The 72089-nt window shown below is 34.3% G+C and overlaps 1 long non-coding RNA gene and 2 other non-coding genes across 3 annotated transcripts; 1 reads left to right on the top strand and 2 right to left on the bottom strand.

Moving 5' to 3' along the window:
* The first annotated feature begins 4186 nt into the window (after positions 1-4186).
* On the top strand, positions 4187-4293 carry LOC139895229 (small nucleolar RNA R71). The gene has a single exon (XR_011775690.1). It is a non-coding gene; the product is annotated as a small nucleolar RNA R71 (small nucleolar RNA).
* Positions 4294-39023: 34730 nt separating this feature from the next.
* Positions 39024-71054, bottom strand: LOC139890518 (uncharacterized). The gene is made up of 3 exons (XR_011773351.1): positions 70955-71054; positions 70686-70748; positions 39024-39307 (listed from the first exon to the last, which is right to left on the bottom strand). It is a non-coding gene; the product is annotated as an uncharacterized lncRNA (long non-coding RNA).
* Positions 65053-65159, bottom strand: LOC139894777 (small nucleolar RNA R71). The gene has a single exon (XR_011775262.1). It is a non-coding gene; the product is annotated as a small nucleolar RNA R71 (small nucleolar RNA).
* Positions 71055-72089: the final 1035 nt, after the last annotated feature.

The raw sequence follows: 72089 nt of genomic DNA, 5'->3' as shown, positions 1-72089 counted from the left end.
TTGGTCGTTGGTGTATGGATTAGATATAAAGGATATGTAATTTTATTTTCATGTAAATAAGTCATGAATGATTACTCATATTTTTGTAATTTTATGAGATATTTCATGCTAGTTGCCAAATGATGGTTCCCACATGTGTTAGGTGACTCACATGGGCTGCTAAGAGCTGATCATTAGAGTGTATATACCAATAGTACATACATCTAAAAGTTGTGTATTGTACGAGTACGAATACGGGTGCATACTAGTAGAATTGTTGATGAAACTGAACGAGGATGTAATTGTAAGCATTTTTGTTAAGTAGAAGTATTTTGATAAGTGTCTTGAAGTCTTTCAAAAGTGTATGAATACATATTAAAACACTACATGTATATACATTTTAACTGAGTCGTTAAGTCATCGTTAGTCGTTACATGTAAGTGTTGTTTTGAAACCTTTAGGTTAACGATCTTGTTAAATGTTGTTAACCCAATGTTTATAATATCAAATGAGATTTTAGATTATTATATTATCATGATATTATGATATATTAATATATCTTAATATGATATATACATTTAAATGTCGTTACAACGATAATCGTTACATATATGTCTCGTTTCGAAATCCTTAAGTTAGTAGTCTTGTTTTTACTTATGTAGTTCATTGTTAATACACTTAATGATATATTTAATTATCATATTATAATGTTATATATAATATAACAATGTATTAATATGCTTCATATATATTTAGTAAGACGTGGTTATAACGATAATCGTTATATGTATCGTTTCGAGTTTCATACGTCAATAGTCTCCTTTTTAAGTATATAACTTATTGTTACTATTTTTAATGAGATACTTGATGATCATTATATCATGTTAAACATATATATTTATTCATTTATGTATCATCATGTCATATACAACTTATAGCGTTCGTAAATCATTGGTCAAACTGGGTAATCAGACGTTTACAAAATTTCCGTTTCAATTAACCAAGTCTTAACAAGTTTGATTGCTTAACATGTTGGAAACATTTAATCATGTAAATATAGTTTTTATTAAACATATAATCATAGAAAGGTTCGGAAAAGTTCGGGTCACTACATGTGCCACCTTTGAGTCATTTTTAGGACAACCTAGAGAATCGAGACGTTGATTTAGCTGGCTTATTTGATTTTCAAGACTACTCAAGTGATTAGTCATTACTAAGTCAGCTGCGTCTTGTCTTGCTGTGATCATGTTGATGATTCGCAGTAGGACATCATCTGGACTTGTCTCTGATAGGGTAGTGGGTTTGGTGGGTGGGTTGTGCGGATGAGCTAGGATCTTATCAGAGTAGTGTAAGATCCTGAATTTTGGGCATCAGAAAATGTTCCTGAAAGTGTCAGTAAATGTGTGAATCAGAAAGCGCCACTAAAAGTGAACCTAACACTTATGCATTTTCAGAATTTACATCAGAATCAGAATCTATCAATTGCAGTCCCTAGACTTCAAAAAACTGGTAACATCGCGTTTTGAGTGGGTTTATCGCGTCCCAGCACGTCGCAGAACGCGACAAGTATGTTTGAAACGCGACAACATGAAAACCCCATGACCTGAGCTATCCGTCGCGTATTGGGTGTGTGTGTCGCGTACTGGGCGTCGCGAAACGTGACAGGAGGTCGCAAAACGCGACATTTACGCAGAACTGACCAAATTGGCCCGTTTTTAAGGGTATCTTTTGGGTGTTTTGGTAATTTCGCATGGTGAACGGGTTATAAGCCCCAAATCAGTTCCAAGCTTATCCTTATCCTCATTTTTCACACACTTCACCTCCTTCATCAAACCCTAGAGTGAGAAACTCATTTTTGTGAGAGAAATCTCCATTTGGAGAAGAAGAAGAAGAGTGTTTCGGGTTAAACCTCAAGTGTTAAAGTCGTTCATTGTGCTCTTAGCTACATTTTGGTAGTAGTGGTAAGTTCTAACTCCGAATTACATTTTGTTTGATTTGAGATTTCAAGTTAGGGTTTTTAGCTTTTTAGTTGTAAAACTCATTTAGATGATGAAGTGAGTTTATGGACACTAGTTATTTTTGATACATGGCGGGTTTTGGGTTGATTGATGTTTTGGCCATGATTAGGCTTTGGTTTTGGGTGTAATCACTTAGTTTAGTGATTTTGGATGTGTTGGAACCCTTTTGGGTGTATTTGGGTTGACTAATTTTGAAATGGGTCAAAATAAGGATTTATGGGTCAAATTGGGTAAGCTAAGTGTTTAACACTTGTGATTTGGTTTAATTGGTGTATTAGGGTCATTTTCACTTGTGTTAGTGATTATTGGTTAGTTTGGGCATTTTTATGACTTTGGTCAAAATGGGTAAATTGAATTGGGTCAAACTTGATGATGACACTAGTTTTGGTCAAACGATTGTTTAAACACTAGTGTTAAGTGTTAAAGGACATGTTTGGATGTGAGTTAATCGTTGAAAATGATTTTGGGTTGAAATTTGGTGTTTTCGCAATAAAGTCAAACTTGGTCAACCATGGAATGGGTTTTTGTGTAAAATGCGAACTATTATGCGTTTAAAGGTTAAAGTTGATGTATTTGGGTATTTTGGAAACGCGGGAACTAGTCTCGTTAGTTTTAGACCTTCGGGTAGCGTTAAAAGTGCAAAATGGTGTATTTTGCACTTATGGTTCATTTGGGTGGGTCAAGAGTCCAAATGAGATTGTATGTTGATTATGTGTATACCTATATGCGTATTATAGGTAAAATCTTGCTTGGTTGCGTGTGGTGGAGATTTCGCGCATGGTTTGTAATGCTCGAGTTCACAAGGTGAGTGGAATAATTATATATGTATATATATGATTTATTTACTTGTGAGGTATGGGTTTAAAGTTCGATGTTGACGATACCATATCCTCGTGCGAGTTGCTATTTAATGTATGGAGTTAAAGTTCGATGTTGACGATGCCATACCTTTAATTGTTTGTTGGATGAAGGTTTAAAGTTCGGTGTTGACGATACCTCATGTATGGAGTTAAAGTTCGATGTTGACGATGCCATACCACTATTGTAGTGATTTTGATGAGGGGTTAAAGTTCGATGTTGACGATACCTCATATGTGGGTTTTAAGTTCGATGTTGATGATACCACATTAAATGGGGCGAATGGGGTTTAAGTTCGATGTTGACGATACCATTCGCGGGGCTAGTCTTGAATACTAATGGATGTTGTGAACATCAATGTTATTTGTGTTGTAGTGTAGCATATTATATTGTTCGAGTTATATGCTATTGTTTGTGCTAGCTTACGTATTGGAGATTTAGCGTTATACTTTGCGATGGTATGCTAATTATATTGCTAGCGTGTATGCGATAATTGTGTAAGTGATTGCAAGTAAGTAGGTTATATATGTATATGTATAACTATTGCACTCACTAAGCTTTAAGCTTACCCCTCTCGTTGTTTACTTTTTACAGGGTTTGAGATTGTGAAGCTAGCTAGTTGTTAGACTAGACGAGTAGGAGCACTTGGCTCGAAGGGGTAGCTTTTGGATGATTTGGATGCGAATTGGGGATTTGGTAGTCCCCGGGATTATGCTCTTGGTATTGGGTTGGGTTATTGAGTATTAACCCGTGTTTGTGTAATTGGATTATTATTACAAATGCTTTTGTAAGGTGTCAATTGGATACCAAGGGTCATTGTAAGTTGTTAAATGAAATGTCACGATGTTATGTTTTTGGTTAAAACATAGTTGGAAATATTGTGTATTATTGGGACCTAACTTATATAAAAAAAATGTACTCCGTTTTTGGTTAACGGATTAGGGTTGTTACAAGTAGACAACATAGTCCTTACATTCAGCCTCGTAAACTTTGGCCGGATGTGGGTCAGTACAATTCTGGCATAATTGCACTTGAGACACATGTTGCGGGATTTTCTTTAGCTCTCCAACTTCTTTGGTGAGGTTTTCTATTTGGTCCGAGAGAAATTTGATGGTATATTTTCGATAGGATCGGAGGCGGAAAGCGGTGATGCTGATGAAATGTGCTCTTCCATGTTCCAATCGTGATGGTGCATAGTCATCTCCTCGATCAATCTCTAGGCTTCGTCAGCAGTGAATTTCATGAAGTTACCTTGTGAAACAGCATCAAGAGTAGACTGGCTGTTATGATTTAGACCTTTGTAGAAGTTCAAAATCTGATCAGAGCTCTCAAGACGGTGGTTTGGGCATCTTCAAAGCAAATTTTTGAATCTTTCCTATGCAGTGTAGAGTGATTCATCGTATGCTTGTTGAAAGTTTACGATATCATTCCTAAGTCTGATTTGTTTTGATGGGAAAAAGTACTTGATTAAGAAAGTTGTTGCCATTTCCTCCCATGAGTTGATAGAGTTGGGTTCTAACCCCTCGAACCAGGTTTTTGCATGAAGAGTTAAGGAATAGGGGAACAAATGTAGACGAACTACATCTTGCTCAACCCCGTTTTGCTTATATGAGTTGGATAAGGAGAGAATCTATCTAAATGAGAGTTGGGATCACCAATTGGTAAGCCGTGGAACTGGCAATGGTTCTGAATGAGTTGTACGATGTTATGCTTAAGCACAAAAGATGCTCCGTTAACCTCTGGATAGAGTATCGGTCCTCCTCGTCCTTCTAACGAGGGTTTGGTGATGTCAGCAAGAATGATGCGTGCGGCCATCGTTAAACTATCGGCAGATAAGTGTAGATCTCATCGGATGGGTACAATGTATGACATCGGATAGAATAAAGGATGCGTCGAAAGAATTCTTAGCGGCCTAAGTAGGTTAAACCATCCTAAAGGTTCACTAATAAGAAAGTCCATTTTAAACTTTTTAATATATCTAAATTAAGCTAATATTATCTAACCTAACTACGATAAACTAGTAACTTCTGACAAAGCTAGTCTCAGTCAAAAAGGTCTCTTAAAAACTAACTAATCTAAACAGTCTCCAAATCGTACTACCGCTCCCCGGCAGCGGCGCCAAAAATTAACTATCTCCTGATATGCCCGAAACGGACGGTTTATTTATGCGGTGTCGTTAGGTCTCAAAACGTCAATTCAGGATATCAACAGGGGAAGCTGATTATTTAATTTATATATGCTGGGCCTAAATCTATTATTCCTTCCTATGGGTTAGCAAGGGAAAATATGACCTAGGGTCGCTCCTTAAATAGTCGAATTTGAAACGGAGCTTATTAAGATAATTTGGTGATTAGGATTGGGTTTGTACAAAATTTAGTATCCAAGACTAGTGGTCAGGTACACCTTGTGTGGAGAGGCAGGATCCTTTTGGTCCCAATAAATTGGAGACAGTTCCGAAAATCCAACAACCAAGTCCAACCAGTTTATTCTAGACACCACTTTATCCGAAATATCAAATTGTGTAAAGTCTATAGTTGGGTTGATTTGATTTATAATTGTATTTAAAATATTAAAGTAATATAATTAAAATAAGCTAGCTAGCATTCAACAGCTAAGGACAAAGAAGATGTGATTCACCATGATTTAAGATAACGTAGTGTCGGGATGACTATGATACACTCTTTGGAAAGATATACTTTGGTGTGAATACTAGATTCCCTACTAAGCGGTTTCCCGATTAGCATGTCACGAGGAACTAGGCTTTGAAGATTCTGATCGGATGGACTATGCTCAACACCTGACGCTTTATCCGGTTTAAGGATATAAGCGGCCGATCTTGGATGCAATGCATACCTTGGGCGCACGAATAAAGTAGCATAGCCATATAATATCCAATCTTTCTTAACACCTTAGTGTATCACCCAAGTGGGTGGTTATGGTTGTGTTTTGAATTCCTTTATGTCAATGGTTTAGTAAGATCTAAGGGTTTGTAGATAAATTAGAACCTCTGATAGTTCTCAGTCATCCTTAAAGATTTATAAGCTTAGTTTGTATTGTAGTGCGTTAAATTCCCATTTATGACTTAAACCAGCCCTTACTTAAATCAACCTAATAAATCCCTTAGTTATCCGCCATGTACTAGACTTATAGTGGTTCCATAGCTTCTAACCTTGACCATGCTCAAGTGGTCCTATAGTACATCAACATTGTACTCTACTGTTGCAACAGTATTTCCTCGAGTCTTATAATCTTGACCAATGTCTTGATTTGGTCCTATGGTAATTCCCCATGTACTTTATAGTATTTTCGATGGGTTCATACCTTGACCAATGTATACACACATATAATTAATTACCTTATAATTTTTGACTTTATAGAAGGTTTTAATCACGTTTATTGGTGGAAGGAAGATAATAACGAGGTTTAATATCATAGACAAAAAGCGAGTACAAAACAATAGTCATCCCTAACTAACATTATTACATCATGGCAAACAATCAAGCAATTACTCATACATCATGGCAACAAGCATTTCTAATATTAATAAATCATAAACATCGAACAAGAATATTATAATAAATTAATAAATGAAAGGATAGATATTACCGAATAATGTCGGAAGAATAATACTTGTATTTCTTCATAATATCCATAGCGTTACAATGCTTGATAGCTTGTACTACTAACTACATACTATTCTTCTATTGATCACTAGAGAGCGACAATAGATAGATAATTATTTTTCTAATCTCTGTACTTTTCTCTCTCTAGAATCTAGAGAGAGAGAATACAGAGAGAACTAATCTCCTATAGATCACTAGAGAGCGACTATAGAGAGATATTTAGAAAGAGAAGTGAAGAAGGTGTATGTTGAAATGGTGCGATGTGCCACCTATTTATAGGAAAGGCTTGATGGAAAAGTTGTAAATAAATGGGCTTGGTGACCAAGCAAAGCATCTTGAGAACTTGGTAGCCAACGTAACCTTGGAGAGCAAGCACATTCTACATTATTCCAAGCATTTAATCAACATGGACTTGAATTTTTGCCTGCAAACGGCTGGCAGGCCGTTTGGCAAGCCGTTTGCATGGGCTGTTTGCTGTGCTCGTTTGGTTGACCCGTTTGGCAGGCCATTTGACATAGTGGCAGGCCATTTGGCAAGCCGTTTGGCCTGCCCTGGTTTGCTGAATTCACTGGATCGTAACTTGATTTCTGGTCTTTCACCGTTTTTGCTCTAGAATCTTCGTTTTAGCTCGGATTCTGATGATTATTGCGCCCACGCGTTCGTAATTAAATATCCTACAACATGAAATTAATTAAATAAACTTTTCCAAAAAATATAAAATAAGTTATTTAAACGCGAGTTAATCGTCTTAGCCAGTTTTGCTCGTTTTTCATCCGTTTTTAGTGATTCTTGAAACATAGCCTTCGTAATCACATAATCTACCAAATGAAGCAAATAAATGCTTATTTAGATGATAAAGTCAATTACTTTATCATAAATGGGGCTAATATCGGGGGTAAAAACTTGACTATTTAGCCGATATTAGTCGTTTTAAGTGGTACCAGAGCATGGTCTAAGGGACTTAGGTGACTTGAGATAGGTGCCTAGACTTAGACTTTAATGTGTGTGCATTTTATGTGGATTTTAGGAGACGGGTCGGACCGAGTTTGGCTAGTGCCTAGGCTTAGGTGAACTAACCTTGTGATAATTGTTTTGTATTGTGTTGCAATCATTAAGCGAGATAGACATTGTACTAGCAAGTTGATGCGACGTGCTCGCATAACAATGACTAGCTACCATTTTTAAGGGTTCAAATCATGTCAAACAAATGATGTACGATGAATGTTGAGCAAGATGGGGCGATATGGTATATATATATATGTCGTTTCCATTCGTTTTGTTGTTTAACATATTCTATTTTATAGAATGAAGATGAGAAACGGGCACGATAGCGATAATGGAGGTACGAGCGCAGACTCCGAGTTCACGGCCAAGGTTGAGGCCATTATACATAGGCATCATGCGGCCTTTCTAGCAGACGTTAAGAAGATATTCCTAGAGTCAGTTGACGAGCAAGTAACTGATCTAATAAAGGAACAAGTTAGTGCTATTGTTCGCGATGATAATGTTGGAAGGCGAGACTTCCACTCAAGAGTGCTCGTTGAGTCTCCGATATGGAGGGGGCTTTCCGTACTAGTGAATTCCCTCTCAATAAGAAGACGAGGTACGAAAGTAGTATGCTAAGGGGTGATGCCAAGTTGTGGTGGGACGCGAAAATCTGACTTTATGGTGAAGATCAAAGTATGAGTTTGACGTGGGATGAATTCAAGGCGGAGTTTTTCAAAGAGTACCAAACTTCTGCCGATCTTTCGAGGCTTAAGGATGAGTTGTGGGCCTTAAAACAAGGGTCAATGGATTTGAACACTCTCAAGTCCACTTTCTTATCGAAGACCCAATTTTTCCCGGAGTATGTCGGGAATGATCACATGTTGAAGGAAGACTTCCATCGAACCTTGAATGACAACTATCAAGAAAATATTATTAGGAACTCGGTGAAAACTTTTGATGAGTTGTTTGACATAGCTAAGGGCTTTGAGACGCTCATTCCGAAAAGGAGTAACTTCGCTTTTAGCAAGAGAAAGTTTGAAGCTACTAGTCATTCGAACAAGAAGAGTAGGGGTGCGACCGAGAGCGCCGGTAGTGTGAAAAAAGGGGCCTCCAAGGGTTTTGGACCCACGTGTTATAATTATGGGCGACAAAGGCACATGGCCCGTGATTGTAAGAAATCATATTCCAACAAAATCATTTGCTTTAATTGTCAAAAGTAAGGGCACCGAAGGACGGAATGTCCCGATTTACGGAATGATCAAGTTAAGAAGCTATAGAAAGCGGCGGGTACGGCTAGGGGACGAAACTATATAATGACTAATGATGAAGCCAAGCAATCTCATGAAGTTGTCTGAGGTACTTTCATGGTTAACTCTAATCCAGCTAGGATACTATTTGATAGCGGTGCTAATTTATCGTTTGTGTCTCCAAGATTTGTGCCTAAGCTTAATAAATCGCTAGCTAAGTTAAGTCATCTGGTAGAGGTCGAAATAGCGGATGGTAAGACAGTGCTAGGGGTTGATGTGTGTAAAAATTGTAATGTTGTGTTTGGTGCTGAAACCTTTAAAATTGATCTTATCCCGATGACTCGGGTGAGTTTGATATCGTCGTTGGCATGGATTGGCTCGATTGTTATAAAGCCGATATTGCATGCCATGAAAAGTTCATCAGAGTAAATTCCCCAAGTGGGGGAGAATTAATGAGTCATGGCGAGAAACGGGGAAGACTTGTGCCATTATGCACTTATGCGCGGGCACGTCGTTTTCGTAGTAGTGGTGGCATGGCATTTCTTGCCCATGTAGTTGATACTCGTGAAGAGACGCCATCCATTCATGAAATTTTGGTGGTTAATGAATTTGATGACGTTTTTCCAGATGAGTTACCGGGTGTTCTGGCGGAAAGACAAGTTGAATTTCACATTAAGTTGGTTCCGGGGGCTACTCCCATTGCTAAAACTTCTTATCGTTTAGCACCAATGGAAATGTAAGATTTATTGAACCTAACCCAAGAGTTGCTTGAAAAGGGTTTTATCCGACCTAGTGCTTCACCGTAGGGTGCTCTATTTTTGTTTGTGAAGAAGAAAGATGGTAGCATGCGGATGTGCATCGATTATCGAGAGTTGAATAAAGTTACGATCAAGAATCGTTATCCATTGTCTCAGATTGACGATTTGTTTGACAAACTCAAAGGCGCGACTTATTTTTCTAAAATTGACTTACGGTCCGGCTATCACCAAATGCGGGTCCGTGAGGAAGATATTGAGAAAACGGCCTTTTGAACTCGTTACGGGCATTTCGAATTTGTAGTTATGCCTTTCGGTCTTACGAATGCACCGGCGGCATTCATGGACCTTATGAATCGAGTGTGTCAACCTATGTTAGACAAGTCGGTAATTGTGTTCATTGACGTCATACTTGTCTATTCTAAAAGTATGAAGGAACATGAACACCATTTGCGTGAAATGTTGAAGACGTTGCGGAAGGAGAAGTTGTATGCTAAGTATTTCAAGTGTGAATTTTGGCTAAGGGAAGTGCAATTCCTTGGCCATATTGTGAACAAGGAAGGTATTCAAGTAGATCCGGGGAAGATAGAGACGGTGAAGAGTTGGGGACAACCGACTACACCTACAGAAATTAAAAGTTTTCTCGGATTGGCCTATTGTTATCGTCAGTTTATCCAAGTCTTTTCCAAGATCGCTTCTCCATTGACAAAGTTGACAAGGATGAATGTGAGATTTAATTGGGAAAACGAGCAAGAAATTGCTTTCCAATTGCTGAAAGAGAAATTATGTCAAGCTCCGGTGTTGGTGTTGCCGGAAGGAATCAAAGATATGACGGTTTATTGTGACACCTCGATAAATGGGCTCAGGTGTGTTCTAATGCAACGGGGTAAAGTCATCGCTTATGCCTCTAGACAATTAAAGGAACACGAAAAGAGATATCCGACTCATGATCTTGAATTGGCGGTAGTGGTGCATGCGTTGAAAATTTGGCACCACTACTTGTACGGTGTCAAGTGTGCAATTTATTCGGATCACAAGAGTTTAAAACATCTTTTTGACCAACGGGATTTGAATAATTGTCAACGTCGGTGGGTTGATTTGGTAAAAGATTATGATTGTGAGATACTTTATCATCCGGGTAAGGCAAATGTGGTTGTGGATGCATTGAGTCGAAAGAGTCAACATCCGGCGATACGAGTGAGAGCGTTATGTAACAACCCCTTAAAAACCCCTTTAACGGAATGTTAACGCTGTTCTCAGTGCTTGGCTTGACTTCTATGTAACAGCAATATTCTACAGCGGAAACAATTAATACCTGAGAATAAAACACGCAAAACGGATCAACAATAATGTTGAGTGGATCTACAGGTTTTAGGTAAACATTACAGTATGTTTAAGAAATAATATTCCGAAAACATTTATTAGTGGAAGACCACCAAGGTTTAACGTTAAAAGTTTGTAGACGACACCGTGTCCCATTTCAAAAGTTTATTGACACTGTCAAGTTTCAAATATTCGTAGACAATACCATGTCAAGTTTTATCTCATTTTGTTCGTAAACCACAGTTTTACATAACGTTGTATAGCATCTGAAAAACAGTTATCAGAAAAATAGTTTAGTTTCCTTGACCACGTGATTTTACAAGTACAACTCCAAGTTGCGAAAACTTTTGCAGAATCTGAGCACCTGAATACTAGCAATGACCCGAGTATAGAAACCACTATACCCGCCTTTACCTCCTAAAATGTTATACACTTTTTCGAGTGTATTTAATGTTCAAAGTAAATGCACCATAGTTAATATTGTAGGGTGAGGTTGTCAAACTAACGGATCCGTCCATCTAAATTGTGCTTACACCGATGGTATTAAAAGTATTCAAGCTAGAGGCTTTGTGAACAAACTCAATATGCATATATAGTACTCGTGTCAATACAAAAGCATTTGATAATGTAAGTATAACAGCGTGTATTCGTATCCCTGAAAACATGTAAAAAGCAGGACTGTAGACTCACCTTTGAATAAGCTTGGATTGAAAGACAAACGACTTGTACGGTTTATAGCCGAGTATTGCAACCTAAGTATACGTATTTAGGTTGGTCAAGAAATATTTCCTAAACAAATGTGGTTTCATAGTATAAGTTGTCTTATTTCTCGACTCGACGCGGTTCAAAGTAAAAGTCAACATATAGTCAACTAGATCATGCAAGTCAAACGAAGTCAACCGAAGTCAAACCGAAAGTCAAACTTGATCAAAGTAGTCAACCAAAGTCAACATCAGTAGTTTCATGTCAAATGTTAGTCAACATGCCAAACCTAAGTCAAACAACACGTTTCAGGTCATAAATGGTAAATTTCACAAATTCAGTTTATCGTTGTGCACAAAGTTCATGAACACGTAGCAAACTTAGCATGTTATCTCATAGTACAAAACTCAAGTAAACATGGAAAACTCCAGATCATAAGTATACTCAAAATCGATTCCAAAAAGTCCGGTCAGGGTCTCATACGATAAATAAAAGTCAGGAATCAGAAGGGATACATTTATGGTTTGCCAAGTCAGTTTCTGACCGCGCACTGAATTAATTTTGGCTATAACCGGAGCTAGGGACATGAAATTGATACAAGACCAGTGGCCATTGTTCAAGGACAAGTCAAAATATCACATATCAAAAGTTGATAAATTTTTGTTTAGCCAATTTGTACAGTTTATTCGTGCAAGTTGAATGTTCAGTTTTCAGCTCAATTCAGAAGTTTCACAAAGTATGACACTAGTGTGCCCAATGCATAAAGTTTCGGAGATTGACATTAATTAACCATATATTACATAACATACAAAGATTCATATTCCAGAAGCATACATTCTAAATCAATAAACACAAACCACAGAGTATAAAACAGAGAGCAAGTTATTGTTTCAATTCTAGTTTAACTAGCCACATTCGCACGCAATTATCCGAAGATCTAGATACAATTAGACTATGATATCTACATGAAAGGTGAAGTAATTTTTGTGTACTTTTAAATATGCAAAGCTTTAAACCTAGAAGTCAACACATTTTATCATACAAGGCTGTTTTCATGCAAGTGCTGTATAATTCCACTTTTACACTAAATCAAGCATATCTCGAGTTATACATAAGTAAACGACATGATATCCTAGTGTAACTTGAGTGTTTTTAAATTATATTTCTAGTGGTATAAGTTTCACAAGCAAATTCGTGGTCTATCAAACCCATATTTCTGATTACACACAAAAACACTACATTAATTTCAAATGGACATAACTTGATCATCCGGAAACGAAATCAAGCGAATCCAAAGCCTAAAATCAATAGTTTTTCGTGAAGATTCTAATTACATCATAATAATTAACATTTGGAAAAGTCAATTTTCTGTACACACAAGGATCAATTTCGGTTTTAACCCTAAACAATCAATACGAACAAATTAACGATTAAACAAGCATACAAACACGATGAATCGAGCAATTGACCAACATAACTATGAAACCTTATGAAATCAGAATTTTTAGAGATTAGGGTTCATGTTTTTATGCATTTGATCAATAAATTGTTAACACCAACGCATAGAGGACGATGTGAATTGCACTTTTCGTGTTCAAGGTTTAATCTAAAAATCAATTTTGAATAGTGTTGTGTGTGTGATGGTGGTCATCGATCATGATGGGAGGGAGAGGGAAAAAGGCTGTCGACTGGAACAATATTTGTGAGGGTTAGATTGTAGTGCAATTAGGTTAGGTTTAGTGTTATATAGTTAGGGCCCTAATTCACATGCATTACTACTAATTAAGCCCAAAATAGAAATTTTAAGGGGTGCACATGGGGGATTCAGCCAACATGGCCCAATGGGGTATTCTTGAGCTCTCGTTTTACAAAAGCGTGTAATCGTTTTCAAGTGCCGTTTAGTCGTACCGAAGGCCCGGAACACTAACACGATTGTTAAAACGCAACCAATCGTTTAATTTATTAAAAACTCAATAGATTAAATATTTTTAAAAAGTTAATAATTATTAAAATAAACCCGAGCGTTTCTTTGCTTAAAAATCAGTTTTCAAAACCGTATCGTTTTTATCGTATTTCATTATCCGAAATATTTATTTGAATTAATATCAACCCATATTAGTTATTATAACACTCCAATGATCAAGTATGTATTTATTACACATAAACACATAAAAGTCAAGTAATCGCCGTTAAATAAACTAACAGAAGGTTAACAGAAGTGACGGAAAAAGCAGGGTTGTTAAACGTTACGCATGACCATTACTAATGATTTTCTTGTAAAGCTTTGTGAGATTCAATTTGAAGCTTTCGTGAACAACAAGCATGAAGAACGAATCATGGGGCAAACGGAGTCTATTACCTTAGGCCCGCATGATTTGTTGTCCTTTTAGGGACGAGTATGGGTGCCTAAGATGGGTGATTACCGACAGGTGCTACTTGATGATGCACATAAGTCAAAGTATTCCATTCACCCGGGTGCGACAAAGATGTACCTTGATTTGAAGAAAGAATATTGGTGGCCCGGAATGAAACGTGACATGGTTAAATATGTTGAACAGTGCATTACGTGTTTGCAAGTTAAGGTCGAACACCAAAATTCGTATGGTGTGTTACAACCGTTAGAAATCCCAAAATGGAAATGGGAGCACATTACCATGGATTTCATTACAAAGTTAACAAAGACGGCAAGGACCCAATTTGATACAATTTGGGTGATAGTTGATCGGTTGACGAAAAGTGCATTGTTTCTTCCCATTCGAGAGGCGATATCGTCGGTGACTTTGTCTAAGTTGTTTATCAAGGAGGTGAAATCGAGACATGGGGTTTCTATATCTATTGTTTCGGATCGGGATACTCGTTTCACATCTCGATTTTGGAATAAGTTTCATGAAGATATGGGTACACAATTTAAAATGAGCACGGCGTACCATCCTCAAACAGAGGATCAAACCGAGCGTACAAATCAAACGTTGGAGGATATGTTACGGGCGTGTGTTATTGATTTAGGTGGATGTTGGGATGAACACTTGCCTTTGGTGGAATTCTCGTACAACAATAGTTATTATACTAGTATCGGGATGCCAGCTTATGAGATGCTTTATCGGTGAAGGTGTCAAACTCCGATTTCTTGGGAGGAAATCGGGAGTACCGATTTGGTTTTAGAGACGAATAGAAATATTGAGGTGATTCGTGCTTGACTAAAGGCGACAGAAGATAGACAAAAATCTTATGCCGATAAGCGGAGGCGACTAATTGAGTTCCAAGAAGGTGACAAGGTGATGTTTAAGGTTTCGCTATGGAAGGGTATAATTCGGTTTCGAAAATGGGGAAAGTTAGCTCCTCGGTTTATTGGGCCTTTCAAAATCTTGGATCGTGTTGGTGAAGTTGCTTATAGACTAGAGTTACCCGAAGATCTTGCGGGAATTCATAACACATTCCATGTTTCCCATCTCCATAAGTGTCTTGCGGATGACTCGACGTGGGTACCATTGGACGAGATTTTCGTGAACAACAAGTTGGAGTATGTCGAGGAACCGGTGGCAATCCTTGATGAAAAGGTCAAAATGTTGTGTAACAAAGAGGTGAGGACTTTTAAAGTTCAATGGCGTCATCGGAAGGGTTCCGACTTTACGTGGGAATCCGAAGAGTTTGTTTTAGTGTATTTTCCTGCTTGTCATGCGGCTTGGATAGCGAGGACGCGCTCCGATTGAAGTGGGGGAGACTTGCAATGACCCAAAAATATCAAAAAGAGGCACTAGGAGCGCCGCTCCTAGGTTCAGGAGCGCCACTCCTGGACGGGGAAAAGAATGGGCCTTTTAATTAAATTGTTAAAATATATAGGTTACTTTGGTCTTTTCACATGTGATTGTATATAAGCCATATTATCATATCTAGATCTCACTTTTCACCTCATCTCTCACCCACTCAAACACTCTCATCCATTCTTAGAGAGAGAAACCCATTTTGGTGTGAGAAAGCTTAAATCAAGGAAGAAGGAGCTTGATTCGAGTCAAAGCGCTAGTATTAAAGTTGTTCATCTCGTTACTAGCTACGTTTTGATTATGGTGGTATGTTCTAATCTTGATTTTCTTTACTTTGATTTGTTTGAGGGTTAGGGTTTGGGTCAATGGTGAATATAAAACCCATTTATTGGTGATTTGGGGTTTTTGGGTAAGATTAGGTCATGAGGACCCAAGGATGACTAACCTAGGGTTTTGAAATGATAATTGTGTTTATGGGTCTTAAATGGTTAGGTAATCACTAGCACACTTTGTTGTTAAGTAAATGGGTGTTATTTGAGTTTGTGGATGACTCACTTGGGTGTGTTAACCTTGGAATGGGTCAAAAGATTCTTGGGCAACCTAAGTGGCCTTATGGGTATGACAATGCTCTAACCTTGTGTTGATAAGTGTGTTAAGACCTAAATAGATTGATGTTAGTGATTTGGTGTAACCTTAACCTAGTGTGAGGGTTAATGGTGCAAATGGGTCACATTTGCACTATGGGTCAAAATGACTCTAGGACGGTGAGTGAGTTGGTTGACCAACTTGATTGTGTGATTGATTATGTGCATAACATAATAGATACGTTACATTGAAGGTTGCGAGCTTGATTATCTTTCACCAAAGGCGTTAAGGTGAGTGGAATAATTATACGCGTATGTATATAGTGTATTTATTTGTGTGTTATGGTATGAACCAAAGAGCCGGTAGTGCCATAGCATGTGCGATTGTGCTACGATGTGAACCGAAGAGCCGGTAGCATCGTAGCACGTATATTGTTGTGTGAACCAAAGAGCGGGTAGCACTATAGCACGAATTATTAGGGTGTGAACCAAAGAGCCGGTAGTACCTTAGTGTGAGTATGACTCAAGTTGTGATGTGAACCAAAGAGCCGGTAGCATCATGACAAATATGTATGGTGTGAACCAAAGAGCTGGTAGCGCCATGACGTGAGTATGGTTATCCATATGGTTTGTTTATGTGTTGTAGTGTAGCATATTATATTGTTTCTGAAATGTCCCGTTCTTATTGATTAAAAACGTTCCATATTAATTGATTTCGTTGCGAGGTTTTGACCTCTATATGAGACGTTTTTCAAAGACTGCATTCATTTTTAAAACAAACCATAACCTTTATTTCATAGATAAAGGTTTAAAAAAAAACTTTACGTAGATTATCAAATACTGATAATCTAAAATATCCTGTTTACACACGACCATTACATAATGGTTTACAATACAAATATGTTACAACAAAATAAGTTTCTTGAATGCAGTTTTTACACAATATCATACAAGCATGGACTCCAAATCTCGTCCTTATTTAAGTATGCGACAGCGGAAGCTCTTAATAATCACCTGAGAATAAACATGCTTAAAACGTCAACAAAAATGTTGGTGAGTTATAGGTTTAACCTATATATATCAAATCATAATAATAGACCACAAGATTTCATATTTCAATACACATCCCATACATAGAGATAAAAATCATTCATATGGTGAACACCTGGTAACCGACATTAACAAGATGCATATATAAGAATATCCCCATCATTTCCGGGACACCCTTCAGATATGATATAAATTTCGAAGTACTAAAGCATCCGGTACTTTGGATGGGGTTTGTTAGGCCCAATAGATCTATCTTTAGGATTCGCGTCAATTAGGGTGTCTGTTCCCTAATTCTTAGATTACCAGACTTAATAAAAAGGGGCATATTCGATTTCGATAATTCAACCATAGAATGTAGTTTCACGTACTTGTGTCTATTTTGTAAATCATTTATAAAACCTGCATGTATTCTCATCCCAAAAATATTAGATTTTAAAAGTGGGACTATAACTCACTTTCACAGATTTTTACTTCGTCGGGAAGTAAGACTTGGCCACTGGTTGATTCACGAACCTATAACAATATATACATATATATCAAAGTATGTTCAAAATATATTTACAACACTTTTAATATATTTTGATGTTTTAAGTTTATTAAGTCAGCTGTCCTCGTTAGTAACCTACAACTAGTTGTCCACAGTTAGATGTACAGAAATAAATCGATAAATATTATCTTGAATCAATCCACGACCCAGTTTATACGTATCTCAGTATTGATCACAACTCAAACTATATATATTTTGGAATCAACCTCAACCCTGTATAGCTAACTCCAACATTCACATATAGAGTGTCTATGGTTGTTCCGAAATATATATAGATGTGTCGACATGATAGGTCGAAACATTGTATACGTGTCTATGGTATCTCAAGATTACATAATATATAATACAAGTTGATTAAGTTATGGTTGGAATAGATTTGTTACCAATTTTCACGTAGCTAAAATGAGAAAAATTATCCAATCTTGTTTTACCCATAACTTCTTCATTTTAAATCCGTTTTGAGTGAATCAAATTGCTATGGTTTCATATTGAACTCTATTTTATGAATCTAAACAGAAAAAGTATAGGTTTATAGTCAGAAAAATAAGTTACAAGTCGTTTTTGTAAAGGTAGTCATTTCAGTCGAAAGAACGACGTCTAGATGACCATTTTAGAAAACATACTTCCACTTTGAGTTTAACCATAATTTTTGGATATAGTTTCATGTTCATAACAAAAATCATTTTCTCAGAATAACAACTTTTAAATCAAAGTTTATCATAGTTTTTAATTAACTAACCCAAAACAGCCCGCGGTGTTACTACGACGGCGTAAATCCGGTTTTACGGTGTTTTTCGTGTTTCCAGGTTTTAAATCATTAAGTTAGCATATCATATAGATATAGAACATGTGTTTAGTTGATTTTAAAAGTCAAGTTAGAAGGATTAACTTTTGTTTGCGAACAAGTTTAGAATTAACTAAACTATGTTCTAGTGATTACAAGTTTAAACCTTCGAATAAGATAGCTTTATATGTATGAATCGAATGATGTTATGAACATCATTACTACCTTAAGTTCCTTGGATAAACCTACTGGAAAAGAGAAAAATGGATCTAGCTTCAATGGATCCTTGGATGGCTCGAAGTTCTTGAAGCAGAATCATGACACGAAAACAAGTTCAAGTAAGATCATCACTTGAAATAAGATTGTTATAGTTATAGAAATTGAATCAAAGTTTGAATATGATTATTACCTTGTATTAGAATGATAACCTACTGTAAGAAACAAAGATTTCTTGAGGTTGGATGATCACCTTACAAGATTGGAAGTGAGCTAGCAAACTTGAAAGTATTCTTGATTTTATGTAACTAGAACTTTTGGAATTTATGAAGAACACTTAGAACTTGAAGATAGAACTTGAGAGAGATTAATTAGATGAAGAAAATTGAAGAATGAAAGTGTTTGTAGGTGTTTTTGGTCGTTGGTGTATGGATTAGATATAAAGGATATGTAATTTTGTTTTCATGTAAATAAGTCATGAATGATTACTCATATTTTTGTAATTTTATGAGATATTTCATGCTAGTTGCCAAATTATGGTTCCCACATGTGTTAGGTGACTCACATGGGCTGCTAAGAGCTGATCATTGGAGTGTATATACCAATAGTACATACATCTAAAAGCTGGGTATTGTACGAGTACGAATACGGGTGCATACGAGTAGAATTGTTGATGAAACTGAACGAGGATGTAATTGTAAGCATTTTTGTTAAGTAGAAGTATTTTGATAAGTGTCTTGAAGTCTTTCAAAAGTGTATGAATACATATTAAAACACTACATGTATATACATTTTAACTGAGTCGTTAAGTCATCGTTAGTCGTTACATGTAAATGTTGTTTTGAAACCTTTAGGTTAACGATCTTGTTGAATGTTGTTAACCCATTGTTTATTATAACAAATGAGATGTTAAATTGTTATATTATAATGATATTATGATATATAATATATCTTAGTATGATGTATATACAGTTAAATGTCGTTACAACGATAATCGTTACATATATGTCTCGTTTCGAAATCATTAAGTTAGTAGTCTTATTTTTACATATGTATTTCATTGTTAATACACTTAATAATATATTTACTTATCATTTAACATAATTAACCAAGTGTATCAATATCTTAATATGATTCATATGTACCTAGTAAGACGTTGTTATAACGATAATCGTTATATATATCGTTTTCGAGTTTCTTAAATTAATAGTCTCATTTTTATGTATATAACTCATTGTTAAAATACCTAATGAGATACATACTTATAATAAGAACATGTTAACTATATATATAACCATATATATGTCATCGTATAGTTTTTATAAGTTTTAACGTTCGTGAATCACCGGTCAACTTGGGTGGTCAATTGTCTATATGAAACATATTTCAATTAATCAAGTCTTAACAAGTTTGATTGCTTAACAGGTTGGAAACATTTAATCATGTAAATATCAATCTCAATTAATATATATAAACATGGAAAAGTTCGGGTCACTACAGTACCTACCCGTTAAATAAATTTCGTCCCGAAATTTTAAGCTGTTGAAGGTGTTGACGAACCTTCTGGAAATAGATGCGGGTATTTCTTCTTCATCTGATCTTCACGCTCCCAGGTGAACTCGGGTCCTCTACGAGCATTCCATCGAACCTTAACAATTGGTATCTTGTTTTGCTTAAGTCTTTTAACCTCACGATCCATTATTTCGACGGGTTCTTCGATGAATTGAAGTTTTTCGTTGATTTGGATTTCATCTAACGGAATAGTGAGATCTTCTTTAGCAAAACATTTCTTCAAATTCGAGACGTGGAAAGTGTTATGTACAGCCGCGAGTTGTTGAGGTAACTCAAGTCGGTAAGCTACTGGTCCGACACGATCAATAATCTTGAATGGTCCAATATACCTTGGATTTAATTTCCCTCGTTTACCAAATCGAACAACGCCTTTCCAAGGTGCAACTTTAAGCATGACCATCTCTCCAATTTCAAATTCTATATCTTTTCTTTTAATGTCAGCGTAGCTCTTTTGTCGACTTTGGGCGGTTTTCAACCGTTGTTGAATTTGGATGATCTTCTCGGTAGTTTCATGTATAATCTCTGGACCCGTAATCTGTCTATCCCCCACTTCACTCCAACAAATCGGAGACCTGCACTTTCTACCATAAAGTGCTTCAAACGGCGCCATCTCAATGCTTGAATGGTAGCTGTTGTTGTAGGAAAATTCTGCTAATGGTAGATGTCGATCCCAACTGTTTCCGAAATCAATAACACATGCTCGTAGCATGTCTTCAAGCGTTTGTATCGTCCTTTCGCTCTGCCCATCAGTTTGTGGATGATAGGCAGTACTCATGTCTAGACGAGTTCCTAATGCTTGCTGTAATGTCTGCCAGAATCTTGAAATAAATCTGCCATCCCTATCAGAGATAATAGAGATTGGTATTCCATGTCTGGAGATGACTTCCTTCAAATACAGTCGTGCTAACTTCTCCATCTTGTCGTCTTCTCTTATTTTCAGGAAATGTGCTGATTTGGTGAGACGATCAACTATTACCCAAATAGTATCAAAACTACTTGCAGTCCTTGGCAATTTAGTGATGAAATCCATGGTAATGTTTTCCCATTTCCATTCCGGGATTTCGGGTTGTTGAAGTAGACCTGATGGTTTCTGATGCTCAGCTTTGACCTTAGAACATGTCAAACATTCTCCTACGTATTTAGCAACATCGGCTTTCATACCCGGCCACCAAAAATGTTTCTTGAGATCCTTGTACATCTTCCCCGTTCCAGGATGTATTGAGTATCTGGTTTTATGAGCTTCTCTAAGTACCATTTCTCTCATATCTCCAAATTTTGGTACCCAAATCCTTTCAGCCCTATACCGGGTTCCGTCTTCCCGAATATTAAGATGTTTCTCCGATCCTTTGGGTATTTCATCCTTTAAATTTCCCTCTTTTAAAACTCCTTGTTGCGCCTCCTTTATTTGAGTAGTAAGGTTATTATGAATCATTATATTCATAGATTTTACTCGAATGGGTTCTCTGTCCTTCCTGCTCAAGGCGTCGGCTACCACATTTGCCTTCCCCGGGTGGTAACGAATCTCAAAGTCGTAATCATTCAACAATTCAATCCACCTACGCTGCCTCATATTCAGTTGTTTCTAATTAAATATGTGTTGAAGACTTTTGTGGTCGGTATATATAATACTTTTGACCCCATATAAGTAGTGCCTCCAAGTCTTTAATGCAAAAACAACCGCGCCTAATTCCAAATCATGCGTCGTATAATTTTGTTCGTGAATCTTCAATTGTCTAGACGCATAAGCAATCACCTTCGTTCGTTGCATTAATACACAACCGAGACCTTGCTTTGATGCGTCACAATAAATCACAAAATCATCATTCCCTTCAGGCAATGACAATATAGGTGCCGTAGTTAGCTTTTTCTTCAATAACTGAAACGCTTTCTCTTGTTCATCATTCCATTCAAATTTCTTCCCTTTATGCGTTAATGCAGTCAAGGGTTTTGCTATTCTGGAAAAGTCTTGGATGAACCTTCTGTAGTAACCAGCTAGTCCTAAAAACTGGCGTATGTGTTTCAGAGTTTTCGGGGTTTCCCACTTTTCAACAGTTTCTATCTTTGCCGGATCCACCTTAATACCTTCTTTGTTCACTATGTGACCGAGGAATTGAACTTCTTCCAACCAAAATGCACACTTTGAAAACTTAGCGTACAATTCTTCCTTCCTCAATACTTCTAACACCTTTCTCAAATGTTCACCGTGTTCTTGGTCATTCTTTGAGTAAATAAGTATGTCATCAATGAAAACAATGACAAACTTGTCAAGGTATGGTCCACACACTCGGTTCATAAGGTCCATGAACACAGCTGGTGCATTAGTTAAACCAAACGGCATGACCATAAACTCGTAATGACCGTAACGTGTTCTGAAAGCAGTCTTTGGAATATCATCTTCTTTCACCCGCATTTGATGATACCCGGAACGTAAGTCAATCTTTGAATAAACAGACGAGCCTTGTAGTTGATCAAATAAGTCGTCGATTCTCGGTAGTGGGTAGCGGTTCTTGATGGTAAGTTTGTTCAACTCTCGGTAGTCGATACACAACCTGAATGTACCATCTTTCTTCTTGACAAACAAAACAGGAGCTCCCCACGGTGATGTGCTTGGTCGAATGAAACCACGCTCTAAAAGTTCTTGTAATTGGCTTTGCAGTTCTTTCATCTCGCTGGGTGCGAGTCTGTAAGGAGCACGAGCTATTGGTGCAGCTCCTGGTACAAGATCTATTTGAAATTCAACGGATCGATGTGGGGGTAATCTCGGTAATTCTTTCGGAAATACATCGGGAAATTCTTTTGCAATGGGAACATCATTGATGCTCTTTTCTTCAGTTTGTACTTTCTCGACATGTGCTAGAACAGCATAGCAACCTTTTCTTATTAGTTTTTGTGCCTTCAAATTACTAATAAGATGTAGCTTCGTGTTGCCCTTTTCTCCGTACACCATTAAGGGTTTTTCTTTTTCTCGTATAATGCGAATTGCATTTTTGTAACAAACGATCTCTGCTTTCACCTCTTTCAACCAGTCCATACCGATTATCACATCAAAACTCCCTAACTCTACTGGTATCAAATCAATCTTAAATGTTTCGCTAACCAGTTTAATTTCTCGATTCCGACATATATTATCTGCTGAAATTAATTTACCATTTGCTAATTAGAGTAAAAATTTACTATCCAAAGGCGTCAATGGACAACTTAATTTAGCACAAAAATCTCTACTCATATAGCTTCTATCCGCACCCGAATCAAATAAAACGTAAGCAGATTTATTGTCAATAAGAAACGTACCCGTAACAAGCTCCGGGTCTTCCTGTGCCTCTGCCGCATTAATATTGAAAACTCTTCCGCGGTCTTGTACATTCGTGTTCTCCTGGTTCGGGCAATTTCTAATAATGTGGCCCGGTTTTCCACATTTATAACAAACTACATTGGCATAACTTGCTCCGACACTACTTGCTCCGCCATTACTCGTTCCGACACCATTTGTTCCTTTCGTTCTATTAACCCCTGGTCCGTAGACCTCACACTTTGCCGCGCTATGACCATTTCTTTTACACTTGTTGCAAAATTTGGTGCAGAACCCCGAGTGATACTTTTCACACCTTTGGCATAGCTGCTTCTGATTGTTGTTGTTGTTGCGGTTATTATTGTTGTTGGGATGATTGTTGTAGTTGCTGTTGTTGTTGTTGTTGTTGTTGTTGTTGTTGTTGTTGTTGTTGTTGGGCCTTTTGTTGTAGTTGCGATTGATGTTGCAATTGTTGGGATAATTGTTGCGATTATTGTTGTAATTGCTGTTGTTGTTGTATTGGTGATTCTTATCACCGTTTTCCTCCCACTTTCTTTTGACTTGCTTCACATTGGCCTCTTCAGCAGTCTGTTCTTTAATTCTTTCTTCAATCTGGTTCACTAGTTTGTGAGCCATTCTACATGCCTGTTGTATGGAGGCGGGCTCGTGTGAACTTATATCTTCTTGGATTCTTTCCGGTAATCCTTTCACAAACGCGTCGATCTTCTCTTCCTCATCTTCGAATGCTCCCGGACACAATAGGCACAATTCTGTGAATCGTCTTTCGTACGTGGTAATATCAAATCCCTGGGTTCGTAACCCTCTAAGTTCTGTCTTGAGCTTATTGACCTCGGTTCTGGGACGGTACTTCTCGTTCATCAAGTGCTTGAATGCTGACCACGGTAGTGCGTACGCATCATCTTGTCCCACTTGCTCTAGATAGGTATTCCACCATGTTAACGCAGAACCTGTGAAGGTATGCGTAGCGTACTTCACTTTGTCCTCTTCAGTACACTTACTTATGGCAAACACCGATTCGACCTTCTCGGTCCACCGTTTCAATCCGATCGGTCCTTCGGTTCCATCAAATTCCAAAGGTTTGCAGGCAGTGAATTCTTTGTAGGTGCATCCTACACGATTTCCTGTACTGCCAGATCCAAGGTTATTGTTGGTATGTAGCGCAGCCTGTACCGCGGCTATGTTTGAAGCTAGAAAAGTACGGAATTCCTCTTCATTCATATTCACGGTGTGTCGAGTAGTCGGTGCCATTTCCTTCAAAATAGTCAAATGGAACAAGTTAATCATACAGAATATTAAGAGTAGTTAATAGTATTTCGTAGCATAATATGAACTCATTTATAAAAGCTTTTTCTTCATATTAGCATTTTATAAGTTTAAATTCGGGTAGTACCTACCCGTTAAGTTCATACTTAGTAGCTAATATACAATTCAACTACTACAATTCTATATGAAAAACTGATTGTAATAATATTTCACGTTCAAACTTTTATACAATATTTTACAAACTTACAATACCGCTTATTTTACATAAAGCATGAAATATAGCACACAATAACTTTGATACAAGATAGTTGTGAAGATAATTCTAGCTAGTACACAAGTCGTTGAGCAAAGGCAATAAAGACACGTAATTCATACGTCCAGAAACAAGTCATGCATTCTGGTTTTACTAGGACTACTTCCCATCCTTGGTCTTGTGGAACATAACCGTTATGGCCGTTGATAAGGCAGCGTGTTGTAACGTCGTCAAAGGGACGAGGGTTACGTAATGACCAACAGTCTCGTAATAACCTAAAAACCTCATTTCTTATCCCAATTACCGACTCCGTTACTTGTGGGAACGTTTTGTCTAATAGTTGTAGCCCGATGTTATTGTTCTCACTTTGGTGAGAAGCGAACATTACTAACCCGTAAGCATAACATGCTTCTTTATGTTGCATGTTAGCCGCTTTTTCTAAATCACGAAGTCCTATATTCGGATATACTGAGTCAAAATAATTTCTTAACCCGTTGCGTAAAATAGCATTTGGGTTCCCCGCAATATATGCGTCAAAGTAAACACATCGTAACTTATGGATTTCCCAATGTGATATCCCCCATCTTCCGAACGAAAGCCTTTTATAAACCAAGGCATTCTTGGAACGTTCTTCGAATGTCTTACAAACTGAACTCGCCTTAAATAGTTGTGCTGAGGAATTCTGACCGACTCTAGACAAGATTTCATCAATCATGTCTCCGGGTAGGTCTCTTAAAATATTGGGTTGTCTATCCATTTTGTGTTTTTATACTGTAAAATAGACAAGAGTTAGATTCATAAAAAAAATACTTATTAATACAAGCAATTTTTACATATATCATAAAGCATAAGCACACTATATTACATATATTACACCACACGAATATAACTATCTTATTCCGACTCGCTCGTTTCTTCTTGTTCGATTTTGGTTCGTTTTGCCAAGTTTCTAGGGATATATGATGTTCCCCTAATACAAGCCGCCGTTGTCCACATTGGTTTAGAAAAACCTGGTGGTTTAGAGGTTCCCGGGTCATTGATACAACTTAAGGACTTCGGGGGTTGACGATACATATAAAGTTCATCGGGGTTGGAATTAGATTTCTCTATTTTTATGCCCTTTCCCTTATTATTTTCTTTTGCCTTTTTAAATTCAGTTGGGGTAATTTCTATAACATCATCGGAATTCTCGTCGGAATCCGATTCATCGGAGAATTGGTAATCCTCCCAATATTTTGCTTCCTTGGTGGAAACACCATTGACCATAATTAACCTTGGTCGGTTGGTTGAGGATTCTCTTTTACTTAACCGTTTTATTATTTCCCCCACCGGTTCTATTTCTTCTTCCGGTTCCGATTCTTCTTCCGGTTCTGATTCTTCTTCCGGTTCCGACTCTTCTTCCGGTTCCTCTTCGGGAACTTGTGAATCAGTCCACGAATCATTCCAATTTACATTTGACTCTTCATTATTATTAGGTGAGTCAATGGGACTTGTTCTAGAGGTAGACATCTATCACATAATATCAAACACGTTAAGAGATTAATATATCACATAATATTCATATGTTAAAAATATATAGTTTCCAACAAAAATGTTAAGCAATCATTTTTAAAGAAAACACGGTCGAAGTCCAGACTCACTAATGCATCCTAACAAACTCGATAAGACACACTAATGCAAATTTTCTGGTTCTCTAAGACCAACGCTCGGATACCAACTGAAATGTCCCGTTCTTATTGATTAAAAACGTTCCATATTAATTGATTTCGTTGCGAGGTTTTGACCTCTATATGAGACGTTTTTCAAAGACTGCATTCATTTTTAAAACAAACCATAACCTTTATTTCATAGATAAAGGTTTAAAAAAAAAACTTTACGTAGATTATCAAATACTGATAATCTAAAATATCCTGTTTACACACGACCATTACATAATGGTTTACAATACAAATATGTTACAACAAAATAAGTTTCTTGAATGCAGTTTTTACACAATATCATACAAGCATGGACTCCAAATCTCGTCCTTATTTAAGTATGCGACAGCGGAAGCTCTTAATAATCACCTAGGAATAAACATGCTTAAAACGTCAACAAAAATGTTGGTGAGTTATAGGTTTAACCTATATATATCAAATCATAATAATAGACCACAAGATTTCATATTTCAATACACATCCCATACATAGAGATAAAAATCATTCATATGGTGAACACCTGGTAACCGACATTAACAAGATGCAAATATAAGAATATCCCCATCATTTCCGGGACACCCTTCGGATATGATATAAATTTCGAAGTACTAAAGCATCCGGTACTTTGGATGGGGTTTGTTAGGCCCAATAGATCTATCTTTAGGATTCGCGTCAATTAGGGTGTCTGTTCCCTAATTCTTAGATTACCAGACTTAATAAAAAGGGGCATATTCGATTTCGATAATTCAACCATAGAATGTAGTTTCACGTACTTGTGTCTATTTTGTAAATCATTTATAAAACCTGCATGTATTCTCATCCCAAAAATATTAGATTTTAAAAGTGGGACTATAACTCACTTTCACAGATTTTTACTTCGTCGGGAAGTAAGACTTGGCCACTGGTTGATTCACGAACCTATAACAATATATACATATATATCAAAGTATGTTCAAAATATATTTACAACACTTTTAATATATTTTGATGTTTTAAGTTTATTAAGTCAGCTGTCCTCGTTAGTAACCTACAACTAGTTGTCCACAGTTAGATGTACAGAAATAAATCGATAAATATTATCTTGAATCAATCCACGACCCAGTGTATACGTATCTCAGTATTGATCACAACTCAAACTATATATATTTTGGAATCAACCTCAACCCTGTATAGCTAACTCCAACATTCACATATAGAGTGTCTATGGTTGTTCCGAAATATATATAGATGTGTCGACATGATAGGTCGAAACATTGTATACGTGTCTATGGTATCTCAAGATTACATAATATATAATACAAGTTGATTAAGTTATGGTTGGAATAGATTTGTTACCAATTTTCACGTAGCTAAAATGAGAAAAATTATCCAATCTTGTTTTACCCATAACTTCTTCATTTTAAATCCGTTTTGAGTGAATCAAATTGCTATGGTTTCATATTGAACTCTATTTTATGAATCTAAACAGAAAAAGTATAGGTTTATAGTCAGAAAAATAAGTTACAAGTCGTTTTTGTAAAGGTAGTCATTTCAGTCGAAAGAACGACGTCTAGATGACCATTTTAGAAAACATACTTCCACTTTGAGTTTAACCATAATTTTTGGATATAGTTTCATGTTCATAACAAAAATCATTTTCTCAGAATAACAACTTTTAAATCAAAGTTTATCATAGTTTTTAATTAACTAACCCAAAACAGCCCGCGGTGTTACTACGACGGCGTAAATCCGGTTTTACGGTGTTTTTCGTGTTTCCAGGTTTTAAATCATTAAGTTAGCATATCATATAGATATAGAACATGTGTTTAGTTGATTTTAAAAGTCAAGTTAGAAGGATTAACTTTTGTTTGCGAACAAGTTTAGAATTAACTAAACTATGTTCTAGTGATTACAAGTTTAAACCTTCGAATAAGATAGCTTTATATGTATGAATCGAATGATGTTATGAACATCATTACTACCTTAAGTTCCTTGGATAAACCTACTGGAAAAGAGAAAAATGGATCTAGCTTCAATGGATCCTTGGATGGCTCGAAGTTCTTGAAGCAGAATCATGACACGAAAACAAGTTCAAGTAAGATCATCACTTGAAATAAGATTGTTATAGTTATAGAAATTGAATCAAAGTTTGAATATGATTATTACCTTGTATTAGAATGATAACCTACTGTAAGAAACAAAGATTTCTTGAGGTTGGATGATCACCTTACAAGATTGGAAGTGAGCTAGCAAACTTGAAAGTATTCTTGATTTTATGTAACTAGAACTTTTGGAATTTATGAAGAACACTTAGAACTTGAAGATAGAACTTGAGAGAGATCAATTAGATGAAGAAAATTGAAGAATGAAAGTGTTTGTAGGTGTTTTTGGTCGTTGGTGTATGGATTAGATATAAAGGATATGTAATTTTGTTTTCATGTAAATAAGTCATGAATGATTACTCATATTTTTGTAATTTTATGAGATATTTCATGCTAGTTGCCAAATGATGGTTCCCACATGTGTTAGGTGACTCACATGGGCTACTAAGAGCTGATCATTGGAGTTTATATACCAATAGTACATACATCTAAAAGCTGGGTATTGTACGAGTACGAATACGGGTGCATACGAGTAGAATTGTTGATGAAACTGAACGAGGATGTAATTGTAAGCATTTTTGTTAAGTAGAAGTATTTTGATAAGTGTCTTGAAGTCTTTCAAAAGTGTATGAATACATATTAAAACACTACATGTATATACATTTTAACTGAGTCGTTAAGTCATCGTTAGTCGTTACATGTAAATGTTGTTTTGAAACCTTTAGGTTAACGATCTTGTTGAATGTTGTTAACCCATTGTTTATTATAACAAATGAGATGTTAAATTGTTATATTATCATGATATTATGATATATAATATATCTTAGTATGATGTATATACAGTTAAATGTCGTTACAACGATAATCGTTACATATATGTCTCGTTTCGAAATCATTAAGTTAGTAGTCTTATTTTTACATATGTATTTCATTGTTAATACACTTAATAATATATTTACTTATCATTTAACATAATTAACCAAGTGTATCAATATCTTAATATGATTCATATGTACCTAGTAAGACGTTGTTATAACGATAATCGTTATATATATCGTTTTCGAGTTTCTTAAATTAATAGTCTCATTTTTATGTATATAACTCATTGTTAAAATACCTAATGAGATACATACTTATAATAAAAACATGTTAACTATATATATAACCATATATATGTCATCGTATAGTTTTTACAAGTTTTAACGTTCGTGAATCACCGGTCAACTTGGGTGGTCAATTGTCTATATGAAACATATTTCAATTAATCAAGTCTTAACAAGTTTGATTGCTTAACAGGTTGGAAACATTTAATCATGTAAATATCAATCTCAATTAATATATATAAACATGGAAAAGTTCGGGTCACTACAGTTTCGATTATATGCTATTGGATATGCTAGTTGCGGTATTGGAGGTTATTAGCTTTGTACTTGAGATGGTATGCTAATTATATTGCTAGCATGTATGTGGTATGTGAGTAAGTGTTTACAAGTAGGTATATTATATATGTATGTGTGAAATTATTGCATTCACTAAGTGTTTTGCTTACCCTCTCGTTGTTTACCTTTTTAGGCTCCGGCGTGGATAAAGGCAAGGGTATTCGTTTGGATTAGAGATCTCTCACTTTTGATATGATAGTGAACGCTTTTGGATTTTTTTGCCTAAGTGTGGGGTAGTTTTGTCCCAAACACCATGCTGGTTAAATGTTTGGAAGTTAAATTATTTGGGTCAAAATTGCTACATTATTGTACTTAATGGGTCGTTGGAGTCCCAAGGGTCGATGTGTCTGTTTTGTTGTTCAAATACTTTTATTTTATGAATCGAATGTAATTGGTGTCATTTGATCTTGTGGTTGTGTATTTGGTTTGGGATGAAACTTAGTCAAATATTGAAACAGCCCTCCCCAGGTACAGGAGCGCCGCTTTTGTAGTAAAAGCGCCGCTCCTGATCAGTCTTTGGTGGTGTTTTTCATCAGGTGGTAGAAGCGTCGCTTTTGGAATCAAAAGGGCCGCTCTGGGTCCTTCGAAAGCGCCGCTCCTATGTATAAAAAAATTTATGCAGTTCAAATAAACAGTTCTGAGTCGTTTCAAGTGGTATCAGAGCATGGTCTAAGGGATTTAGGCGAGTTGAGATAGGTGCCTAGACTTAGACTTTAATGTGTGTGCGTTTTATGTGGGACTTGTAGGAGACGTACATATAAATTTCTGGTTTGTATAGTCAACTTGTGTGAGGTGTATCTAATTAAGTAGTTGTCCTATATATGTGAATTAACCACCGTTGGTTAGGTTTTTTAGTCCTTTAACCAACCATATTCAATTTATGTCCTGGATCAAAGTATACGTTAGTCAAAATTGAAGTATCTCACGGTTGCGCAAAACAGTCCAATAATCATCATAGAGTTTAAAAATAGCAAAACTCCTTATCTTTCTTTATAATCATTTAAGAGAGTTAATAACATATATAATAACATGTGGTATGAAGGAACATACCCTCGGTCTTAATTATCTTAGTTTTTAATTCATGTGTTCTAGGTAAGTGTCAAACTACAATGCTAATCTTAGTCAACTTTCTTGGTCCATAACTCACTCGATATTTCATGTATTTTAATGGTTCAAGTTGCTGGAGACTCCTTAATATATTAGGTTTTCAAAACATAAACATAAATTTCAAGTTTCATCTTCTTTTTAGACTTTTTTTTTTTTTTGAAAGGCAAGCTTGCATCAGTCCGGACCGAAGCCTAGTCATCATTTGCACACACACACGCGCTTTTGGGCAGGAAACCCGAACCACACTCTGAGGATCCGACCCTTTAACCATCCCGAGGGGCAGGCGGGCCGGATCTTAGTCCCGGAGCGGGTCGGTAAAACCTTCCCTTTGGGCCACCTTCAAGGAATATATTTCAATTCCTAGAGCGGGTGACGAGGCTCGAACCCGAGACCTCTAGCCCTGCGAGTACACAAGTGTAACCGCGGTACCATTGAAGCAATGCTTCGTTGGTTTCCTTTTCTTTTTAGACTTATATCTCATTATTTTGACGTATGTCAGATTAGTCGGAATTCCGACATGTAGTGACGAAATAAAATTATAAAATACCTTTTTCTTTTTCGAAAATTATGATATTTTTACTGAAATACTTATACATATAAATTAACTTATATTAAATCAATTAGCTTGCGAAACAAATTCTAGCATAGTTTTTAAGTCGTGAATATAAAACAGTTATCATATGTGATATTGTTAGTAAACAAAGATAAGTAAAAGATAAGTAAAAGATAAGTATGAGTTCTACGTTTGAAGAATCCTTAAAGATGACTTAAAGATGATAAAGATTACTAGAATATGGATGATGATGATGATGATGATGATGATGATGATGATGATGATGATGATGATGATGATGATGATGATGATGCTAGTTTGTGATTATAGAGAGATAGAGTGAAAGATTGAAAGAAAATTTGAAAGTAAAAAGTAAGAAAAATGGTGAAAGAATGCTGTCATTATATAAAATTAGTCAAGGGTTGCATGTGATTAAATTATTGTCCATATCTCTTTAATCATTCAATGAATTAATGACTGGAATAATTGTTGTATAAAACTATGTAAATACATCTAGAAACGTACATATAATACGCGTATAAATAACTGTGAAAGTACGGGTATAATACTTGATAAAATCGAGTGGAAATACAAGTATTATTATCATACATAAGTATATATATGTTATTGTGTGTATACATGACCTTATAAGATGTATTTATATACGTATTGTATTTTATCTTATTACGATTCATAATTCGGTTACTTATATATTTATATAAAACATATTATATATATTGTTCAAAACACTTTAAATTCTTAATACGTAGATGAATGTATCATACTTAGTTAATGTATTTCATGAAATACTTATTTGTTATAGTTTCAAGTTAGTTATATCAGTATACGTAGTAAGGTTTATATGAATGTATGAATGATCATGAATGTAAAAAAAACCCTTCGAATGTTTAAAATTTAACATATCAATTTGCCTATCATGTCGGAAAAATTCTATATTGAGCAAGTAGGTTAAATAACCTAGTCGGAAAAGTTCGGGTTGTCATACCTACCCGTTAAAAAAAATTTCGTCCCGAAATTTTGGTTAACGCCATCAAACGGCGTTATGTTAAGAAATATGTGAAAATATTTTCATTTTATTTTATCTTGACTCTCAGTGCACTCTGGTCCTTTATGCGCGTGTTCCATCGAACTTTAGTAATAAGAATAGTACTCTGCTTGAGTTGTTTGACCTCACAGTCAGAAGTCTCTATGGACTCTTTAATGAATTCAAGTTCGTCGCCGATGCGTATTTCATCAAGAGGGAATGATATGGTTTTCTTATGCTAAGCATTTCTTCAAGTTTGATGTGTGAGAAGTATCATGAATGCCCCACTTGGGTCTCTCTACAACATGGTTTAGTGATATTGCTATAAACATACGTATAATTCGATGCAATATCATTTATATTTCATAATACTTTTACCGTTTTAAAAGACATTCGATTCATATTTCACGATAAAAATGACTAAAAGTATACACGAGCTTAGAGTTGGAAGAAAAGACGATAAACGACAAATTTAAACCAAATATATATATCAAAAGAACGTTTATCCAAAAACAAGAACAAAAGAAGAAAAATATGCAGGTTCAAGGTAATCGAAGAAAAAGAGATAGTACGAAAAATCCAAATCAATATACGTCAAGAACGATAAACCGAGAACAAAGGCCGAAAAATAACAGATATACACCTACGCGAAACGCGTTTCTACATGAAATGTAACATGTGCTTGCTATACGAAACGCCTAGGAAATCGAACAGATTCAGATCCAAAACAGTATGGGACGGTGGCTTTTAAGTTTTATAGTATTTCTTTTGCAGACTTTACAGCAGAATATACAGCAAAACACATCAAGTATGAAAGTTACCTACTACTTCTATTTTGCAATATATATGAACTAGATTTTAAGAGCCTGTGCGTTGCACGGCAGCACTAAAAAATAGTTTTCGTACTCGTTAATATTTGTACAACATTGTTTGTTGTTGATAGCAGTTTTTTGACGAAACACTTTAGTTGTATATATATATATATATATTGAAACTTAAGAAATGTTAAAAATGAGTTTCATAAAATCTAGATTTGAGCCCGTGTTCGTCTTAAATTATAACAGTTTACGAAGGTGAACCTATCGTGTTCGTCTGAAATTATTGTGTAGGGTTTTAAATTAACTTTCTATAAGCTGGAACATCAAATAATAAATCCAATTAGTTATATCAAGTTCTTATAAACAGAGCTGCTAATATTTGTGATCAATCAAGTTTAAACAAATGAAGTATAACCATATACACAATTACAAATTTAAATTTGTTAGTATAAAATGAAATAGTCAAATAACATATAATGTAGTATGCTAATTAATTCATTTATTGATATATGTAATAAGTTAATTCATTTATTGATATCTTGTGGGCCTTATTTAAAGTTATTTTTTATGCATAACAACATTAGATTATGATTCAAATGATATATCTATCTATTCTGTTTAATATAATACATCTCTTTAAGGTCTTGACCAACCAAACTAATTTTAAGATTTTTTATTCCTAAACATGACTGTATTTAAACATGGTGTGAGCACAACTGTATATATGACAACGAATTGTTATATATATTTTCTGGCTGAATGGGTACTGCATTTGTCTGAATTTAGTATAATTATTATGTATAGAGATAAGAATAAGAAAAATATATGTATCATGCAAAAAACATATGCACATTGTTTGTGAATTGGATTGGCAAAATAAATATATACAGAGTAAGTAACTGGATGAGCAATGCACGTAGTTAACAGGCAAATACTTTCATGTCCAATCCAGTTCAGGAGAAACTTAAAACACATCAACACTTCATGACATGCAGCAACATGAAAGGTTGTTTAGTAAGAAATAATTTTACAAGTAATATGTTTTTTAAATGCAAGAAAGAATGTATTATAAAGCATAAATAGTAAATCTAAATAAGGATTGCTTTACTTTTGTCAGGCATTACTACTTCACAGTGGTTATTGCAAATAGACCCATATAAACAGAAATTTAGCATGTATGTATCTTTTATAACTCGCGTTTTTACAAACTAAAAATGCGTTTGATTACCAACAAACAATATTTGGTTAGGTCTTACTTGAAAACATATATAAACGGGAAATAATAGGATAGTGTTGGTGTACAAACAAAACATATAACGTCCTCAATATAACATACGATTAGTGTTAGTGTAGTATTTACCATAAACAACACATGTAAAACTATAATTAACCAATGTATTGATGTACCAATCTTTTCCTTTAATATAATATCCATCAGGCTTTACACAATTAGGGTGTTGTAGTGCATATAGCACGCATAATTCGGCGACAAATTTACAGTTTCACTATTTTAATCTTACAATAGAATTGCTTGTGCTTGACAGCTATCTCTGAACCATAAGGGAGTATACTGCAGGAAATAATTTGGAATGATAAAAACGGTGAAATAGAAACACCTTAAAGTAGAAGTTCACAATAAAACATGTACGCAGAGATAATAGTTACCTTGTAAACTGGTCGAGGCCTTCTTTACTGATCTCATTATTAGGATCAAAGCTATAAGTAGCTGATATGATTTGGTGTGGACCAAAATAACTTGTCCGTATTTCAAGTGTAGGTAGGGTTATGACAAGGATGGTGAGTAGAATCAACTTGTATTCAAGAGTTTCGTTGAAAAGAAACGCATACAAAAGCTACACATAGCAGTTTCTACCCAATTATTAACAAACTAATCTGCTTGGGTCGTGTTTATATTAAAAGGGTGAAACTAAAGAAAAAATCATGAACGGGCACAGGTCAAATAGGTTGACAGTCTCCCATGATATTCGAATGGCTACAAACCCTAAATCGTTTTTAGATCATTTTTGAAATGCTAAATTATTTATAAATTTTTTGTGAATATGAGCCAATAAGTGTTACATTTTCAAGCCCACGTAGGCACATCCCAAGTTAACACATTTTAGAAAACATCCATTTAAACTCAATGTCTTTTGCGAGTTAACAAACCAACCTAAATAGTCAAAATACATACACTCAATGCGATGACTTGAAACGAATAGTGCAAAAACATGAAATAATTAGTATCAAATATGGAAGATGGTATGTGTACATACAGATGGAAGAGTTGTCATGAGTGACTAATTATGACTACTTCTGACAGCTTAAGCTTCTATTCATCCTCTCATAATGACAACATTATCAACAAAAACCTTCAATAGTGACAAATTTTAATTTGCTATTAAAACTGCACTTTTTATGGTGGCAAATGTTAGCACACTTCCATATGGTACAACATGGAGAGTCCACACCTACTGCATGAATACAATAGATGAACAAAAAAAAATACAATGATGTTAGCTTACCTAAATTTATCCTGTAACATAAAGATCTCAACTTGCTACAGTTTAAACCAAGTAATAGATATATCAGGATCACATATAAGGTACGTAGTAAATACAATGCATTCCACTTTCGATGAACAAATGGACTCAAACGGGTCAAGTGTCGAAACAGTCAAAATTATGAGTCTTTATATTTTTATTTAAATTAACAAAATGTTAATATACCCTACTATATTCACACATGGCGTAAATGTTACATTTTGAACTGTTATTTGCCTTAAAGCTTTATCGATGTAAAATAATTAAACATTTAATGTATCTATAGGATGGTACTTAAATAGGGATCTAGTAAGATAGAGCAATATGTGGTAGGTGCATTTGTCCTTAGATTGCGATCGATCCAAATGCGATAAACTTTTGCTTCAATTACCTTGTTGTTATCAAAAACATTCAAGTCATCCATTGATAACCGTTGTTGTTCCATCCTGTACAAAATAAAAATAAATTATAAACATAACTTATAACAATATAGTTTCATCTAAATTTTTCAACGTTGCTGTTGTTTACGGATTTTATGTATCATTATTGTATAAGACAACTAACACTATATAAACCATCCTGCTGCCATCTACTGATTTCAGAGGCAAGGTGGTTGCTAGAAATTAATTCGCTAGTTAAAAAACCCAAGTATATTGGAAGGAGATAACATGACCTAAAACCATGGTTCATGTGAAGGTAGGACACCTTAGAGCATAAGATAAGTAAGTTAATTCATATTTGTATTAAGTCGTTGAAGCGATCCCGACGATCGCGAGAATATGATCTGACCTATTCTTCAAAACCAATAATTGACATCACAGTTAGTACATGTATTACCATATCTCCTAAATCCTCATAAAAAATTGAAACACTTGCTTGGCCTAAGAACCAAAAGATACTCAGAAATTAAATATAACAATAACAAATAATTATGATAATAGACGTAATAACAAATAATTATGATAATAGACATACATTCAAAATATAACAATGCTAGCAATTTAAGAAATATCAGAAGAAGTATACCTTCAGAATTGAAACTCTTAAATCATTATGCGAAGGAAAACAACATCTCAGCATCGAGCCTACAGAGAGTTGTACATCAGCATGAGCTTTTATTATTACTACAAATAAACATAATATAAAATGAGCAAATACGAATGAGAAACAACAAATAGGAAAACAGAAAGACAACATCATAAAAGTTATAGAAAACTTAGATTACCATTAGATGTAGAATCATTGGCTGGATCGGTTCCATTATCGAAATATAACTGAGGAGTAAGTAGATAAGAAGCAGAAGCATCAAACGAACCATCAACATAAGATGGTTAAGAACTGGCACTTCCATACGATTACGGCACCTAGAAAAATCTCTAACAGCAGTCAGTCTTGAAGACACAGATGACACATTTGCATCGATGCGATTATTATTAACACCTTCAGACGACACATTTCGAATACCAGACAACACCTTCCTTTTTATTCTAGGTGTCATTATACTATTACAATGTTAAATATTATAGCTAACGTTATAAAGTTGAAATTGTAACAGCTTAATCCAAAAAAGTACTTATCAACAACTACATTAAAAATAAATCATAGCCCACAACAACAGATACGCAACGTTGTTTGTTATGAACAGTCATCAAACATTCGAACAATATGAACAAAAAAACTGGAGAATGAAGTCCATATTTGCCTGACAACGTCGTAACTGTAAACGATGCTAACGAAGTCCAACGAGCACCTATAAACATTAATCAAATCTTAATGACAAAACTTGGATGACATAACTTTTAGACCATGTCTGAATATATTAGGGTATATTAATCACCGCAAGCTTGTTCTTTTTACTGATGAAGACGACTGTTTCGAAGAAAAAAAAATAATTATCGATGCAGGAGACGAGTATTTGAATGTAAAGGACATATATTATTATTTGTTGGTAAAAAAATTCAATTAAAAATTTGGAAATATTAAGGACGATTTATTCATGATCAAAAATAAAAACCATAAGACGAAAATCAACAAATTTGATCCAAAAATTGGCACACTTGCCTTATCAAACTGTTGCCAAAATTGCAAGAACTCAACGGATTTACAAATTATGTTCATATTTGATTCAAAGATCAACAAATCATAGTTGATGAACGAACTTACGGATTTGGTGAAAAAATTAACAAACCTGGGATACAAATCGTATTAATGCAAAGATTGATTCCGATAATCCTATCGTGAAATATCGTAATACACAAATCTGAAGAACAAATCGTATACCGATTAACAGCTTACAATCAGTTAGTTGTTGATGGTGGACGTACCTGACGAAGGTAGTGATGATCTCTCACAGGTTCTGATGGAATAATCACAAGTATTGGACGATTTTGATCGTCGAAATCGGGTTGAACAACGGGGACGAATATTTGAGATTTCTTGATCCATTTGAAACCCTAATTTGAATGGAGGTTTCGTATTAACCCTGGAAATTCGATATCCAGGTGTAATTATTTAGAATTAAGTATTTTAGTGAAGATTTAATATGTAATTAACATGTGTGCAGTGTAATTAGTAAAGCACTAATCAGTTGACACGTCAGATATAATCACTCGCTTTATAGATGAGTATTTGAATGTAAAGGACATATATTATTATTTGTTGGTAAAAAAATTCAATTAAAAATTCGGAAATATTAAGGATGATTTATTCATGATCAAAAATAAAAACCATAAGACGAAAATCAACAAATTTGATCCAAAAATTGGCAATCTTGCCTTATCAAACTGTTGCCAAAATTGCAAGAACTCAACGGATTTACAAATTATGTTCAGATTTGATTCAAAGATCAACAAATCGTAGTTGATGAACGAACTTACGGATTTGGTGAAAAAATTAACAAACCTGGGATACAAATCGTATTGATGCAAAGATTGATTCTGATAATCCTATCGTGAAATATCGTAATACACAAATCTGAAGAACAAATCGTATACCGATTAACAGCTTACAATCAGTTAGTTGTTGATGGTGGACGTACCTGACGAAGGTAGTGATGATCTCTCACAGGTTCTGATGGAATAATCACAAGTATTGGACGATTTTGATCGTCGGAATCGGGTTGAACAACGGGGATGAATATTTGAGATTTCTTGATCCATTTGAAACCCTAATTTGAATGGAGGTTTCGTATTAACCCTGGAAGTTCGATATCTGTAGTGACCCGAACTTTTCCATGTTTATATATATTAATTGAGATTGATATTTACATGATTAAATGTTTCCAACATGTTAAGTAATCAAACTTGTTAAGACTTGATTAATTGAAATATGTTTCATATAGACAATTGACCACCCAAGTTGACCAGCGATTCACGAACGTTAAAACTTGTAAAAACGACATGACGATATATATATGGATATACATATGGTTAACATGAGATTATGATAAGTAAGTATCTCCGTAAGTATATTAACAATGAGTTATATACATATAAACAAGACTACTAACTTAAGGATTTCGAAACGAGACATATATGTAACGATTATCGTTGTAACGACATTTAAATGTATATATATCATATTAAGATATATTAATATATCATAATATCATGATAATATAATAATTTAACATCTCATTAGATATAATAAACAATGGGTTAACAACATTAATTGAGATCGTTAACTTAAAGGTTTCAAAACAACACTTACATGTAATGACTAACGATGACTTAACGACTCAGTTAAAATGTATATACATGTAGTGTATTTAGATGTATTAAAATACTTTTGGAAGACTTCAAGACATATATCAAAACACTCATACTTAACGAAAATGGTTACAGTTACTTTCCCATTCTTTTCTTTCATCAAGAATTCTAGTCGTATTTTTACCCGTATTATACACAGCTTCAAAACGTACTTACTATGGGTATATACCAATAGGAACTAGCATGGGATTCCACTCTTGATTATGTCATGTATGACTAATCAATTTTAACTTCTATCATGAGTTAGTCAACTAACTAGAACTCCTTTTAACCCCACTCACCACTCACCAATTACCACTCATCATTCACTCCATTTCACTTCCGATTCTCTTTCTAATTCTCTCTCAACACACACACACTATTATGAACGTATTTTTCCAGTAGTTAATCATCATCTTCATCAAAAATCACTTCAAGAATCAAGCTATAATCATCATAGGAAGAACACTTCAAGAACACTTCAAAAATCCCTTCAAGTTTACTAATTTACTTCCAAGCTTTCTAATCCATTCCAAGTAATCATCTAAGATCAAGAAACCTTTGTTATATACAGTAGGTTATCTTTCTTATTCAAGGTAATATTCATATTCAAACTTTGATTCAATTTCTATAACTATAAACTATCTTAATTCGAGTAAAAATCTTACTTGAACTTGTTTTTGTGTCATGATCCTACTTCAAGAACTTTCAAGCCATCCAAGATCCTTTGAAGCTAGATCATTTCTTCTCACTTTCAGTAGGTTTACCTACTAAACTTGAGGTAGTAATGATGTTCATAACATCATTCGATTCATATATATAAAACTATCTTATTCGAAGGTTTAAACTCGTAATCACTAAAACATAGTTTAGTTAATTCTAAACTTGTTCGCAAACAAAAGTTAATCCTTCTAACTTGACTTTTAAAATTAACTAAATACATGTTCTATATCTATATGATATGCTAACTTAATGATTTAAAACCTGGAAACACGAAAAACACCGTAAAACCGGATTTACGCCGTCGTAGTAACACCGCGGGCTGTTTTGGGTTAGTTAATTAAAATCTATGATAAACTTTGATTTAAAAGTTGTTATTCTGAGAAAATGATTTTTATTATGAACATGAAACTATATCCAAAAATTATGGTTAAACTCAAAGTGGAAGTATGTTTTCTAAAATGGTCATCTAGACATCGTTCTTTCGACTAAAATGACTACCTTTACAAAAACGACTTGTAACTTATTTTTCTGACTATAAACCTATACTTTTTCTTTTTAGATTCATAAAATAGAGTTCAATATGAAACCATAGCAATTTGATTCACTCAAAACGGATTTAAAATGAAGAAGTTATGGGTAAAACAAGATTGGATAATTTTTCTCATTTTAGCTACATGAAAATTGGTAACAAATCTATTCCAACCATAACTTAATCAACTTGTATTGTATATTATGTAATCTTGAGATACCATAGACACGTATACAATGTTTCGACCTATCATGTTGACACATCTATATATATTTCGGAACAACCATAGACACTCTATATGTGAATGTTGGAGTTAGCTATACAGGGTTGAGGTTGATTCCAAAATATATATAGTTTGAGTTGTGATCAATACTGAGATACGTATACACTGGGTCGTGGATTGATTCAAGATAATATTTATCGATTTATTTCTGTACATCTAACTGTGGACAACTAGTTGTAGGTTACTAACGAGGACATCTGACTTAATACACTCAAATCTTTAAATATATTAAAAGTGTTGTAAATATATTTTGAACATACTTTAATATATATGTATATATTGTTATAGGTTCGTGAATCAACAGTGGCCAAGTCTTACTTCTCGACGAAGTAAAAATCTGTGAAAGTGAGTTATAGTCCCACTATTAAAATCTAATATTTTTGGGATGAGAATACATGCAGGTTTTATAAATGATTTACAAAATAGACACAAGTACGTGAAACTACATTCTATGGTTGAATTATCGAAATCGAATATGCTGCTTTTTATTAAGTCTGGTAATCTAAGAATTAGGGAACAGACACCCTAATTGACGCGAATCCTAAAGATAGATCTATTGGGCCTAACAAACCCCATCCAAAGTATCGGATGCTTTAGTACTTCGAAATTTATATCATATCCGAAGGGTGTCCCGGAATGATGGGGATATTCTTAAATATGCATCTTGTTAATGTCGGTTACCAGGTGTTCACCATATGAATGATTTTTATCTCTATGTATGGGATGTGTATTGAAATATGAAATCTTGTGGTCTATTATTATGATTTGATATATATAGGTTAAACCTATAACTCACCAACATTTTTTGTTGACGTTTTAAGCATGTTTATTCTCAGGTGATTATTAAGAGCTTCCGCTGTCGCATACTTAAATAAGGACAAGATTTGGAGTCCATGCTTGTATGATATTGTGTAAAAACTGCATTCAAGAAACTTATTTTGTTGTAACATATTTGTATTGTAAACCATTATGTAATGGTCGTGTGTAAACAGGATATTTTAGATTATCATTATTTGATAATCTACGTAAAGCTTTTTAAACCTTTATTTATGAAATAAAGGTTATGGTTTGTTTTAAAAATGAATGCAGTCTTTGAAAAACGTCTCATATATAGGTCAAAACCTCGCAACGAAATCAATTAATATGGAACGTTTTTAATCAATAAGAACGGGACATTTCAGTTGGTATCCGAGCGTTGGTCTTAGAGAACCAGAATTCTGCATTAGTGTGTCTTATCGAGTTTGTTAGGATGCATTAGTGAGTCTGGACTTTGACCGTGTTTACTTAAAAAATGATTGTTTAACAAATTTTGTTGGAAACTATATATTTTTAACATGTGAATATTATGTGATATATTAATCTCTTAACGCGTTTGATATTATGTGATAGATGTCTACCTCTAGAACAAGTCCCATTGACTCACCTAATAATAATGAAGAGTCAAATGTAAATTGGAATGATTCGTGGACTGATTCACAAGTTCCCGAAGAGGAACCAGAAGAAGAATCGGAACCGGAAGAAGAATCGGAACCGGATGAAGAAATAGAACCGGTGGGAGAAATAATAAAACGGTTAAGTAAAAGAAAATCCTCAACCAACCGACCAAGGTTAATTATGGTCAATGGTGTTTCCGCTAAGGAAGCAAAATATTGGGAGGATTACCAATTCTCCGATGAATCGAATTCTGACGAGAATTCCGATGATGTTATAGAAATTACCCCAACTGAATTTAAAAAGGCAAAAGAAAATAATAAGGGAAAGGGCATAAAAATAGAGAAATCTAATTCAAACCCCGATGAACTTTATATGTATCGTCAACCCCCGAAGTCCTTAAGTTGTAACAATGACCCGGGAACCTCTAAACCACCAGGTTTTTCTAAACCAATGTGGAAAATGACGGCTCGTATTAGGGGAACATCATATATCCCTAGAAACTTGGAAAAACGAACCAAAACCGAAGAAGAAGAAACAAGCGAGTCGGAATAAGATAGTTGTATTCGTGTGGTGTAATATATGTAATATAGTGTGCTTATGCTTTATGATATATGTAAAAATTGCTTGTATTAATAAGTATTTTTTTTTTATGAATCTAACTCTTGTCTATTTTACAGTATAAAAACACAAAATGGATAGACAACCCAATATTTTAAGAGACCTACCCGGAGACATGATTGATGAAATCTTGTCTAGAGTCGGTCAGAATTCTTCGGCACAACTATTTAAGGCGAGATCAGTTTGTAAGACATTCGAAGAACGTTCCAAGAATGCCTTGGTTTATAAAAGGCTTTCGTTCGAAAGATGGGGGATATCACATTGGGAAATCCATAAGTTACGATGTGTTTACTTTGACGCATATATTGCGGGGAACCCAAATGCTATTTTACGCAATGGGTTAAGAAATTATTTTGACTCAATATATCCGAATATTGGACTTTGTGATTTAGAAAAAGCGGCTAACATGCAACATAAAGAAGCATGTTATGCTTACGGATTAGTAATGTTCGCTTCTCACCAAAGTGAGAACAAGAACATCGGCCTACAACTATTAAACAAAACGTTCCCACAAGTGACGGAGTCGGTAATTGGGGTAAGAAATGAGGTTTTTAGATTGTTACGGGACTGTTGGACATTACGTAACCCTCGTCCCTTTGACAACGTTACAACACGCTGTCTTATCAACGGCCATAACGGTTATGTTCCACAAGACCAAGGATGGGAAGTAATCCTAGTAAAACCAGAATGCATGACTTGTTTCTGGACGTATGAATTACGTGTCTTTATTGCCTTTGCTGAACGACTTGTGTACTAGCTAGAATTATCTTCACAACCATCTTGTATCAAATTTATTGTGTGCTATATTTCATGCTATATGTAAAATAAGCGGTATTGTAAGTTTGTAAAATATTGTGTAAAAGTTTGAACGCGAAATATTATTATAATCAGTTTTTCATATAGAATTGTAGTAGTTGAATTGTATATTAGCTACTAAGTATGAACTTAACGGGTAGGTACTACCCGAATTTAAACTTATAAAACGCTAATATGAAGAAAAAGCTTTTATAAATGAGTTCATATTATGCTACGAAATACTATTAACTACTCTTAATATTCTGTATGCTTAACTTGTTCCATTTGACTATTTTGAAGGAAATGGCACCGACTACTCGACACACCATGAATATGAATGAAGAGGAATTCCGTACTTTTCTAGCTTCAAATATAGCCGCAGTACAGGCTGCGCTACATACCAACAATAACCTTGGATCTAGCAGTACAGGAAATCGTGTAGGATGCACCTACAAAGAATTCACTGCCTGCAAACCTTTGGAATTTGATGGAACCAAAGGACCGATCGGATTGAAACGGTGGACCGAGAAGGTCGAATCGGTGTTTGCCATAAGTAAGTGTACTGAAGAGGACAAAGTAAAGTACGCTATGCATACCTTCACAGGTTCTGCGTTAACATGGTGGAATACCTATCTAGAGCAAGTGGGACAAGACGATGCGTACGCACTACCGTGGTCAGCATTCAAGCACTTGATGAACGAGAAGTACAGTCCCAGAACCGAGGTCAATAAGCTCAAGACAGAACTTAGAGGGTTACGAACCCAAGGATTTGATATTACCACGTATGAAAGACGATTCACAGAATTGTGCCTATTGTGTCCGAGAGCATTCGAAGATGAGGAAGAGAAGATCGACGCGTTTGTGAAAGGATTACCGGAAAGAATCCAAGAAGATATAAGTTCACACGAGCCCGCCTCCATACAACAGGCATGTAGAATGGCTCACAAACTAGTGAACCAGATTGAAGAAAGAATTAAAGAACAGACTGCTGAAGAGGCCAATGTGAAGCAAGTCAAAAGAAAGTGGGAGGAAAACGGTGATAAGAATCACCAATACAACAATAACAGCAATTACAACAATAATCGCAACAATTATCCCAACAATCGCAACATCAATCACAACTACAACAAACGGCCCAACAACAACAACAACAATAACAACAACAACAACAACAACAGCAACTACAACAATCATCCCAACAACAATAATAACGTCAACAACAACAACAACAACAATCAGAAGCAGCTATGCCAAAGGTGTGAAAAGTATCACTCGGGGTTCTGCACCAAATTTTGCAACAAGTGTAAAAGAAATGGTCATAGCGCGGCAAAGTGTGAGGTCTACGGACCAGGGGTTAATAGAACGAAAGGAACAAATGGTGTCGGAACGAGTAATGGCGGAGCAAGTAGTGTCGGAGCAAGTTATGCCAATGTAGTTTGTTATAAATGTGGAAAACCGGGCCACATTATTAGAAATTGCCCGAACCAGGAGAACACGAATGGACAAGGCCGCGGAAGAGTTTTCAATATTAATGCGGCAGAGGCACAGGAAGACCCGGAGCTTGTTACGGGTACGTTTCTTATTGACAATAAATCTGCTTACGTTTTATTTGATTTGGGTGCGGATAGAAGCTATATGAGTAGAGATTTTTGTGCTAAATTAAGTTGTCCATTGACGCCTTTGGATAGTAAATTTTTACTCGAATTAGCAAATGGTAAATTAATTTCAGCAGATAATATATGTCGGAATCGAGAAATTAAACTGGTTAGCGAAACATTTAAGATTGACTTGATACCAGTAGAGTTAGGGAGTTTTGATGTGATAATCGGTATGGACTGGTTGAAAGAAGTGAAAGCAGAGATCGTTTGTTACAAAAATGCAATTCGCATTATACGAGAAAAAGGAAAACCCTTAATGGTGTACGGAGAAAAGGGCAACACGAAGCTACATCTTATTAGTAATTTGAAGGCACAAAAACTAATAAGAAAAGGTTGCTATGCTGTTCTAGCACACGTCGAGAAAGTACAAACTGAAGAAAAGAGCATCAATGATGTTCCCGTCGCAAAAGAATTTCCCGATGTATTTTCGAAAGAATTACCGGGATTACCCCCACATCGATCCGTTGAATTTCAAATAGATCTTGTACCAGGAGCTGCATCAATAGCTCGTGCTCCTTACAGACTCGCACCCAGCGAGATGAAAGAACTGCAAAGCCAATTACAAGAACTTTTAGAGCATGGTTTCATTCGACCAAGCACATCACCGTGGGGAGCTCCTGTTTTGTTTGTCAAGAAGAAAGATGGTACATTCAGGTTGTGTATCGACTACCGAGAGTTGAACAAACTTACCATCAAGAACCGCTACCCACTACCGAGAATTGACGACTTATTTCATCAACTACAAGGCTCGTCTGTTTATTCAAAGATTGACTTACGTTCCGGGTATCATCAAATGCGGGTGAAGGAAGATGATATTCCAAAGACTGCTTTCAGAACACGTTACGGTCATTACGAGTTTATGGTCATGCCGTTTGGTTTAACTAATGCACCAGCTGTGTTCATGGACCTTATGAACCGAGTGTGTGGACCATACCTTGACAAGTTTGTCATTGTTTTCATTGATGACATACTTATTTACTCAAAGAATGACCAAGAACACGGTGAACATTTGAGAAAAGTGTTAGAAGTATTGAGGAAGGAAGAATTGTACGCTAAGTTTTCAAAGTGTGCATTTTGGTTGGAAGAAGTTCAATTCCTCGGTCACATAATGAACAAAGAAGGTATTAAGGTGGATCCGGCAAAGATAGAAACTGTTGAAAAGTGGGAAACCCCGAAAACTCCGAAACACATACGCCAGTTTTTAGGACTAGCTGGTTACTACAGAAGGTTCATCCAAGACTTTTCCAGAATAGCAAAACCCTTGACTGCATTAACGCATAAAGGGAAGAAATTTGAATGGAAGGATGAACAAGAGAAAGCGTTTCAGTTATTGAAGAAAAAGCTAATTACGGCACCTATATTGTCATTGCCTGAAGGAAATGGTGATTTTGTAATTTATTGTGACGCATCAAAGCAAGGTCTCGGTTGTGTATTAATGCAACGAACGAAGGTGATTGCTTATACGTCTAGACAATTGAAGATTCACGAGCAAAATTATACGACGCATGATTTGGAATTAGGCGCGGTTGTTTTTGCATTAAAGACTTGGAGGCACTACTTATATGGGGTCAAAAGTATTATACATACCGACCACAAAAGTCTTCAACACATATTTAATCAGAAACAACTGAATATGAGGCAGCGTAGGTGGATTGAATTGATGAATGATTACGACTTTGAGATTCGTTACCACCCGGGGAAGGCAAATGTGGTAGCCGATGCCTTGAGCAGGAAGGACAGAGAACCCATTCGAGTAAAATCTATGAATATAATGATTCATAATAACCTTACTACTCAAATAAAGGAGGCGCAACAAGGAGTTTTAAAAGAAGGAAATTTAAAGGATGAAATACCCAAAGGATCGGAGCAGCATCTTAATATTCGGGAAGACGGAACCCGGTATAGGGCTGAAAGGATTTGGGTACCAAAATTTGGAGATATGAGAGAAATGGTACTTAGAGAAGCTCATAAAACCAAATACTCAATACATCCTGGAACGGGGAAGATGTACAAGGATCTCAAGAAACATTTTTGGTGGCCAGGTATGAAAGCCGATGTTGCTAAATACGTAGGAGAATGTTTGACGTGTTCTAAGGTCAAAGCTGAGCATCAGAAACCATCAGGTCTACTTCAATAACCTGAAATCCCAGAATGGAAATGGGAAAACATTACCATTGATTTCATCACTAAATTGCCAAGGACTGCAAGTGGTTTTGATACTATTTGGGTAATAGTTGATCGTCTCACCAAATCAGCACACTTCCTGCCAATAAGAGAAGATGACAAGATGGAAAAGTTAGCACGACTGTATTTGAAGGAAGTCGTCTCCAGACATGGAATACCAATCTCTATTATCTCTGATAGGGATGGCAGATTTATTTCAAGATTCTGGCAGACATTACAGCAAGCACTAGGAACTCGTCTAGACATGAGTACTGCCTATCATCCACAAACTGATGGGCAGAGCGAAAGGACGATACAAACGCTTGAAGACATGCTACGAGCATGTGTTATTGATTTCGGAAACAGTTGGGATCGACATCTACCGTTAGCAGAATTTTCCTACAACAACAGCTACCATTCAAGCATCGAGATGGCGCCGTTTGAAGCACTTTATGGTAGAAAGTGCAGGTCTCCGATTTGTTGGAGTGAAGTGGGGGATAGACAGATTACGGGTCCGGAGATTATACAAGAAACTACCGAGAAGATCATCCAAATTCAACAACGGTTGAAAACCGCCCAAAGTCGACAAAAGAGCTACGCTGACATTAAACGAAAAGATATAGAATTTGAAATTAGAGAGATGGTCATGCTTAAAGTTGCACCTTGGAAAGGCGTTGTTCGATTTGGTAAACGAGGAAAATTAAATCCAAGGTATATTGGACCATTCAAGATTATTGATCGTGTCGGACCAGTAGCTTACCGACTTGAGTTACCTCAACAACTCGCGGCTGTACATAACACTTTCCACTTCTCGAATTTGAAAAAATGTTTTGCTAAAGAAGATCTCACTATTTCGTTAGATGAAATCCAAATCAACGAAAAACTTCAATTCATCGAAGAACCCGTCGAAATAATGGATCGTGAGGTTAAAAGACTTAAGCAAAACAAGATACCAATTGTTAAGGTTTGATGGAATGCTCGTAGAGGACCCGAGTTCACCTGGGAGCATGAAGATCAGATGAAGAAGAAATACCCGCATCTATTTCCAGAAGATTCGTCAACACCTTCAACAGCTTAAAATTTCGGGACGAAATTTATTTAACGGGTAGGTACTGTAGTGACCCGAACTTTTCCATGTTTATATATATTAATTGAGATTGATATTTACATGATTAAATGTTTCCAACATGTTAAGCAATCAAACTTGTTAAGACTTGATTAATTGAAATATGTTTCATATACACAATTGACCACCCAAGTTGACCGGCGATTCACGAACGTTAAAACTTGTAAAAATGACATGACGATATATATATGGATATACATATGGTTAACATGAGATTATGATAAGTAAGTATCTCCATAAGTATATTAACAATGAGTTATATACATATAAACAAGACTACTAACTTAAGGATTTCGAAACGAGACATATATGTAACGATTATCGTTGTAACGACATTTAAATGTATATATATCATATTAAGATATATTAATATATCATAATATCATGATAATATAATAATTTAACATCTCATTAGATATAATAAACAATGGGTTAACAACATTAATTGAGATCGTTAACTTAAAGGTTTCAAAACAACACTTACATGTAACGACTAACGATGACTTAACGACTCAGTTAAAATGTATATACATGTAGTGTATTTAGATGTATTAAAATACTTTTGGAAGACTTCAAGACATATATCAAAACACTCATACTTAACGAAAATGGTTACAGTTACTTTCCCATTCTTTTCTTTCATCAAGAATTCTAGACGTATTTTTACCCGTATTATACACAGCTTCAAAACGTACTTACTATGGGTATATACCAATAGGAACTAGCATGGGATTCCACTCTTGATTATGTCATGTATGAATAATCAATTTTAACTTCTACCATGAGCTAGTCAACTAACTAGAACTCCTTTTAACCCCACTCACCACTCACCAATTACCACTCATCATTCACTCCATTTCACTTCCAATTCTCTTTCTAATTCTCTCTCAACACACACACACTATTATGAACGTATTTTTCCAGTAGTTAATCATCATCTTCATCAAAAATCACTTCAAGAATCAAGCTATAATCATCATAGGAAGAACACTTCAAGAACACTTAAAAAATCCCTTCAAGTTTACTAATTTACTTCCAAGCTTTCTAATCCATTCCAAGTAATCATCTAAGATCAAGAAACCTTTGTTATATACAGTAGGTTATCTTTCTTATTCAAGGTAATATTCATATTCAAACTTTGATTCAATTTCTATAACTATAAACTATCTTAATTCGAGTAAAAATCTTACTTGAACTTGTTTTTGTGTCATGATCCTACTTCAAGAACTTTCAAGCCATCCAAGATCCTTTGAAGCTAGATCATTTCTTGTCACTTTCAGTAGGTTTACCTACTAAACTTGAGGTAGTAATGATGTTCATAACATCATTCGATTCATATATATAAAACTATCTTATTCGAAGGTTTAAACTCGTAATCACTAGAACATAGTTTAGTTAATTCTAAACTTGTTCGCAAACAAAAGCTAATCCTTCTAACTTGACTTTTAAAATTAACTAAACACATGTTCTATATCTATATGATATGCTAACTTAATGATTTAAAACCTGAAAACACGAAAAACACCGTAAAACCGGATTTACGCCGTCGTAGTAACACCGCGGGCTGTTTTGGGTTAGTTAATTAAAAACTATGATAAACTTTGATTTAAAAGTTGTTATTCTGAGAAAATGATTTTTATTATGAACATGAAACTATATCCAAAAATTATGGTTAAACTCAAAGTGAAAGTATGTTTTCTAAAATGGTCATCTAGACGTCGTTCTTTCGACTGAAATGACTACCTTTACAAAAATGACTTGTAACTTATTTTTCCGACTATAAACCTATACTTTTTATGTTTAGATTCATAAAATAGAGTTCAATATGAAACCATAGCAATTTGATTCACTCAAAACGGATTTAAAATGAAGAAGTTATGGGTAAAACAAGATTGGATAATTTTTCTCATTTTAGCTACGTGAAAATTGGTAACAAATCTATTCCAACCATAACTTAATCAACTTGTATTGTATATTATGTAATCTTGAGATACCATAGACACGTATACAATGTTTCGACCTATCATGTCGACACATCTATATATATTTCGGAACAACCATAGACACTCTATATGTGAATGTTGGAGTTAGCTATACAGGGTTGAGGTTGATTCCAAAATATATATAGTTTGAGTTGTGATCAATACTGAGATACGTATACACTGGGTCGTGGATTGATTCAAGATAATATTTATCGATTTATTTCTGTACATCTAACTGTGGACAACTAGTTGTAGGTTACTAACGAGGACAGCTGACTTAATAAACTTAAAACATCAAAATATATTAAAAGTGTTTGTAAATATATTTTGAATATACTTTAATATATATGTATATATTGTTATAGGTTCGTGAATCAACAGTGGCCAAGTCTTACTTCTCGACGAAGTAAAAATCTGTGAAAGTGAGTTATAGTCCCACTTTTAAAATATAATATTTTTGGGATGAGAATACATGCAGGTTTTATAAATGATTTACAAAATAGACACAAGTACGTGAAACTACATTCTATGGTTGAATTATCGAAATCGAATATGCCCCTTTTTATTAAGTCTGGTAATCTAAGAATTAGGGAACAGACACCCTAATTGACGCGAATCCTAAAGATAGATCTATTGGGCCTAATAAACCCTATCCAAAGTATCGGATGCTTTAGTACTTCGAAATTTATATCATATCCGAAGGGTGTCCCGGAATGATGGGGATATTCTTAAATATGCATCTTGTTAATGTCGGTTACCAGGTGTTCACCATATGAATGATTTTTATCTCTATGTATGGGATGTGTATTGAAATATGAAATCTTGTGGTCTATTATTATGATTTGATATATATAGGTTAAACCTATAACTCACCAACATTTTTTGTTGACGTTTTAAGCATGTTTATTCTCAGGTGATTATTAAGAGCTTCCGCTGTCGTATACTTAAATAAGGACGAGATTTGGAGTCCATGCTTGTATGATATTGTGTAAAAACAGCATTCAAGAAACTTATTTTGTTGTAACATATTTGTATTGTAAACCATTATGTAATGGTCGTGTGTAAACAGGATATTTTAGATTATCATTATTTGATAATCTACGTAAAGCTTTTTAAACCTTTATTTATGAAATAAAGGTTATGGTTTGTTTTAAAAATGAATGCAGTCTTTGAAAAACGTTTCATATAGAGGTCAAAACCTCGCAACGAAATCAATTAATATGGAACGTTTTTAATCAATAAGAACGGGACATTTCAATATCCAGGTGTAATTATTTAGAATTAAGTATTTTAGTGAAGATTTAATATGTAATTAACATGTGTGCAGTGTAATTAGTAAAGCACTAATCAGTTGACACTTTAGATATAATCACTCGCTTTATAGAAGGTTAAGATAAGATGTACTTGTGATGAGAAAAAGAGTTAGACTACATTACATACATATACTTCAAACTCGTTTAAGTGTACGAAAGATTTTTCCCAATTCCATTTATCATATCACTTAATTTTATTTTACTTCTGTTCCATATTATTTTCAAGTTTATCTAGGATAGTTTCAATATTAAGGGTGATATTGTTCGTGATTAAGGGTATTATTGTTCGAGTGCAAGGGTGTTATCATTTGCAATTTCTACCATTTGACGTGAATGAGAGTGAAGATTTTTCTAAGTTTGTTCTATTAAAATTATTATTATCATTTTTATTATTGTGTTTATGTTTATATATTTATGCCTTTGTCCTCATCCCATTATAATGAGAAGCTAAATACCTATAGTGTTTGTTTAGATGTAGAGCCATACTGAAATGGATTGTTATCATTTATAAAAATTAAATGTAACTTGAATATTTTTAATATTGTGTCTAGCCAAAAGAACCATTGTTATATAATTAGATATTTAATCCTTATCACTTAATTTATTAAATATAAATAACGAAAGTTATTTTTTATTGATATAGATTATGCTTTAACACTAAATGTGGTTTAGAAGAACTTATGGATAAATTATTGACGCCAATTTAAAAATATGATTCGGTGATTTGGGTAATATTATAGTTTATATAATCGTTAAATTGTAAAAAGGAAAACCGTTATGATTTAAGTTTTGGCGAAAGTCAAAACTAGGCTAGGTCGTAATTTAAATAATCGGGGTATAGTTAACTATCTAAAATAAAATCCAATGAAAGTTAGATTTAATTTAGTTAAGACTTTATAAATTCGAAAGAAAACATAAAGTTATATATAAAAACATTTTAATCGGACTTAGTCTTAAAACAATCCATGGATCTAGATGCAATACATTTAAGCAAACAATCCCATTTAAATATTGCAAATTGTTATTTTTGCTTATTACCATTCAGTAATTTAAATATAAATCCAAATTCTATTCAGTTTAATTCACGTACTGTAATTTACTGTTCGTACATCGTTGATGATGTAGCGTGAGGGTACGAAATAGTATTATTTTTACTAGGAAATACTACAAAATATGACACAAGTTTTATTAATTTACGGATGGGATATACCTAAACCTTGCTACAACACTATAGGCAGTGTACCTAATCGTAAAGTAGTGTAGTTTTTAGTAAGTCCGGTTCGTTCCACAGGGAGCTGGTGAAACTTACTATATTTTTAACTATATTTATACAAAATATATATAATTATATAAGTAGTAATATTATTATAAAAGGGGGGTTTTACCGTTTAATGACCGGTTTGTCGATTTTAAGCGTAAAGATAAATGACGATAATTAAAGTGCGTAAAATAATGACAATAAATAAAATGACAGTAAATAAAATTGCGAGTAATAAAATGACAGTAAATAAAGATACGATGAGAAATATAATAAAAGAATTATGCTTATTTAAACTTCCGTAATCATGATGTTTGACGTGTTGATTTTAATTTATTACCATGGGTTAATTGTCCTTTGTCCTGGTTTATTTGATACGTCTATCTGGTTTTTGTCCATAATAGTCCATCGGTCATAAATATAAAGTACGAGTATCCTCGTCAAATTACCCTTATACCCGAAGTCAAATATTCCAACTAATTAAGGATTTAAACTGTGACGCAGTTATCACTTCTGTCAACAATTACACCAGTTATCACTGTATGTAATCTACCCCTGTTTTGATTAGATATGAATATTAATTTACCCACTTGATCAGTTTGAATAATCAATTACCCAACCCGAATAATTAATTAAATGATTATAATAGATTCCATATGAACGTCACTAAATAGGACAACCATAATCATTATTAATTATTAGGATAATTAATTTGAAGATAGGTTCGACAGACTCCAATGAGTTGTCACTCAATTAGACAATACCCCCCATCTATTAATTGTCCATGGTCCAATTTCTACAAGTGTCGGTCTTTTGCCCAAACCTTAATTATGGTACAAAGTTCAATAACCCCGTCTTAATATTTTAGCCCAACATCACGAGTACTTCATTTTAAATAAGCATAATAATAACTTAGTTACGAGACATTAAATTAAAAAGGAAAGACATAGCTTACAGTGGTGATTTATAGCGTAGCGTTACCCGGACAGAGTTCTGACTTAAAACTCGTAAATCATTTGTTACAATAACAAAATTATTATTATTAAACTTAAAATTATAATTAATATTATAAATATAAATATATTACATTGAGAATCAGAGAAAGAAAAGAGAAAAAGGTGTGTCCCTAAATTGATCGAATGATCTTCATTTTATAGGCGAAATATGAAATGAAATTTTCATTTACGACCCCTGAACTATGCTCAATTAACAACTTTTTATTATTTAATATTATTCTTATTATGAATTATTTAAATATTATATTTTATTCTTGTGCATAGTTGACTTGTAATTTTTACACCGTTGCGTCGAGCGTTGAGAGTTGGTTCATGTCCTGGTTTCGGATTTTCGAACGTCCTTTCGTATAATTTAATATCTTGTACTTTGTGTTTTGTAACTTGTACTCTTGTCATTTTTAGACGTTTCTCATCAATAAATTGAACCTTTTGAATTGTATCTTGTACATTTGAGCTTTTTGGACGTTTTGGTCTTTCAAATCTTCGTTTTTGTCTTTAAATCTTCATTTTCGAGCGATTTGCGTCTTTCGTCTTCGCACTTATTTATTTAACTATTACAACTAAAAATAAGGAAATTACATTTAAAAACTTTACATATTGGAACGATATTGCTACTAAATATATGTTCATTTGGAACACTATCAAATATCCCCACACTTGAGCGTTGCTTGTCCTCAAGCAATACAGAACTTGAAATAAAAACATACATGAATCACTTTTTTATTCATCACATTTTGTACATCAGTGATTTTGATATAGCGGTATAAACAATGACAGTAATGATGGTTAAAGGTGGGTGTGTCATCCACAGTTGCCTTGGGTTTAGGTCAACGACACTTGCAATCAAATAGCCGATTTACTTTCGGTTTCCAAAGCAAAGTGCACATTTGAAAGGCGGTTTACAGTCCCACATGACTATAAAAATTTAGATCCTTTAAGGAAATTGGATCTTTATGAAAACATTTGATCTTTTGAAAATTCAAGCTAGATTTTACCCTAGACAAGTTTTCTGATTTGATCCATCATCGGTGTTGCAAAATATATTTGTGGATCAATATTTTGGCTAAAACTTTTAGGTTCGTGTAATCCACTGCTATCCCGGTATCGGAAAGCACACATCCAGTTTACTTGTTCCGTATATTACCTTTCGGCAAACTACCGTCCGGTTGTAAAGGAAAGCGATGAACAAGAAACTGTTAAGGCAATGTCCCGTGACATGCAGATGATTATGGTCTTATTAACGTGTCGGATGCTAGAACTATCCTTGGTAGGAGCGATAGTAAAGATCATCCTATGATTTTTCGGTCTGGCACAAGGTCCTGTCTCCGACCATGCTATGCAACCACCGTTCTTACGGTTGACACCCGATTTGGTTCAGGTGACCTAATGAATTCTAGGTGAATTCCTAGGATTTTACGTTCAATGGTAATGAACGCATTGAAAATGGATTTTCAGAAAACAAATCGGTTTGTATTTTTGATCAAAATATTTTCTCGTTCAAGCTCGAGTTTAGATATCATTGAATTCCATGAGTTTGAATTCTCAATCTTTAAGGTCAATCTCTAGGATTGAGTAATATCAGTCTTAAAAGCTGATTTTTAATCTTTAAGGAGATTATCCTTTCTGGGGATCTGATTCATTAGTCTTATCAAGCTAATTTGCACGGTGCCTCCCCATTGTACGAGATAAATCCTTCTCATGGTTAGGATAAATCTGACCACATGGCGACCCTGTTTAATGCTGAGGTCCGTGGATTTCCTGCTGATTTTAGTGATGACTTTTCTAGATTTTTCGTCAACCTACAGCTGGTCTGGACGACAACTTCATGACCTAAATCAAGAAGCGCGTGTCTTTTTCGGAAGACTTTACTTCCTTTTAATGATGGAATTGATTCATCGTGTAGATCCATCTTTCTTTAATAAATCGGGTAAAACAGTTAATTTAGTCCAAAACAAAAACACCTGCAATAACTTTACAGAAACATGTGATAGATAGTTTTTAATTGAATAACTTGGTACATTCTCCCCGCACTTAGTTTCTTTCTTTGCCTTTTTATTCTCCTTTATTTCATTTTAAATGAATTCAAGCGTTTTAGGTTGTTTCTCAATTTATGCCCTTTCCGAGGTAACGATAATTTCGGTATTAACACCTAGTTTTCACCGTTCATAAATATGTATAAACATAATTTTGACTTCATTTAATTGAAAATTTTTCAAATTTTCACAAAATTTGGCAAATAAACCAAGTATAAACCTGAGAGAATTTATAACCCTTCCCCACACTTAAGATCATGCAATGCCCTCATTTGCATGAAATCAGACTATAATTTAAATTCATGAGGGTGATTAGTGTAGAAAAGTGATTAAAAATACCGAGTTTGCAAACATATTGTTATTTCACATTTGATTTTTTTTTTTGCGTCTTGTCAAAATCAGTAGCTTTTGCTGAACTTCATGACAGTCTTTGAAAGTGCGCTGCTTTACCCTGTTGTGTACATAACATAAAATACAAACATATATATACATATTTTTGAAGTTTGGTACATAACCCCACGTTCAAAAATTTATAATATATAATATTTTTTTCATCCTTTAGATCAATAAAATTAAAAATAATGATAACAAAATTTGTCGCCCCGCCCTCGGGTAAAGCAATTTCGGCTTAATGACCTAGTCTTCAACTTACGACGAATTTTAGAAATCATTTTTTCAACTTAATGAATTAAAGTAAATTTTGTTTTTAAATATCACACAAAACTTAAAAGCATATTAATTTCATATAAAACCTAAAAAAAAACAAAAATTCAGAATGGGGGGAGAAAACTAGTTCTTTAGTGTCTGCTAGCGGAAAAGACCAATCGAATTCCATTCTCGGAACTACACGAGAACAGAACAAATAACTTTAGACAGCATTATCTTTTTAGAACATTCGAATCTCCCCACACTTAGGTAGCTGTGGTGTTGAAATTGTGATTAACTTCATCGTCAATTTCTCTTGGTCCATAATCAACTTGCATATCCGTGACTTTTTCTTTAAGCCATTGCCCTGCTTCTTCCGTACTATCCCAAAATTCAACTAGTTTCGCCTTTTCTTTAGGCGACAGATTGGATACTAACCGGTTACATAACTTAAAGTTCCCCTTACTTCTAGCATCGATAGCCCGTTTAAAAAGTTTCTTCATTGAACTGTTAATAACGGGGTCATTTAATTTCGTATCAACAACGGGGTTCTTTGTTATCATGTCATCATTAGGTGTTACTTCATTTTCCCCACACTTAGGCGTTTTATTATTATTAAGTACTACCGTTGGAGTTGGTAAAACAACATGGTTCTTACCAATCGTTTTTTCTGGTTCAACGGTCTTGGTTGGTGGAGATTTAGACTTTCGAATCATAAAGGTGATAGATTTGTCACCACTTTTAAGTGTCATTCTTCCATTTCCTACATCAAATAACGCCCCGGTGGACGCAAAGAATGGTCGACCTAAAATTAGAGGAATGTTTGGGTCCTCTTCTATGTCAATGATAATGAATTCGACTAGAAAGGTTAAATTACCCACTTGAATGGGTAGGTTGTCAGCAATTCCAACTGGGTGCTTAATGGTTTGATCAAAGAGTCGAACACTCATATCCGTTGGAGTTAACTTACCTACACCTAATCTCTTATATAAGGAAAGAGGCATAACACTTACACTTGCACCTAAATCTGCTAGTGCATCATACATGACACAATCACTAAGTAGACAAGGAACAATAAATTCACCCGGATCACCTACCCTAGGTGGAGGTTTTGGTGGAACTGTCTTCACCGGGTTTATATTTACGGCTTTTATTTCTTGCACTTTCTTATTCTTTTTCTTCTTCTTCTTTCCAGAGGTATCACAATCTTTATTACCTATCACTTGCTCATACTCAACTCCTTTTCTTGGAGACGGGATGGGTGGTTTATATGGTGCCACCACTGGCTTTACATACTCTGGTGGTGGTGCTGTAACTTCTTCATTTTTATTCTCATCTAAAACCTTCCCATCTTCCGGAGCTGGTTTTTCAGAATTTGTTGAAACCATATTAACATTCTCGTTCCGAGGATTTACTTCAGTATCACTCGGTAGCTTTCCTTGTTCCCTCTCACTCATCATGCTAGCAAGAGTACCTACATGTTTTTCTAGATTCAAAATGGAAGCTTGTTGAGTTCTTAATGACTGATCAAACCTCTCATTCGTTTGGGTTTGAGATGTAATAAATTGTGTTTGAGATTCAATCAGCTTTGCCATCATTTCTTCTAGATTTGGCTTTTTCTCTTCGGGTTGTTGTGGTGGTTTATACAAGCTAGGTCTTTGTTGATTGAAAGTGTTGTTTTGAGTTGGTTGGTTATTCGGACCTTGTTGGTTATACCAGTTATTTTCGGGTCCTTTTGGATTGTAAAGAATGTTTTGATTTCGATTTAAGTTTAGCCTTGGCGGTTGATAATTATTTTGATAATTATTTCCCGGCCTTTGGTTCATATAGGAAACATTCTCTCGTTGTTCCATCGTTGGTTCAATGTGACAATCTTTCAATAAGTGTGGTCCACCGCATTGCTCACAACTGATTCGTATTGCGTGAATATCTTTATTCATCTTTTCCATTCGTCTTTCGAAAGCATCTATTTTTGCGGAAACGGAATCAAAGTCAGGGCTAGAATCGGCTCTAGCCGCTTTAGATGATCGAAAGATATCTTTTTCTTGGTGCCACTCATGCGAGTGGGAGGCTGTGTTATCAATAATTTTGTAAGCTTCAGTTGCGGTTTTCTTCATGATGGAACCACCAGCGGTTATGTCGATGTCTTTTCGTGTGGCGATGTCTACGCCTTTATAGAAGATTTGTACTATTTGAAAAGTATCTAATCCGTGTTGAGGACATCCTCTCAACATCCTTCCGAATCTTGTCCACGCCTCATATAATGTTTCATTTGGATTTTGCGCGAACGTAACAATTTCTCCTTGAAGTCTCACGGCTTTGGATGCCGGAAAGAATCTTTTAAGAAATTTCTCAACTAAAACATCCCATGTGTCAATCGCCCCTTCAGGTAACGATTCTAACCAATCTTTGGCTTCTCCCTTTAAAGTCCAGGGAAACAACATGAGATAGATCTGTTCATCCTCCACTTCTCGGATTTTGAATAGTGTACAAATTCTTTTAAACGTACGAAGGTGTTCGTTTGGGTCTTCATTCGGCGTACCACTATATTGGCACTGATTAGTTACCATGTTTAGAATTTGTCCTTTGATTTCATAATCTGGAGCATTAACTTCTGGCTTAATAATGGCGTGACCTTGGCCCGTGCGTGTGGCTCTCATTCGGTCTTCCATACTTAGAGGTTCTAGATTTTCCATGATTGGAAGTGTTGTATCTGAATCACTAGAGGTTTCTGATTTAATGGTTTCTTCCTCAACAATCTCTGTTTGAATGATTGGTGGTTCCGGAGGAAAGTTTAATGGTTCGGGATCTACAAACCGTTCCTGAATATTCTCCGGATTCTCAATTGTGAGGTTTGTTTCAAAAACTGGATTATCGGAAATTTGAGTTTGAGGATTTGGTCGACTTGATGACGATTCTAAAGAAAAATCAACGGCGGCGATATTCGTTAAACGATGTCTTGATCGAGTTACAGGTGGTGAACGTATGACCGGCGGCGAACGTCTTGCTCGGTGCATTCACTGAATATCCTATTAGTTTTTAAAAAGGAAAGAAAAATTATAATAAGTTATCCAACCAATAGACTTTTCTGATTTTGCCCACGTTTCGAATAGCCAAAAGATGCAGCAGAGGGGCAGGATTCGTTTGGTCTCAATATAATTGAGGACTGTTTGGCTCCAATAACCCGGTCCACGTACAAATCCAACTATTACTACGAACCAGAAAATTTTGATGTCTATCAATTTAACCACTTAAAATAAATTTTCGTAATTTTAAGAAATTTAGAGAAGAAGTAGAAAAAAAAAAAATCTAAGTCCTAAAAACTAGAATGGCGAGAAATAAGAGAGAAAAAAATTGCGCGTCGAAAAATGTCGAAAAATAAAAGGTCGAAAAATAGGCGTCGAAAAATAAAAATAAGAAAGTAGTGCGAAATACGGCGTCGTAAAATTCTAAAGCACCTAAAACTTAGTCTAAGGAATAAGCACTTAAGGGATTTTACGGCAAAGCCTAAAAATTCTAGAAGTAAAAATAACTATGGCAAAACTAAACTTAATACTAAAAGTTGCGACTATAGTCTAAAAATCTAAAGGTAATAAAACTAAAAAAAACATTTTTTTTTATAGACAAAATTTTAAAAATATATATATTTTTTTTTTAATAATTTTTTTTTTTTTTTTTTTTACGTTTTTTTTTTTTTTTTTTTTTACGTTTTTGTTTTTTTTTTTTTTTTTTACGTTTTTTTTTTTTTACGTTTTTTTTTTTTTTTTTTTTTTTTTTTTTTTTTTTTTTTTTTTTTTTAAAACGAAATTTTTTTTTTTTTTTTTTTTTTTTTAAAAAAAAACGATTTTTTTTTTTTTTTTTTAAAAAACGATTTTTTTTTTATAAATTAATAATTTTTTTATAATTATAATTTTTTTTTAAAACTTTTTTTTTTAATTCATTTACTATTCATGAATAGTAAATGAAAATAAATTAATTAATTTACTATTCACATGAAAGCGACATGATAGCAATTATTAATTATAAGTTACATAATATACCCCTGAAGTATTTAATAAATACGACTTTTTTTTTTTAAAATTTACGTAAAGATTCTTAAATATTTTTATATTATTATATTCTATTTCAATATTATTATATTATTATATTCTATTTCAATATTATTATAATTAAAAATATAGCGTTTTAGCGCTCCCCGGCAGCGGCGCCAAAAACTTGATGATGTAGCGTGAGGGTACGAAATAGTATTATTTTTACTAGGAAATACTACAAAATATGACACAAGTTTTATTAATTTACGGATGGGATATACCTAAACCTTGCTACAACACTATAGGCAGTGTACCTAATCGTAAAGTAGTGTAGTTTTTAGTAAGTCCGGTTCGTTCCACAGGGAGCTGGTGAAACTTACTATATTTTTAACTATATTTATACAAAATATATATAATTATATAAGTAGTAATATTATTATAAAAGGGGGGTTTTACCGTTTAATGACCGGTTTGTCGATTTTAAGCGTAAAGATAAATGACGATAATTAAAGTGCGTAAAATAATGACAATAAATAAAATGACAGTAAATAAAATTGCGAGTAATAAAATGACAGTAAATAAAGATACGATGAGAAATATAATAAAAGAATTATGCTTATTTAAACTTCCGTAATCATGATGTTTGACGTGTTGATTTTAATTTATTACCATGGGTTAATTGTCCTTTGTCCTGGTTTATTTGATACGTCTATCTGGTTTTTGTCCATAATAGTCCATCGGTCATAAATATAAAGTACGAGTATCCTCGTCAAATTACCCTTATACCCGAAGTCAAATATTCCAACTAATTAAGGATTTAAACTGTGACGCAGTTATCACTTCTGTCAACAATTACACCAGTTATCACTGTATGTAATCTACCCCTGTTTTGATTAGATATGAATATTAATTTACCCACTTGATCAGTTTGAATAATCAATTACCCAACCCGAATAATTAATTAAATGATTATAATAGATTCCATATGAACGTCACTAAATAGGACAACCATAATCATTATTAATTATTAGGATAATTAATTTGAAGATAGGTTCGACAGACTCCAATGAGTTGTCACTCAATTAGACAATACCCCCCATCTATTAATTGTCCATGGTCCAATTTCTACAAGTGTCGGTCTTTTGCCCAAACCTTAATTATGGTACAAAGTTCAATAACCCCGTCTTAATATTTTAGCCCAACATCACGAGTACTTCATTTTAAATAAGCATAATAATAACTTAGTTACGAGACATTAAATTAAAAAGGAAAGACATAGCTTACAGTGGTGATTTATAGCGTAGCGTTACCCGGACAGAGTTCTGACTTAAAACTCGTAAATCATTTGTTACAATAACAAAATTATTATTATTAAACTTAAAATTATAATTAATATTATAAATATAAATATATTACATTGAGAATCAGAGAAAGAAAAGAGAAAAAGGTGTGTCCCTAAATTGATCGAATGATCTTCATTTTATAGGCGAAATATGAAATGAAATTTTCATTTACGACCCCTGAACTATGCTCAATTAACAACTTTTTATTATTTAATATTATTCTTATTATGAATTATTTAAATATTATATTTTATTCTTGTGCATAGTTGACTTGTAATTTTTACACCGTTGCGTCGAGCGTTGAGAGTTGGTTCATGTCCTGGTTTCGGATTTTCGAACGTCCTTTCGTATAATTTAATATCTTGTACTTTGTGTTTTGTAACTTGTACTCTTGTCATTTTTAGACGTTTCTCATCAATAAATTGAACCTTTTGAATTGTATCTTGTACATTTGAGCTTTTTGGACGTTTTGGTCTTTCAAATCTTCGTTTTTGTCTTTAAATCTTCATTTTCGAGCGATTTGCGTCTTTCGTCTTCGCACTTATTTATTTAACTATTACAACTAAAAATAAGGAAATTACATTTAAAAACTTTACATATTGGAACGATATTGCTACTAAATATATGTTCATTTGGAACACTATCAATCGTACGCAGATCGCGTAGTATAACACGTGAAACGTGTATCAAAGCTTCATGAACGAAATGCGTAGATACCTACATGAAACGTGTATGTATATTTACATACTATTAATAATTTTAATTAAATTTGAAGACTTTAATTAAATCTATATAAATTACTTTTAATCACATAAATTGTAATCTTGTAAAATTAATAATAATAATAATAATAATAAATCTACATAACTTTAATTATTTTAATGTCTTTATAAATATTACCACTTAAAATCAATTAAATATATAGTTATCAATTCCATTAAATTAAATATAATTATATTATCATAAATAGTGTAATTTTATTTAATTCACTTTTAAATTAATAATTATAAATCTTATAATCTTGTAATTTTATATTATTATCTTTTAAATAATTTAGTTTATTTATTTAAGTTATATATTATTATTGTTATATTATATAATTCCTAATCCAAAACCCCTTTAAATCAGTTTAACTTCAAAGACTATTAAAAACGTTTAAATACTCCATCTCCCTGTGGAACAAATCGGATTTATCAAATAAACTAAATTACGTTGATAGGACTAGTTGTCTATATATGTGTGAAATTAACCCGATATCATTAAAACACCATATAAACAATAAATCAATTTGTGTAACAAAACAACTCAAATCTGTTCAAATTAAAGGTTACGTTACACATCAACTTTTTGGCGCCGCTGCTAGGGAGTTGGCAGTTAAATAAATAGATAATTTTTCTTATTCGTAGTAGTAGTTTGAATTTGTACGTGGACTTGGTTGTTGGATTACAAACAGAGTCCAATTTTATTGGAACCAAACGAATCCTGCCTATCCGCTACATCTGTCAGCTACTCAAAACGTGGGCAAAAATCAGAAAGAAAGTATGGTTGTTTGTTTTTAGTTATTCGATCCTCTCGAGGAAATTCAATTCCAAGAAAGTTCAATGTTTATGAATAAATCCTTTAATTCTAAATACAATTTCCTAATTGTATGACCCGTTCTGGAAAATCCGAACTCATTAAACCTAATCCTGAACCGCAACGAATTAATAAAGGACAAAAACCACAAAAAGAATTAGGTAATACTAGTAATTTTAAAATACCAAAAATAATAAAAAGAAACAAGTAGGTAACACTAATAAACAGTCGGAACTTAAAACGGAATACGAAAATATCATCTTAATAAAAGAAGAAATGGCTGAAGTAGTGGTTGATCCCGATGACCAACCTATGTGGAATACTAGACAAAATACTATTCCTAAAATACTTTAATCAGTTAGAAAGCCCGACATTAAAGCTGGTAATTTTGAAGTTAGAGGGCAATTCATGCAAATGGTTCGTGAGAATCAACTTGACGGAAGACTTAATAATAATCCAATCTAACATATTGAAGCCTTCGAAAAATTATATGATTTGTACAAGGCCAAAGATGTTTCTTCCGACGCATATAGGTTAATAATTTTCCCGTATTCTTTAACCGGAGATGCAAAAGCGTGGTTGAAAGAATTACAACTCGATTCTATCACAACCTTCGATGATCTAAGAGATAAATTCATTTCCCGATTCTTTCCTCCAGCAAAAGCCGAAAGACTTAGATCCGAAATAACCGTTTTTAAATAAAAATCAGATGAAAGTCTATACGATGATTGGGAAAGATTAAAAAGAATGCTACAAAACTGTCCGCAACACGGATCGAGTAAAGAGCAAATAGTACAAACCTTTTATCGTGGAATTGATGAACATACTCATGGTATATTAGACTCCTCCGCCGGAGGAGTGTTTCTATATAAAACTCCAAATTAAGCGTATAAATTATTAGAAGATATAGCAGTTCATACATTTGAATGAACACCGTCTAGAGATCAACAATCTTGAAAAACGGTGGCAAGCATTGATGATGATTATGACACTTCTACAAGCATAGCTTCTTTAGCAAACCAATTCAAAAAGTTTGGTAAAGAAATTGAGAAACTAAATTCAACAGTTTTAGCTTTGCAAGTAGGATGTGAAAACTGTGGAGAGCCACATCTCACTAAAGATTGTGATGTCAATGACAGACCAATGGTTCCGATACCTTAAGTTAATTATGTGGCCAATCAAAGACAAAACAATTATCAAGGAGGGAATTCCAATTATCAAGAAGGAAATTCTAATTATCAAGGAGGAAACAATGGATATCAAAATCCAAAGAATTTTGCCTTTAAAAGAAATGGACCAACTGGTTTTTACAATAAAAACTAACCTCCATATCCACCTCCTCAAAACAATTACCAACAACAACCGTTACCACAATTACAACATCAACAACAAAATAATAATAATACGCAATTAGTAGAAAAGAAATCTAACCTTGAAGAAATCATGATTAATTTCGTAAAAAGTCAATCAGACATAAATGAACAAATAAAGAAACAATTGAATCAAAATGAGCAAGTGCAAAGAATCATCAAGCAACAATTCAAAATCTTGAAAGAGATATGGGAAAAATATCCCAATTGCTTGCTGAAAGGCAATCGGGAACTTTATCATCCAACACGCAACCAAACCCTAAGGGTAAGGAAACTCAAAATTCAAGAATTTTTTCGCAAGTAAATTTCGTAACTACGAGAAGTTGGTTAACCGTTAACCTAGATATTCCAAAGCCTCATGATCATATTCCTATTCCAATTCCTAATGAAAAAGAGTCTTATGTGGATGAAGATAAGGTGCCAACCACAAGTGCACCTAAAACTCAACCGCCATTAAAAGAGTACAAACCTCCAATTCCATACCCACAATGTTTGAAAAAAGATAAATCACAAGAACAATACAGCAAGTTTGCTGAAATGATTAAGCAAATTTGTATAAATGTACCACTTGTAGATGTTCTTGCTGGTATGTCGAATTAAGGAAGGTTTATCAAGGATCTCATAGTCGATAAAGGAAAATATGAAGAAGTTTCAACCACATTCCTTAATGAGGAATGCTCGGCAATATTGCAAAAGCAAAAGACGCCACTGAAACTTGGAGATCCTGGTAGTTTCATCATTCCGTGTCTAATGGGAGATTCAATAATGTACGATGCATTAGCTGATTTAGGCGCAAGTATTAATCTTATGCCTCACTCCTTGTACTTAAAACTAAACCTAGGTGATCTAAAACCAACTAGGATATGTATACGCCTAGCTGATAGAACTTATAACTATCCTATTGGTATTACCGAAAACTTACCGGTTAAAGTTAATCATCTAATCTTTCCTGCTGATTTTGTTGTCCTTGAAATGGAAGAAGATAGTAAGGTTCCCCTAATTCTAGGGCAGCCTTTTTTAAATACCGCTGACGCGATTGTGTGTGTTAAAGACAAAGAACTTAGTCTAGGTGTAGGAGAAGATAGAGTTACCTTAAACATAGATAAAGCTATGAAACAACCTATCCCCTTCGATGATGAATGTTATAACATAGACATTATTGATTGTTGTATTGAAGAAGAATTACAAGAATTATTAAATGTCGACACCTCGAATTTCACCCCGATGGGTGAAAGTGAAGAATTTGATGTCGAGGTTGAACTTGACGAGTTATTGAAAGTAGTCATCGATGAAGATGACGTTGAAGAAGAAATTCCCGAGGAAGATGAACCTTTTGAAGAAATTACCGATGATAATAGGTTTCGGATAAAATCTTCCTTGGAAGAACCACCCACCTTGGAACTTAAAGAACTCCCGGAAGATTTGGAGTATGCTTATCTCCAAGGTACGTCACAATTACCCGTTATAATTTCATCAAAACTTTCCGATGACGAAAAGGGTAGGTTAATGTCCGTTCTAAAAATTCACAAGAAGGCAATTGCTTAGAAAACAACCGATATTCCAGGGATTAACCCCGCTTATTGTACTCATAAGATTCTAATGAAAGAAGATTTTAAACCCGTGGTACAAAGGCAACGAAGGTTAAACCCTAATATGAAAGAAGTTGTTAAAAAGGAGGTTATCAAATTACTTGATGTAGGGTTAATATACCCTCTATCCGATAGCCTGTGGGTTAGTCCTGTATAAGTAGTACCCAAGAAAGGAGGTACAACTGTTATCCTTAATGATAAGAATGAACTCGTTTCTACAAGAACTGTCACTGGTTGGAGAGTCTGTATAGACTACCGTCTTTTAAATGACGCCACACGGAAAGATCATTTCTCACTTTCTTTTATTGATCAAATGTTAGAACGTTTGGCTGGAAAAGATTACTATTGTCTCCTTGATGGATTCTCCGGTTATTTTCAAATTCCCATTGATCCAAAAGACCAAGACAAGACAACATTTGCTTGTCCATTTGGTACCTTCGCATACCGACGAATGTCGTTCGGATTATGCAACGCGCCAGGTACCTTTCAAAGGTGTATGATGGCTATTTTTCATGACATGATAGAGGAGAGTATGGAAGTCTTTATGGACGATGTCTCTATTTTTGCAGACTCCTTCGATTCATGTCTTTCAAACCTCGAATGAATGTTAATTCGTTGTGAGGAATCAAATCTTGTTTTAAATTGGGAAAAATGTCACTTCATGGTGAAGGAAGACATTGTTTTAGGAAACAAGATTTCTCGAGATGGAATGGAAGTAGACAAAGCTAAGATCGATGTAATCTTAAAGCTTCCTCCTACTAACGTTAAAGGAATTCATAGTTTCCTTAAGTCATGTGGGATTTTATCGACGATTCATAAAGTACTTTTCAAAAATCGTTCGACCCATGACTAAACTTCTTGAGAAAGATAGTACATTCGACTTTAACGACGAATTTCTACAAGCTTTCTTCATTTTAAAAGAGAAACTACGAATGCACCTATCATAGTATCTCCCGATTGGTCAAAACCTTTTGAACTAATGTGTGATGCAAGTGATTTCGCACTAGGAGCCGTTTTAGGACAACGCCAAGATAAAAAATTCCAACCAATATATTATGCAAGTAAAACATTAACAGGAGAACAATTTAACTATATGACTACCGGAAAAAAAAACTTCTTGCAGTTGTATTTACTTTTGATAAATTTAGATCATATCTTGTGTTATCCAAAACAATTGTTTTACCAAACATTCAGCCCTAAAGTACTTGTTCAAGAAACAAGATGCTAAAGGGGGAAGCAACCAATTGGGGAAAAGCGGGGGGAAGCAAAAAAAATTTCCCGTTTTTTGAAAAAACTTTGTTCGCGAACAATAAAGATTGGATGAAACTATGAACATTTAAAAAAGACACTTTGTGATAAATATTTTTATTTTGACGGAAAAACGCAAAAAGGAAAATAAAATTCAAGATAATGTTGATCGTGAAAAATGTTATTCTTCGATCGTGTTTTTCGAACGTATTTTGAGGTTTTAGAAGTTAGGGTTTAGATATTAGGGTTTAGAAATTTAGGGTTTAGGGTTTAGATTTAGGGTTTAGATTTAAGATTTAGATTGAGTCTTTAACACGAACGGTTTAGAGTTTAGGGTTTAAGGTTTAGGGTTTAGGATTTTGGGTTTATGGACTAAACCCAAAGCACTAAACCCTAAACTCTAAATCGGGCTAAATTTTGACAAAAAGTACTTCACAAAACATGACGTTCGAAGATTAACATTTTTCACGATCAATATTATTTTTGTCGATCGTTTTCCCGCCTACATAATAACATTCATCACGTAGTGTCTTTTTTAAATGTTCATATTTTCGTGTGATCTTGATGACTGAAAAATTTTCCAAAAAAAATGAAAAAAAAAATTTTTGCTTCCCCCGTTTCCCCCGATCGGTTATTTCCCCATTGATTCTACCTATATATATATATATATATATATATATATATATATATATATATATATATCAACTCAGCCGGCAATATTTATATGGTCGCTTATTTTTTTTTTTTTTTTTATATTGGATTGAAATATCCATTAATTGTTTACTGTCTAAAGTAATAATATTTAAATTAACGGGTTACTTTTTATATTTTTTGCACGGGTATTCTCCTTTATTCAAATAAAATGTTGTAGTAGTAGGATTATGACTTTATTTGACCATAATTGTTTAATTACAGATTAAATTTGATTTGCAATCGGAGGAATTATGGTTGTTGAGAATGAGGGGAGGTGTTACAGAACAAGGCAATGAAAATCGCTACCATGAGACTATAACTAACATGCCTGAACTATCATTTAAATTGACAGAACGGAGTTATGGATCAACTCAGCCGGTGCAAAATGGTTAGTTGCATACTCAAATTCAATTCTGGCTTTAGGGAAAAATAAACAAATGCTAATATTTGTATTTGAAACATAAACATCTCATATCACATTTTATTTAGACTATTCTATCTATAGACTCAATTAATTTTTGCAAGGTTGTTTTACCCACTCATGCAACGCACGTGCTCTAAAACCTAGTACATACATATATATAAACCAAATTTTTTTTATTGATTGTGGTTAAAAGTTATTTAAGGAATTATATATATACTAGTTAAAAGACCCGTGAATTCACGGGTTTGAAAAAAAAATATTTTTATAAATTTAGTTGGTAGCATATTTGATAGGTATAGTTTTTCCATCATACACTCCAACAGTTCAAGTAGTTAAGTTTTTTCCATCTTTTTAGGCATAAAACCCTCTTCATCTCTCATATATGAATACATTCAAAGTATAGAACTGAGAAAAATAAATGATACATAGCTTCAAAGAGATTAAAATAATACATGATAACCTCAATTTGAATATCTGTGCATGAGCAAAAAATTTAAAATTATAATACTTAATCATGCCCTAATAAGTATAAACAACCTAAAATAAGAGCTTGCATCTCCTAGTGTCTTCGGTCAACACCAAAAATGGTTATCAATGTAAAATCAATATGGGTCAACATATCTCTGGTGTGTCATATTATTTTGAACTGATAATATCATCATTTCATTTTTCTAAGTTATAGTAAACATGATAAAGATAGACTATCCAGTTGGATTATTAGGTGTCGTAGTCCATCAACCACATATCAATCCATTTTATCAATACCTTAGGATACACAACCATTTTAACAAATTACTACTTTGCATTTCATTATGTGACCACTGTGTAATAATAATCAAATATAAATATACATAGCAACCTCAAATTTATAGCCTGTATAATAAGTGTACTAAAACTGCTACATGATACACTTAGTAAATGACTACATGTAGGTAGGATTCAACATCTTAAGTTAAAAGAGAAAACTTTTTATTATGCCTTAACTTGAGAAGCAAATGTGGAGGATAAAGGATCACAATTATTTTCACTTTAATGGTTACACTGCAAAAATAGAAGGAATGAAATTAGTTTCGTTTATACCTTCAATTTAACTCTATAAGTAGCATTTCGTTTAATGGCAAGAAAGCATTGTATCCTGCTAAATTGAAAGCTAAAAAACATGATAAACATATTGATTCACCTCTAGTATGGTATAAAATCTTCATTCTAATAAATAAATTCAAAAATAAATAAACCTATTGATTCACCTCTAGTAAGCGACCAAACACTTCAAGCAAATTAGGACTATCACAACAGACCTTAATCTCACTTTAAAATCAACCCAAGTTTAATCAAATTGGGTTACTTCTGTAAAAGAATAGAAGTTATGGCTTATTATTCATGTCATATTTATAGATACATTAAACCCTAATAAACCCTAATTTATCATAACGGACCCTAAGCCCACAATTGGATTTGGGCCATAACATATCTTCTAACACTCTCCCACAGTCCGAACGCCGAAATCGCGAAAGTTCGGACTGGAAAGAAAACAATAAACGTAAAAAGAATAAATAAAAAACACAATTTTCTCTTTAATTTGTTGTATCGAATTGATTGATATCGCTGATTGGTTGCATTGCTTGACTGCGTTTCCTTTTCCGTAACGTTTTTTTTACGTCGTGGCTTGGTTGCCTAAGGATTGAGCAGGACTTGGGCTTTGAACTTTATCGCCGATTCAATCTTCTTCAATGGTGCAAAACAAAAGAGTTTTTTTATATATATATTCCTCTTTTTTTTCAGGGTTTGGAACCTAATCAAGCTAGGCGTCTCAGCCTCACGCCGATGATTATTGGGGAATTTGTTGAATCAGAATTAATATAAAAGAAAATTAGGAGTGGAAAAAGATAGAAAATAGAATGCTAAGTATGACGGCTGCTTGGATTCTGGTCTAGGATCGACATGGTCAAGGAATATTACATCGAGTATATTGAAACAGCAACATATATTAATTAGCAACATTAGTTCAAGATATTATGGATTGAAATAAGGAGTAATGAATAAGATAACAGAAAGACAAAATTAACGAGTGGAAGTTTAGGACATGGAGCATAGCTTTTTATCGACGGCATTACACAAGAAAAGAGGCTAGGTTTATTATAGAATTGGGGGGGGAAAAATATAGAAGTAGAAGGATCCCTCCGAATCACCACAATTAATTGGTGATCGGAGGATAAAATTTCTCTTTTTTTTCGAAAGTTTTTTTATTCTAAATTTTTGACTCGGATACCATGTAAGAGAATAGAACCTTGTAGTTATAACTTATTATTCATGTCATATTTATAGATACATCAAACCCTAATAAACCCTAATTTATCATAACAGATCCTAAAGCTCACAATT

The sequence above is a fragment of the Rutidosis leptorrhynchoides genome, chromosome 2 (genome assembly GCF_046630445.1).
Source record: "Rutidosis leptorrhynchoides isolate AG116_Rl617_1_P2 chromosome 2, CSIRO_AGI_Rlap_v1, whole genome shotgun sequence".
NCBI lineage: Eukaryota > Viridiplantae > Streptophyta > Magnoliopsida > Asterales > Asteraceae > Rutidosis > Rutidosis leptorrhynchoides.
The sequence above is the reverse complement of the archived record's forward strand: the minus strand, read 5'-3'. Positions and strand labels throughout refer to the sequence as shown.